Here is a 68,227-nt window from a genome sequence, read left to right on the forward strand (position 1 = left end):
TGTTTTAGGAACACGCCGAGCTAGTTCTACCTCGGGGTTTTGGCACTGGTTGTTCCTCTGGCCTGAGAATTTCCTCCCCCAGCTTTCTTCAGGGATAGATCTTTGTCATTCTGGTCTATGCGCAAATGCCACCTCCTCAGAGGCCCTCCCTGACCACCGACCTAAACAGCATCCCCGGAAAACAACGCATCACTCTCTTTTGCATGGCGCTTGTCGCTAGCTGCAAATGTTTCTCATTTTAGGGGTTTACTGAACACCTCCCCATCTCATCCCGGAGCTCACTGAGGGTGGGAGATGGGTGCCCCATAAAACAGGAGGAAGTGGAAATTAGGGTCCTGAGTTCCGGGAGATGCCCAGAGACCCCAGACCCCCAAGCCTCACCCCATCCTGTGGGAGCAGGGGCTGTGCGAGGCTGCTGGGCCCAGGGGCATCCCTCGTTCCCCGCCTCGCTTAGGAAGGGATCAAGTAGGCTGGAGACAGAGAGGGACCTGGCACCCCAAATCATTCAGGCCTAGGGGAAGGGCATCTCCTTTCTCGCTCTTTAATCTCACTCTGCTCTCTTGACACAGTTCCAGCAATGCAGCCCCAGGCACCAGCTCCGAGAAGGATGCGGTGGGGCGGGGTGGGGAACCTGCCCAGGGGGCCCAGCTCTGGGGCGGGGCGGGGGCGCCTCCTTCCGGCCCGCGGTCGGGCGGCCCTCGCAGCTGTCCAGGCCCCGGCAAGCCCGGGCGTGGTGTCCGAGCGGACGAATAAATAGGGGCGGTCAGTGGTCAGGTGGGTCAGGTGGGCTTGTGATCCGGGTGGCTTTTGAGCGTGTGGAACTTGACGCTGTCCAGCTTCTCGAAGCGCTTCCCGCAGCGATCGCACGTGAAGTTGTACTGCACCTCCGCAGTGTGCTTCTTCATGTGCCAGTTGAGCGACGCGCGCTGCCGGCACTGGTAGCCACAGATCTCGCACCTGCCGGGAGCCCGTGGCGGGACGGGGCAGGGTCAGAGTGGGCGGGGCTGGGCGGAGCCCTACAAGGCCGAGCGCAGGTGGAACCGGGCCCAGGCACTGCGTTGGGGCGAAGCCGCCCCTGGGACCTGCTGGGATCCCCTCCCACCCAATCCTCTAGCGGCACGGGGCGGCCTGTCACTCACTGCAGGGGGGTCTCGCCGGTGTGGGTGCGCCGATGTACCTCCAGGTGGTTCTTCCTCTTGAAGGACTTGCCGCAGGTCTCGCAGGTGAATTCACGGACACCTGGGGGCGGTGGGGACCGAGGCTGAGGACGGTGGGCTATGGGGTGTCTCTGATGTGCTGCAGACTCTGATGCTAGAAGGAACATCAGGCTGTCTCCTTGGATCTCCCAGGACTGCAGGTGCAGGCTGACCAAACCCTACGTCCTTCCCGCGCATTTGCCCACAAACACCATCAAGCAGAACTGAGATCGAACTTGGGTCCCTGAGGGGCATAGGGTGCACACTACCAAGCCAACATGGGTCTGAATTTGTCTTGTGTGTGTATATATATATATTTTGCAACGGAGTTTCGCTCTTGTTGCCCAGGCTGGAGTGCAATGGCCCGATCTCGGCTTACCGCAACCGCAACCTCGGTCTCCCGGGTTCAAGCGATTCTTCTGCCTCAGCCTCTTGAGTAGCTGGGATTACAGGCATGTGCCACCAACCATGCCCAGCTGATTTTGTATTTTTAGTAGAGACGGGGTTTCTCTATGTTGGTCAGGCTGGTCTCGAACTCCTGACCTCAGGTGATCTGCCCACCTCAGCCTCCCAAAGGGCTGGGATTACCACCACGCCCGGCCTTGTCCCTGATATTTGAACTTTGGGTGATTTCGCAAAACGAAAACAAAAACAAAAACAAAAAAAACTTCTGCCCAGCACAGTGGCTCACACCTATAATCCCAGCACTTAGGGAGGCCAAGGTGGGCAGATCGCCTGAGATCAGGAGTTGGAGACAAGCCTGGCTAACATGGCGAAACCCTGTCCCTACTAAAAAAAAAAAAAAAAATTAGCTGGCATGGTGGTGAGCGCCTGTAATCCCAGATACTCGGGAGGCTGGGGCAGAAGAATTGCTTGAACCCGGGAGGCAGAGGCTGCAGTGAGCCAAGATCGGATTCCAGCCCGGGCAACAGAGTGAGACTGTTGCAAAAAATAACCACACACACATTTAAAAAACCCAAAAAAACAAAAAAACAAAACCCCCCAAACTTCTGACCTCCTGGGATATCAGAAGCTCTGGCCCTCAGGGCATGCCCTATCGCTGGACACAGGCACCATGGCTCTCCACTATGTCCCCAGCCCATGCAGAAGACCTGCATCTCTGCCACAAGTGGAAACAGAAGCCCAGTCCCAAGCCAGCTGCTCCTCTTTGCCCAGCTCTCCTTCCTGCTGCTGCTTGGGTGGGCACTGGTCTAGCCTGTGGCCCCAGGTGCTGCTATAGGTTCCAATCTGGAAGAGCAGTGGCGGTGTCAGCTGCTCCCTAAATCTCGCATGAGACCTGCTCTTGGGGTCATGGGGCATGGGGTCGCGGGGATAGGAGGGAAGATGGCCAGCCCCACCCAATTCCTGTGATTGATTGGTAATAGTTCCTGTCGCTGTGGCTCACATAGCTACAGCTTACTGAGGACAGGGAGGAGGCTCCTAGGGGTGTAGTCCTGTGCCCGGAGACCCAGCACTGGGCTTTGACCCGCCAGCTCTGGCCCAGGCTCCCAGGCCCATGTCCCTGTGTCCCCCGCTCATGCTGCCAGCTGGCCCAGGGCCTGACCTGAATGGATGATCATGTGCCGCCGCAGGTGGTTGGATAAATAGAACTTCTTGCCACAGCCAGGATGAGGGCACACTTTGGTCTTTCCTTTCCGATGCACAAGATTGACGTGGTTCTGGAGACGAGACAGGCAGAAGTGGGTCCCATAGGCCCACAGAAGGGGCTCTGGGAGGTGGGGAGAGACGAGGGCAGCTGGAAGGCAGGCTGGGGCTGGCCTCCCCAGGAGGAGGGAAGAGGGGTACCCTTGCCCAGCTCAGAGATTCCCAGGGGCACAACTGGGGTCAAAGGGTAGCTTTATTTTTTTTATTTTTTGAGATGGCATCTTGCTCTGTCGCCCAGGCTGGAGTGCAGTGGTGTTCTCTCAGCTCACTGCAAGCTCCACCCCCCGGGTTCACACCATTCTCCTGCCACAGCCTCCTGAGTAGCTGGGAGTACAGGCGCCCGCCACCACGCCCGGCTATTATTATTTTTTTCTGTATTTTTTAGTACAGACAGGGTTTCACCGTGTTAACCAGGATGGTCTCGATCTCCTGACCTCGTGATCCGCCCACCTCGGCCTCCCAAAGTGCTGGGATTACAGGTGTGAGCCACCGCGCCTGGCCAAGGGCAGCTTTATTGAACACCTACTATATGCCAGGCTCTGGACTGGGGTATCTGTCAACTCTGTGAAGGGCCCAGCTGTTAGCCCAATTAATCGATGGGGAAACTGAGGTTCAAGGCTCCGTGGTTTGGCCAAGGTCTCACAGGTGGCCAGTGGCAGGACTGGGACTGGATTTGAGGGCTGTCAGCCTCTGTGGGCCTGGAACAGGCAGCCCCAATTGATTCATTCCTTTGTTCCTTCACTCTTTAACTTACTAAAACAACCCTGGCTCCAGCTTGCAGGCCTGGCTTGCACTAAGTGCTTAATACATGCTCAATCAATGCATGGCATGGCACAAAGGCCTGTTGTTGCATCCTCCCATGCCAGGTGTGGGGTGTGACAAGTCCCTGTCTTTGCCTTCAGGGACACCTCGTCAAATTCCAAGGGGCAAACTAGAGGTAGGACATCCTGGTGGTGCCATGGCCTGCCTCACCTGGAAGCTGCTGAGGGCCACGTAGACTTGGCTGCAGCCCTCGTATGGGCAGTGGAACATCTCGAGCAGGCCGTCAGCATCCATCACCCGCGACCGCTTGCTCCGCCGCCTCCTGGAGGGGAAGGGGCCATGACATCGGGGCTCCCGCACCAGGCAGGCTGGGGGCCTGCGGGCCGCTCCTAGCCCTCGCCCTCACCCTTGCCCGCCCCGGCACCCACTTCTCAGGCTCCTTGGGGATTTCATAGATGATGGCTGACATGTCGCTGCCGTCCAGCTCCTCCCCGTCCGCCTCTGCCTCGGGCTCTGCGCTCTCAGGCACCGACGTTGCCAGCTCCGGGGCTACTGGCTCCTCCTTCTCCTCCTTCTTTAGCAAGCACAGGTCCTCCTTCTCTACAGGGTGGACACAGGGTGGTGTCCGCAGGGGACGAAGGCTGCCAAGGTGCCCACTTCGAGGGCCATTCCTCGCCCGGCCCCTCCCAGGCCCAACCACCCCTGGCCAGAGGCCATGACAGGTCCCCCAGACCTTTCTTGGTCTCGATGCCCGCTACTGCGGTGGCGTCCGTGGTGCTAGGCTGGCTACCCTCGGGCTCTGTCTGGGTGTAGGCTGCCACACCCTCCATCATGGCACAGGGCACCTCCTCGCCCAGTCCACTGCCGGGGGCACCGCTGCCCGCTGCCATGTTGAGGTGAATGCCCTCGGCCGTGAGAGCGTCGTAGCCAGGGCCCGCAATGATGATCACCTGTGAGCCGGGCACCATGCCTGGCATGGGGCAGCTGGCCACCACCTCACCCAGGGCCTCCTGGGGCACGTTCTCAAAGAGGGCGCTGGGGCCCGCACCCACTTGCACAGGCACCGGCACGCACACCACTGTCTCCAGGGCTTCAGGCCCACTGCCTGCCGGGTTGGAGCACAGCGGGGTACCCTGCTCGGCCAGGCTTTCCACGTGGTGGACGTCAAAGGGAATGTGCACGCCCTCCTGAGTGATGAGCCCGCTGCTGCCCACCGGGCTGGTGGGCGTCGCTGCCGCTGCCGCTGCCACAGCCTTGACCGGCTGGCCCTCAGGGGACTCCTCAGAGTCAGAGGCAGAGCCAGAGCTGGATGAGTCAGAGCTGCCAGCCACCAGCCCATTGCCCACTGTGGGGACAGAAGAAAGGGAGTGGTTATGATAGCTGCAGCCACTGGCATTTGTTTATTTAGTTTTTATTTTATTTTATTTTACTTATTTATTTTTTTGAGACAGAGTCTCACTCTGTCACCCAGGCTGGAGTGCAGTGGTGCGATCTCAGCTCACTGCAACCTTGGCATCCCCGGTTCCAGTGATTCTCCTGCCTCAGGCTCCCAAGTAGCTGGGACTACAGGTGTGCGCCACCACACCCGGCTTTTTTTTTTTTTTCCTGAGATGGAGTCTCACTTTTGTCACCCAGGCTGGAGTGCAGTGGCGCAATCTCTGCTCACTACAAGCTCTGCCTCCCAGGTTCATGCCATTCTCCCACCTCAGCCTCCCGAGTAGCTGGGACTACAGGCATGTGCCGCCATGCCCGGCTAATGTTTTGTATTTTTAATAGAGATAGGGGTTCACCAGGATGGTCTCGATCTCCTGACCTTGTGATCCACCCGCCTCTGCCTCCCAAAGTGCTGGGATTACAGGTGTGAGCCACCGCGCCCGGCCCACACCCGGCTAATTTTTGTATTTTCAGTAGAGACGGGGTTTCATCATGTTGGCCAGGCTGGTCTCAAACTCCTGACCTCAAGTCATCCGCCCGCCTCAGCCTCCCAAAGTGTTAAAATGACAGTCATGAGCCACCGCGCCTGGCTGAATTTTTTTTTCTTTTTTTTTTTTTGAGATGGAGTCTCGCTGTGTCACACAGGCTGGAGTGCAGTGGCGCAATATTGGCTCACTGCAAGCTCCGCTTCCCAGGTTCATACCATTCTCCTGCCTCAGCCTCCCGAGTAGCTGGGACTACAGGCAACCACCACCACGCACAGCTAATTTTTGTATTTTTAGTAGAGATGGAGTTTCACTGTGTTAGCCAGGATGGTCTCGATCTCCTGACCTTATGATCCGCCCGCCTCGGCCTCCGAAAGTGCTGGGATTACAGGCATGAGCCACCACGTCCGGCCTGAATTTTTCTTTTTTTTTTTTTGAGACAGAGTTTCGTTCTGTCACCCAGGCTGGAGTGCAATGGTGCAATCTTGGCTCACTGTAACCTCTGCCTCCTGGGTTCAAGCAATTCTCCTGCCTCAGCCTCCTGAGTAGCTGGGATTACAGGCGTGCACCACCACACCTGGCTAATTTGTGTGTTTTTAGTAGAGATGAGGTTTTGCCATGTTGGCCAGGCTAGCCTCGAACTCCTGACCTTGGGTGATCTATCCACCTCGGCTCCCCAAAGTGCTAGAATTATAGTCATGAGCCACCACATCTGGCCCGATTTTGTTTTTGTTTTTGTTTTGAGATGGAGTCTCCCTCTGTCGCCCAGGCTGGAGTGCAGTGGTGCGATCCGGGCTCACTGCAACCTCTACCTCCCAGATTCAAGCAACTCTTGTGCCTCAGCCTCCTGAGTAAATGGGATTACAGATGCATGCAACCACACCTGGCTAATTTTTGTATTTTTAGTAGAGACAGGATTCCCCATTTTGGCCAGGCTGATCTCGAACTTCTGCCCACCCGGGCCTCCCAAAGTGCTGGAATTACAGACATGAGGCACCTCGTGTGGCCCTGATTTTCCCAAGTAGAGATCAGGTCTTGTTATGCTACCCAGGCTGTGGCCTTGAACTCCTGGGCTCCAGTGATCCTCCCACCTCAGCCTCCCAAAGTGTTGGGATTACAGGCGGGAGCCACCGTGCCCGGCCAGCAGTTGGTATTTGTTGAGGGCTCTTCAGGGGCTAGACACTGTGACCCTCTCACTGCCTAAAACAGCAGTCGCTTCTCAATCCCCACTGTCCCTAACTGTTCCAAGATGACTGACCCAGCTGACCACCCCTACTCCAGGGGACACTCTCCTCTCTTAGCCCCCAGACCCACGCTCTGGTATCCTGGGCCCTTCCTGGTGGCTCCTTCCAAGTTTACTTGGTTCTTGCAGGCCTGGAAGGCTTGGCCCGGGGCCTCTCCTCAGCGCTCACCTTACCCCCAGGCTTGCCCAGGCTAATGGGGTTAAAGGCCACCCTCCGATTCTCGATGCCAACTGAATGTCCAATAATTCAATCCAATCTGACATTATCTTCCTGGAGTGGGCGTCAAATCCTCCAAGTTAAAGGCTCAGTCCCACAAGACCGCTGGACTTCAGATGTCAGCTGCAAGTCCTGGGCTACCCTGTATGTCTGACCAATGGGCTCTAAATGGGGGGTTTCCATGACCCCATCCTCAGGTTTGATAATTTGTTAGAACAACTCACAGAACTCAGAAAATAGCTCTACCTACGATTACAGCTTTATTATAAAGGATTCAACTCAGCGACAGCCAAAGGGAAGAGATGCACAGGGCAAGATACGGGGGTATGGTATGGGCTTCCACGCCCTCTCCAGGGGTACCACCGTCCCAGCATCTCAATCTGGAACTGTTCACCAATCTGGGACTGTTCAAGAGGGTTTTTGTTGTTTTGTTGTTGTTGTTTGTTTTTTTGAGACAGAGCCTTGCTCTGTTGTGTAAACTGTAGTGAAGTGGCACAATCTCGGCTCACTGCAACCTCCGCCTCCCAGGTTTAAGCAATTCTCCTGCCTCAGCCTCCCGAGTAGCTGGGACTACAGGCACACGCCACCATGTCAGGCTAATTTTTTTTTTTTTGTATTTTTAGTAGAGATGGGGTTTCATCATGTTGGCCAGGCTGGTCTGGAACTCCTGACCTCAGGTGATCTGCCCGCCTTGGCCTCCCAAAGTGCTGGGATTACAGGTGTGAGCCACCACGACTGGCCAAGTATGTATTCTTATTACTACAACCATCCATGGCCTGGTGATTCCATCTGCAGCTTCTGCCTAGACCTCCATGTCGAGCTCCAGATTCTTCCATCTCACTGGCCCCGTAAGAGTGTCTCACAGGCATCTCAAACTCAGATCTGCAACACTGGGCTCTGTATCTTCCCTTCTACAAAGCCTGCACTGCTCACGGGTGTCCCTGACTCAGCGGAAGGCAGCTCAGTCTCTCCAGTGGCTCAGGCCAAAGTCCTGGGGCTCTTGTTGACTTCTCTCTCTCTCACACCCACTTCCAATCTGTCAGCAAAACCTGTTGGTGCTGCATCCAAAATACATCCACCCGCAGCCTGAACGCTTCTCCCACTTCCCCTGCAGATGCTAGTTGCGGCCCCACCGGCCCCCTGCCAGGGCCAGTGCAGTCCCTTCTTTTGGGTCCCCGGCTCCTGAGAACCTACGCTTTACCTCCTGTGAAAGAGGCAGGCCAGCTACTCACTAAATCCCTCTCTTCCTGGCACCAGCACCAACTACATTTCCCAGCATCTCTTGCAGGTAGGTGTGGCCATGTGGCTGAGTCCCAGCCAATGGAATGCAAGTGGACAGGTGCTCCCAAGGTTGAGTCTCCACTTTTCTCCCCACCAGCAAGCCAGGACCCACAAGGAGGCTGGAGCCATAGGAAGGAAAGAACCTGGGTCCAGGGATGAAAGGCAGTCTGCAGGATGGAAGCACCAGGCTTTGTGTGTGGGAAACAAACCGCTGTGCCAGGTCACGAGAGCTGGAGTGTGTCTGTTTCAGGAGGTGTTCCATCACCTCCTGTCCCCGCCTCCTCTCCTAATGTCCTTGGAGACACTAGATAGGTTCCTGCCTCAAGGCCTTTGCACCTGCCATTCCCTCGGCTTGAATCCTCTTTATTTTTTTTTTTTTTTGAGATGGAGTCTCGCTCTGTCGCCCAGGCTGGAGTGCAGTTGCACGATCTCGGCTCACTGCAAGCTCTGCCTCCCAGGTTCACACCATTCCCCTGCCTCAGCCTCCCAAGTAGCTGGGACTACAGGTGCCGCCACCACGCCCGGCTAATTTTTTGTATTTTTAGTAGAGACGGGGTTTCACCGTGTTAGCCAGGATGGTCTCGATCTCCTGACATCATGATCCGCCCACCTCGGCCTCCCAAAGTGCTGGGATTACAGACGTGAGCCACCGCACCCGGCCGGCTTGAATCCTCTTCTGTCTGACACCTGAGAGGGCTCCTCCCTCCCCTCCATCAGATCCTTCATTAAAAGTATTTTTTCAGGGGGAATTTCCTGACCATTCTGTCTCAAATAGTTCCTTTTTCCCTCCTTTATTTTTTCCCAAAGCACATACCACCTTACAGTGCACTCTATATTTTATTTTATTTTTGAGACGGAGTTTTGCTCGTTACCCAGGCTGGAGTGCAATGGTGCAGTCTCGGCTCACTGCAACCTCCACCTCCCAAGTTCAAGTGATTCTCCTGCCTCAGTCTCCTGAGTAGCTGGGATTACAGGCACACCCCACCATGCCCCGCCAATTTTTATATTTTTAGTGGAGACAATGTTTCACCATATTGGACAGGCTGGTCTCGAACTCCTGACCTCAAGTGATCCACTCACCTTAGCCTCCCAAAGTGCTGGGATTACAGGCGTGAGCCACCACGCCCGGCCTGTATTTTAATTAATTTATTTTTTTGAGACAGTGTCTCCCTCTGTCACCTAGGCTGGAATGCACTGGCACAGTCACAGCTCACTGCAGCCTCGAGCTCCTAGGTTCAAGCGATCCTCCTGCTTCAGCCTCCTAAAGCACTGGGAGAGGTGCACCACCATGCCCAGCTAACTTTTTCATTTTTTTGCTAGAGATGGGGTCTCACTATGTTGCCCAGGCTGTTCTCTAAGTCCTGGCCTCAAGCAATCCTAACTTGGCTTCCCAAAGCACTGGGATTAGAGGCTTGAGCCACTGTGCCCAGCCTGCACTCTATATTTTTATTGGTTTATCCTGCTTACAATCCGCTTCCCCTCTAGAATGTAAACTCCGTAAGGTTGCGGGGTCCCGGTGCAGAGCCCCCAGTGCCGAGAAGGCTGCGTGGTGCACAGTGAGGGTTCGTTCCAATAAATGAAGGAATCTCTGCTCCCTAATCTTGGCTTACTGCAGCCTCTGCCTCCCGGGTTCAAGTGATTCTCATGCTTCTGCCTGCCAAGTAGCTGGAAGTACAGGCACGCACCACCACACCTGGCTAATTTTTTGTATTTTTAGTAGAGACCGGGTTTTGCCATGTTGCCCAGGCTGGTCTCGAACTTCTAGCCTCAAGTGATCCACCTGCCTTGGCCTCCCAAAGTGCTGGGCTGGCATTACAGGTGTGAGCCACTGTACCCGGCCCTCGGGAGTGTTTTTTTTTTTTTTTCTAGACAGAGTCTTGCTCTGTTGCCCAGGCTGCAATGCAGTGGTGCGATCTTGGCTCATTGCAACCTCCGCCTCCTGGGTTTCAGTGATTCTCCTGCCTCAGCCTCCCAAGTAGCTAGGATTACAGGCATGCGCCACCATGCCCAGCTCATTTTTGTATTTTTAGTAGAGATGGGGTTTCACCATGTTGGCCAGGCTGGTCTTGAGCTCCTGGTCTCAAGTGATCCACCTGCCTCGGCCTCCCAAAGTGCTGGGATTACAGGTGTGAGCCACTGTGCCCAGCCTTTGTTTTGGGTCTTTAATGAGTAAATATGTATAAGGGTTTAGGACAGTAGGAGATTCAAAGTATGTACTCTGTAAGTTTCCTATTATTATCTCAGTGCCATTCAGGGCAGTGAGATGCCCACTGTTGATGGACCTGGGGTGGCAGCAGGGTTGGGGATAAGGAGGATCAGCCCCTCTTTCTGGATAATTTCCCCTTGTCCTGTATTCTGCAGGGTGGGCAAACTCTGGCACCATCCAGAAGGAGGGCGCAGTGTCCTAATGAGTGGAGGGAAGGGCCTGAGCACGCGTCTGGGTCCACCTGACTGCAGCACCTGCTAAGTTTGGCTGACCCCAGACTTCTCCTCAGGTAATGACAGCACCAACAGAAACAGCCATGGGCAAGGCCCGGTGGCATATGCCTGTAATCCCAGCACTTTGGGAGGCCAAGGTAGGAGGATTACTAGATCCCAGGAGTTTGAGACCAGCCTGGGAAACACAGTGAGATCCCATCTCTACAAAAAATTTAAAAATCAGCTGGCTGTGGTGGTGTGTGCCTGTGTTCCCAGCTACTCAGGAGGCTGGGGTGGGAGGATCACTTGAGCCCAGGAATTGGAGGCTGAAGTGAGCTATGATGGCACCACTGCACTCCAGCCTGGGCAACAGTGAAACTCTGTCTTAAAAAAAATAAATAAAAATAAAAAGCCGGGTATGGTGGCTCACACCAGTAATCCCAGCACTTAGGGAGGCCGAGGCAGGAGGATCACTTGAGGCTGGGAGTTCGAGACCAGCCTGGCCAAAGTGGTGAAAACCCACGTCTACTAAAAATACAAAAATTAGCTGGGCATGGTGGCTCACGCCTGTAATCCCAGCTACTAGGGAGGCTGAGGTGAGAAAATTGCTTGAACCTGGGAGGCAGAGGTTGCAGTGAGCCAAGATCGCACCACTGCACTCCAGCTTGGGTGACAGAGACAGAATCTGTCTCAAAAAGATAACATAACATAACATAACATAACGTAACGTAACATAACATAACATAAAACATAACATAACATAACATAAGGCCGGGTGCAGTGGCTCACGCCTGTAATCCCAGAACTTTGGAAGGCCGAGGTGGGTGGATCAACTGAGGTCAGGAGTTCAAGACCAGCCGGCCAACATGGTGAAACTCCGTGTCTACTAAAAATACAAAAATTAGCCAGGTGTGGTGGCAGATGCCTGTAATCCCAGCTACTAGGGAGGCTGAGGAAGGAGAATGGCTGGAACCTGAGGCTTGGCTTGCAGTGAGCCGAGATCACGCCATTGCACTCCAGCCTGGGCGACAAGAGCAAGACCCTGTCTCAGATAAATAAATAAATAAATAAATAAATAAATAATAAAAAGTTGAGTTGGGGCGTAAGTAAGCTGCTCTGGGCACCACCCACACCCCAGCCTGACCCATCACCAAATGGACCAGTCAGATCACTCCTGGGGCTTGGGATTCCTTGACTGCCAAGTGGGGCTGATGACAAGGCCATGGGGAAGATTCATGGTGGCTCTGGGCAGGGCCAGGAGTGGCACACAGTGAGGGGGCAGTAAAAGGCAGAGGAGGGTGGAATGCAGATCATGGGACAGGGCAGCCGAAGGGCCACTGCACGCTGAGAGCCTGGCCGACACTTGGTGGGACGGTCGTTGGCGGGGGCACCCACCCGGAACACCTCTCGCCCCCGGCTTCCCCTCGGCCAGCTGGGATGCCACCTGCTCCGAGATGCCAGCCAGCGCAGGCTCAGCCCCGGTGACCGCCCCACCCTCAGCCCTGACAGGACGCCTGGCAGTGTGCCCTACGCTCCTTCTCCAGCCAATGCCGAACCCCTGAGGCTGCCGGCAGCCCCCTCACCACTCACCGGGGCCAACTGGGCCTCCCTCACTGAGTCCCTGCCCCGTGGGATGGGAAGGAGAGAGGCAGGGACCGCGAAGGCGGGGAGGGAGGAGGAGAAAGGGGAATGGAAGGAAACAAGAGAAAGAGAGAGAGGGAGATGAGACAGAAAATGAAAGATCAAGGAAGGAGACAGAGGCAGCTCAAGGGAGGAGAAATGGGGAACAGGAGGGAAACAGAATGGAGGGGGAAGGCAAGAAGCGAAGCCTGGAAAGGCAGAAGGCAAGAGAATGCAACTGGGAGCCGGAGAAAATCGAAAAGGAGGTAGCGGCCAGCTTAGCCAGGGCTCAGGAGAGCATCACAGCCTATGAAGTCATAAGGCCTGGGTGGTTTAGGCGGCCGTTTCGCTGTGGGGGCCGAGCCCTGCCCCAGCAGGCCTGCCCCCGCCCCAGCTGCCAAGCCAGGGCTCCTGGGCCCTCAGCCAGCCCTGCCTGGGACTGGCCTTGGGCACAGATGGGCAAACTGCTCCGTAAAGAGGGACTGCCTCCCCACTCAGGCTCTGTAAGGACGCAAAGAGGGCAAGGCCACGAAGGACTCAGCCTGGCCCATCGTGTCCCTGCTCTGTCCCAGTGCCAGAGCCAGAGCCACTGTGGCTGCTATTCTGTTTGTGATGCTAGCCTAGGGCTCGTAAGAAGCCCCCAGAAATGGGCGGCCCCCTATGTGCCCTCGCCCCGCAGACCTACCTTTGTCACTGTCAGGGTCTGAGTCGCTGAGGGGCTTCAGGGGCGAATGCAGGTCCTGGAAGTAGCGGTGGCCAGCTTCGCACTGCCACACGGCCGTGGTGTACAGGCCGAAAGTAGGGTCTAGCTCCGCCAGGTGCGGCTCGTACGGGCAGCGGTGCTTGTGGTCCTCGTACCAGATCACCACGTTCTTCAGGCAGTTCACGTTGCGTCGCCGCCCTATGGACACAGGGCCGAGGAGTGGGTATAAGGGACAGGGCTCAGCCCATGGTGACATGGCTGCCTGAACCACCGGGGCTTTATGGGTCCCATGGGTTTGGAGGCCCTCCTGAGTGCCATCCAGGCCTGTACCCAGTTTAAAGGGGGAAACTGAGGCTCAGAGAGGAGAGGCACCCCCTGGAGGTAACGGGGACTGTTCTATTGGCAAAGTCATGTAAACAGTGGAGCCTGGTGCACAGTAGGTGCATAATAATTGTTAGCTGCTTGTTAATTGTTCTCATCTTCATCAAATGCCTAGACCAGCGCAGTCCTCAGGCCCAGGACTCCCAGGCTCCCGCCCTAACCACCCCCTACAGCCACAAGGGGGCGCCTGTGAACGCCTGAGTCAAGTCTGTTCCCTCCTCTGCTCAGAATCCACTGGGCCAGGCGCAATGACCCACACCTGCAATCCTAGCACTTTGGGAGGCAGAGGCAGGCGGATCACTTAAGGCCAGGAGTTTGAAACCAGCCTGGCTAACATGGCGAAAACCCATCTTTACTAAAAATACAAAAATTAGCCAGGCATGGTGGTGCATGCCTTTTGTCCCAGCTACTTGGGAGGCTGAGGTAGGAGGATAGCTTGAGCCTGGGAGGTGGAGGATGCAGTGAGCCAAGGTCGCAACACTGCACTCCAGCCTGGATGACACAGCAAGACCACCTCCCTCAGGGTAAAAGCCAAAGTCCTCCCTTCGGCCCACAAGGCCCACTGTGACTTGTCACCTCCCTGCCCTCACCCACTTGGTGACTCCACTCCACTCCAGCCACATAGCCTCCTCGCTGTTCCTGGAGCGGGCTAGGTGTGGCCCTGCCTCAGGGCCTTTGCACAGGCTGTGCCTGCTTCCTCTAGATAACTGTCTTGCTCCCTCCCCACTTCACTCAGGTCTCCCCCAAATGTATCCCCTCCAAGAGGCCACTCCCTGCCCAGTCACTCTAGCCGACCTTAACTTGCTGTCTGTTTTCTCCAGGTAGTACCTAGATGCCATCTGTGGCCATTTGTTTACATGTGCCTTGTCTGTCTCTCCCACCAGAATGTCAGCTCCTCAAGAGCAGGAACACTGCTGTTTTGCTCCTCCTGTACCCCCAGTGCCCCCAAAGGGCCTGGTTCACAGCAGGTGCTCCAGGAACATTTGCTGGATGAGACAACGCTGCATAGGGGGCGGGCATGGTGGAGCCGGACCGCCTGGGTTTGAATCCTGGCTCTGCCCCTTCCAAGCTGGGTAGCTCCAGGCAAGTGACTCGGCTTCTCTGAGCCCCAGGTGCCTCCACTAGGCTGGGGAGAATAAGGGATTCCCATCCCCGAGGGCTGCCAGGCAGGAGGGAGGGAGTGAAGACATCGCCAGGACACAGAACAAGGCTGGGCACACAGTGAGTGCTGGGAAATGGTATCTGACTCTTGTGATGGTCCTGGTCCCTCAGCCAAGTGCGAGGACAGCATGTCCCCCCCTCCTACCCTGTGGGCCGGGAGATGAAGAGGGGCCCAGAAGAGGTGTTTGGGCCTAGGGAATGCGCTCACAGTCTCCAATCGTGAGGGCAACAGAGTCGTTACCCACAGCCGCCTCTCCGGCCCAGCCCTTTCCCTCCTCAATGCGCTCCTCATCCCTTGAGGATTCAGGATCAAGGTCATAGCTCACCCCTGACTCTGGAGAAACCTAAGAAGGGGAGGGGCTCACTGCCACCAGCTGGCCTTCACCCTGCTGGACATGGCCTGGGACCCCCAGCTCCAGGGCTCAGAGCTGTGCAGACCCTGGCAGTTCAAGCTCTCACCAACTGGTGGCCAGCAGGACAGGAGGACCAAGCTCCAGACCTCCCCTCTAACCACCAGTGCTTGGCTCCCCCTGCCCTTAGGGCTCTGCAAAAGCTGTTCCCTCTGCTCAGCTCTCCCCTGGCTGACTCCCATGCCGGGAGCAAGAGACTGAGGGAGCCAAGGACACTGTGCCTGAGACACAAGACACGCAGACCTGGGTTTGAGGTCAGGCTCTGCCGGTTCCAACTGTGCTGCCTAGGGCAGCGACCTGGCCTCTCTGGGCCTCTATCTCCATATTCCCACCGCTCCCAACTCTCCCCACCTCCCCCAGGCTGAGCCTCCACTTACTTTTCTTCCGCTTTGGCTTTTTGGGGACCTGCTCCCAAGGCTTCCTGCAACAGAAAGAGGCAGCGAGGGTGAACGGGGGGCCAGCGCTGGGCCTGTCTGACCCATGAGTAACAACAGTGGCTAGAGCCACTGCTCATTGTACACTGAAACGAAATCTGAACCTTTTTTTTTGAGATGGAGTCTCACTGTGTTGCCCAGGCTAGAGTGCAGTGGTGAGATCTTGACTCATTGCAGCCTTTGCCTCCCAGGTTCCAGCGATTCTCCTGCCTCAGCCTCTCAAGTAGCTGGGATTACAGGTGCACACCACCACACCTGGCTAATTTTTGTATGTTTAGTAGAGACGGAGTTTCACCATGTTGGCCAGGCTGGTCTCGAACTCCTGACCTCAGGTGATCCGCCCACCTCAGCCTCCCAAAGTGCTGGTATTACAGGCATGAGCCGCCACGCCTGCCCTGAACTTTTTTTTTTTTTTGAGACAATGTCTGTCTCTGTCGCCTAGGCTGGAGTGCAGTGGTGCGATCTCGGTTCACTGCAACCTCCGCCTCCCAGGTTCAAGCGATTCTCCTGCCTCAGCCTCCTGAATAGCTGGGATTACAGGCTAATTTTGTATTTTTAGTAGAGACGGGGTTTCACCATGTTGGCCATCCTGGTCTCAAGCTTCTGACCTCAGGTGATCCACCCACCTCGGCCTCCCAAAGTGCTGGGATTACAGGCGTGAGCCACCGTGCCCAGCCTAGAATCTGAACTTCTATGTACCTTTCCCCAACTCCAGAACTGTGTCACCAGGCCCCTCCCTTGGACTCTCTCCCCAATTGCCACCAGCCCTGGGAGGGGGCTCTAGCATCATCCACCTCAAGGAGCAGGAAAAACAGGCTTGGAGGGGTGAGGCCATCTGCCCTGGGTCCCACAGTCAGGGAGCAGAGAAGTAACAAAGTGGGTATGAAAAGTTTGTGTGGAAGCAGAATTCCAAGATGGCCCCCACAGTTCTGCTGGGACACATGCCCTGTGTGATCCTCTTCCCCTGAGCGGGGCAGGCCTGTGAGTAGGACTGGATGTCAAGTCTTGGTTAGGTGACTGTGAGTTAATCAAACGGGAACATATCTTGTAGGGCACAGTGGCTCAAGCCTGTAGTCCCAGCTACTTGAGAGGCTGAGAGTGGTCTTGGCCCACAGCCAGCAAGACAGTGGGTACTGTCTGGGTGTGGTGTCTCACACCTGTAATCCTAGCACTTTGGGAGGCTGAGGCAGGAGGACTGCTTGAAGCCAGGGGTTCAAGACCAGCCTGGGCAACATAGCAAGATCCCACCTCTATTTATACAATTAAAAAAAAAAAAAAAAAGGCCAGGCTCGGTGGCTCATTCCTGTAATCTCAGCACGTTAGGAGGTTAAGGCGGGTGCATCGCTTGAGGCCAGAAGTTGGAGACCAGCCTGGGAAACACAGTGAAACCCCATCTCCACAAAAAATACAGAAATTACCCAGGCGGGGTGGCATGCACCTGTAGTCCCAGCTACTCAGGAGGTTAAGGTGGGAGGATCACCTGAGCCTGGGGAGGTCAAGGCTGCAGTGAGCTATGATCACACCACTGCACTCCAACCTGGGCAACAGAGTAAAACCCTGTCTCAAAAACAAAGAAACAAACAAAAACAAACAAAAAACGATCTTCATCATGGTACAGCCCTGTCACTTAATCATCAATAAGCAAATGGTACAATGATCGTTATGATTATCAGTATCATCGTGGAGCCTGGGCCCCCTGGCCTCCCTGCTGTGGCCCAGACCTGCTCTTGCCACAAACATCCTGACAGCCAGTCTAGTGTCTCTTATCAGCAAAACTGTCCACCCCGTCTGACTCCTGCCCAGCCCTGTAACAATTCTCAGTCCCACACCCATCTGGTTCCCAGGACTGCACCTTGGGGATCTTCCATCCTTCCTGCCCCAGGCTCTGCCCCTGCCTCTGGCTCTGCTACTCCAGGTCCCATTCCATGTGACTCTATCCCTTCCCATGGCTCCACCCTCCCCTGCAAAGCACCACACTGGCTGTGGAGACCTTCACCCAACCCAAGACCCAAGTCTGGCTCTGTCACCCAGGTTGGAGTGGAGTAGCGCTATCTCAGTTCACTGCAACCTCTGCCTCCTGGGTTCAAGCGATTCTTCTGCCTCAGCCTCCTGAGTAGCTGGGATTATAGATGCCCGCCATCAGCCCAGCTAATTTTTCTATTTTTAGTAGAGACAGGATTTCGCTATGTTGGCCAGACTGGTCTCGAACTCCTGACCTCAAGTGATCTGCCTGCCTCAGCCTCCCAAAGTGCTGGGATTACAAGTGTAAGCCACCATGCCCTGCCCCAAACCCAAGTCCTGATGTCCACAGCCACCTCCATCCACTCACCGCTGGAGGCTGGGAGTGTCACATTGCAGTGGGGACAGTCTTGGGTATCAGCCAGACCCAAGTTCAAGACTCAGCTCTGCTCTCAACTGCCTGTGTGACCTCAAGCAGGTCTTGTCCCCTCTGAGCCTCAGTCTCCGTCTGTGAAGTGGAAATAGTAGTAGTGCTTCTGACACAGGGTCACCATGGGGACCAAACAAGGTCATATGTAACCTGGTGAGCGCCACTTTCCAACCCCCACACAGGGCTTTCTCCCTCAAACTGCCTTCCCTCTCCTGTCCACTTCTCCAACTTCTGCCACTTCTCTGTGACTCCCAGCAGAGGCCACTGGCATCAAGGACCACAGCTCCGGGGCTACTCAGGCCCTGGCTTGGCTGTTTCCCGCCATTTCCTTTCAGTCTTCAGTCATTCCCACCAGCATCTAAATATGCCATGATTTCTCCCATCTTGGGTTAAAATCATTTTGATACCCACCTTCCCCACCAGCCCCTTCCCCATATCTTTTTTTTTTTTTTTTCTTTTTGAGACAGGGTCTCGTGGTGTTGCCCCAGCTGGAGTGCAGTGGCGCCATCACAGCTCACTGAAGCTTCGACCTCCAGGGCTCAACCGATCCTCTTGCCTCAGCCTCCTGAGTAGCTGGGACCACAGGCATGCACCACCACACCCGGCTAACTTTTGTACTTTTTGTAGAGATCGGGTTTTGCCATGTTGCCCAAGCTGGTCTCAAACTCCTGGGCTCAAGCGATCCTTCTGCTTCAGCCTCCCAAAGTGCTGGGGTTACAGGTGTGAGCCACTGCATCCAGCCTCCTTCTTCATTTCCCCGCTTTGTCACAGTTGTCTACACTCGCTGTCTCCATGTCCTCTCCTCCATCTCACTGGAACTCCTCCAGTCAGAGCTTTGCTCCATCACGTCACACACTCTCCCATCACAGTCACCAGTGACGGCTTCACTCAGCCCAACAGCACTGGACATGGCAGACACTTCCTTTGGCCTCCTGGGTGCTGCCATTGCCCAGTGCTCCACTGGCACTGGGCTGCTGCTTCTCCCTCACCTCCCTTACCAAGGAGAGCAACCGCCACACTCAGGCCTGTGTTTTCTGTCTAAGAGTATCCCTTTAGTAACTTTTTTTTTTCTTTTGAGATAGAGCCTCGCTCTGTTGCCCAGGCTGGAGTGCGGTGGCACGATCTTGGCTCACTGCAAACTCTGCCTCCTGGGTTCAAGTGATTCTCCTGCCTCAGCCTCCTGCGTAGCTGGGACTATAGGCGTGTGCCACCACGCCCAGCTAATTTTTGTATTTTTAGTAGAGAAGGGGTTTCAATATGCTGGCCAGGCTGGTCTCGAACTCCTTACTTCGTGATTTGCTCACCTTGGCCTCCCAAAGTGCTGGGATTATAGGCGTGAGCCATCGCGCCTGGCCTATTTTTATTTTACTTTTTGAGACAGTCTTGCTCTATTGCCCAGGCTGGAGTACAGTGGCGTGATCTCGGCTCACTGCAACCTCCACCTCCCGGGTTCCAGTGATTCTCCTGCCTCAGCCTCCCAAGTAGCTGCGACTACAGGCGTGCGCCACCATGCCCGGCTAATTTTTGCATTTTTAGTAGAGACAGGGTTTTGGCCTATTGGTCAGGCTGGTCTCAAATTCCTGACCTCAAGAGATCCACCTGCCTTGGCCTCCCAAAGTGCTGGGATTATAGGCGTGAGCTACCATGCCTGGTCTTCCTTTTTTTTCTTAATTGTTGACAAGAGTCATGAACCTCCTTGGACTCATCATCAGCTTTAACAATTGTTAACTCTTGGCCAACCTTGTATCACAATGTGTACCCCATCCATTCTTCAAGCCACACACATCCTAGAGACAGTTTCTTCTAAAATACAAACCAGGCTGTGTGTGACTTGTAGTCCCAGATACTCTGGAGGCTGAGGTGGGAGGATCTCTTGAGTCCAGGAGTTCAAGACCAGCCTGGGCAATATAGCAAGACTGCATCTCAAAAATAAATAAATAAATAAATAAGGAAATAAAAGGCCGGGCCCAGGCCCGGGTATGGTTTCATCTTTACATTTAAATCTGCAACCCCGCCGGGCACAGTGGCTCACACCTGTAATCCCAGCACTTTGGGAGGCCGAGGCAGGCAGACCTCTTGAGGTCAGGAGTTCGAGACCAGCCTAGCCAACATGGCGAAACCCCGTCTCTACTAAAAATACAAAAATTAGCCGGGCATGGGGGTGCACGCCTGTAATCCCAGCTACTCGGGAGGCTGAGGCAGGAGAATCGCTTGAACACGGGAGGCAGAGGTTGCAGTGAGCTGAGGCTGCGCCAATGTACTCCAGCCTGGGTAACAGAGCGAGACTCCATCTCAAAAAAAAAAAGGTGGGGGGGGGGCAGCGGGGGAAATAAAGGCAGACCATACCACTTCTTTCTCTGTACAAAATCTTGCACTTAAGAAAAGGCTCCCACCTCACTGGGAGGAAAAACTGGAGTCCTCTCCATGGCTCTGGATGACCTTCCCTGTCACCAATCTGTCCTTGTCTTCCCTTCTCCCTCTCACTCATTGCAGTCCAGCCACACAAGCCTCTTCAGTGTTCCTGGCACACAATAGGCAGGGTCCTGCCTCAGGACCTTTGCCTTTGCTATTCCCTCTGCCTCAACTCTTCCCCAGAGATCTGCATGGCTCCTCCTAGGTTCCTTCATGTCTTTACTGAAATGCTATCTTCTGAATGTGACCACCTTAACTCCCTATTTAAACTTCCAACTCACACTCTTCATTTCACTTTTGTTTTTTCCATAGCCCCTGTCTCTCTCTCATGGACGATATAATTTACTTATGTTTCTGGTCTGCAGTAAACAAGCCTTTTGCCAGGTATGGTGGCTCATGACTTTAATCCCAGCACTTCGGGAGGCTGAGGATGGAGGATCCCTTGAGCCGAGGAGTTCGTGACCAGCCTGGGCAACATGGCGAGACCCCCATCTCCATAAAAAATAAAAAAATTAGCCAGGTGAGGTGGCTCCTCTATAGTCCCAGCTACTTGGGAGACTGAGGCAGGAGGATCCCTTGAGCCTGGGAGGTTGAGGCTGCTGTGAGCTATGAACATGCCACTGTACTCTGGCCTGGGTGACAAAGTGAGACCCTGTCTCAAGAACAAACAAACAGGGCTGGGCACAATGGCTTACACCTGTAATCCCAGCACTTTGAGAGGCTGAGGCCGGAGAATCACTTGAGCCTAGGAGTTTGAAATCAGCCTGGGCAACACAGGGAAACCTGTCTCTACAAAAAATACAAAAATTAGCCAGGTGGAGTGACGTGCACCTGTGGTCCCAACTACTCAGGAGGCGGAGGTAAGAGGATCACTTGAACCCACGAGGTTGAGGCTGCAGTAAGCCGTGATCATGCCACTGCATTCCACTCTGGGCGAGAGAGTGAGACCCTGTCTCAAAAAGAAAAACGAGGGCCGGGCGCGGTGGCTCACGCCTGTAATCCCAGCACTTTGGGAGGCCGAGGCGGGTGGATCACAAGGTCAGGAGATCGAGGCCATCCTGGCTAACAGAGTGAAACCCTGTCTCTACTAAAAATACAAAAAATTAGCCGGGCGTGGTGGCGGGCGGCTGCAGTCCCAGCTACTTGGGAGGCTGAGGCAGGAGAATGGCGTGAACCCGGGAGGCGGAGCTTGCAGTGAACGGAGATCGTGCTACTGCACTCCAGCCTGGGCGACAGAGCAAGACTCCGTCTCAAAAAAAAAGAAAAGAAAAGAAAAACGAACAAAAAACCCCCCCAGACCTTTGAACAAGGCATCCCCTCTGCCCACCAGAATGTCCGCTCCATGAGGCAGGTATCTTTGCGCTCCCAGCATTTCCAGTCCTGCTCTTGAGCATATAAGCCAGCCTGCTGTCCTGGGAAAGGGGTGGGTATAACTTAGCAGGATCTGTTTGATTCTTGATTCTCAGAATCTCCCCCCAGAGAAACATGAGAACATGTGTACCTGAAAACCAGGGCAGAACAAGGATTTCCTTGCGGCACTGCTTGTGATAGGGAATAAACATCATCCTCGTAAAAGTTAATACTTAGGGAACCCGCTACCTGCCAGGCACTCTTCTAAGCTCTTTGCCTATTTTAACTCAATCATCACATCAACATATAAGGCAGGAAGGCAAAAACTCCATCCACACTGCTCCTTCTCAAGACTGAGAATTTACAAAGACAGGCCTCTCTGCCCTCCACCTGCCCAGCTAACTAGGGGTTTCCTCTTCATCCGAGTCTCCTTGGGCTGAGTTGCTTCACAGAAATAGGTTTAGGGGAGTGCAGTCCAGGTTGTGAAGGGTTCCCCGGATGTGTTGGATCTAGGGTTGTGGGAATGGGGCCATACGGAGTCCCAGATGGGGCACCAGAACTTCAAGAAGGGCAGGGCTGAGTGCCCCAGGGTGTCCAGAGTCCCAGGCCAGGTGGGGAATTAAGCGGGGGAGGATGAGACCGGTGAGGGGGCGGGGCTGCCCCCCCCCCCCCAGGGCCTGGTTAGTTACAAGGCCTGGAGGTGGGGCCAGTCCCAGGATTGGGCCGCCAGAATTCTAGCGGGCGGGGCCAAGCGCTCAGAAGGCGGGTCGAGGGGCTGGGTGCACCCTAGGATTGGGCAGTCGGAACGATGGGAGGCGGGGCCACGAGCCAGGCGCGTCCCGTCCGGGCAGTACGAGACCCAGGCCGCCGGCCCGGCTCCTGGGCGGGGTCCGCAGGTGCCGGGGGCTGGCCCTCGAAGCGGAGGGGGCGGGGTAAAGCCCGGCGGGGTCTGGGGGCGTCTCCTCCCTCCCTCCCTCGGGGTCAGGCCCCCTCACCCGTGGCGGCCGCTCCGCTGGCCGCGCTCCAGAGAGATGAGGTAGGCGGCGAGCTTGGCGTCGCTCCAGCCGCTGCGGCGCCGCAGGTCCACCCAGGGCCCGTGCGCCTCGCCCAGGTACACGCGCCGCACGTCGTACTTCTTCCGGGACTCGAGCCGTCGCCGGGCCCGGTCCGACTCCGTGAGTCGCGGCCGGCCCCGCGCCTTTCGGCCCGCTGCGCCCTCCTCGGCTGCTGCCTCCCCGCCCGCGCCCGCGCCCGCCTCAGCCTCCGCCTCGGGCTCCAGCGCCCGCTCCGCCATCCCCCCCACCTTGGTTACCAGCCTCCCCCGTTGTTAGGAGCCCGACCGGAAGTGGCGCGCATCTTCGGCGCCGCCGAGAAATTTCTCACGGTCTCTCGCTGCCCCAGGGCGCCAAAAGGAGACCAAGAATGGAAACTGCGCATGCGCACAACCAGCAGCGCTCCCGCCCCTTTTTATTTGAACTCGGAGAACCAGAGGCGCCTGCAGATTCTGGAGGGGTCTCGCCTGCCCATCGCTGGCAGCCCGAGATCCTGGGGAGGGGATGCCATACTGCTAGAGATGAGGGAAGAGAGCCCCAAGCAGGAAAACATTGATTTGCTGTACACTCAAAGGGCATCTCATGCCTTCAGTCCACCGCCTCCTCGGGCCACAGCCCGTGCCCTCGCGCCGGCTCAGACTAGCTCTGGCCCTGCTGCTGTCGCTGCAGGTTGTCGTCTTCTTCCTGGTGGTCCTCGGGCAGGGGCGGCTCCTCCAGCCCTGCAGAGGATGTCTGGAGCTCCCGGGTGGACCCGGCGAGGCGGAAGACCACGGGGATCTGGGCCAGGGTTGGGTTGGTCTCCTGCAGGCCCTGGATCCACTTAGCCATCGTCGCCTGGTCATGAGCACCCGCCATGCACATGGCGAAGACAGGGCCTTCCTCCACTGTTGAAAGACATGCACCCTTAAGGTTTGCACAGTGGGGGCTGCAGCGGCTAACCCATGCCTACACCTTTTTGAGGTATTTTACACTCCCTTCCACTTCCTTTTTTTTTGAGACGGAGTCTCGCTGTGTCACCCAGGCTGGAATGCAGTGGCGAGATCTCGGCTCACTGCAACATCCGCCTCCCAGGTTCAAGTGATTCTTCTGCCTCGGCCTCCCGAGGAGCTGGGATTACAGGTGCACAGCACCACGCCGGGCTAATTTTTAAATTTTTAGTAGAGATGGGGTTTCACCATGTTGGCCAGGCTGGTCTCGAATTCCTGACCTCAAATGATCTACCCGCCTCAGCCTCCCAGAGTGCTGGGATTACAGGCGTGAGCCACTGCGCCCGGCTTCCTTCCACTTTCTTGTGCCTCCAAACCTTTGCACAAGCTAGCCCCGCTGCCTAGGCTGCCCACTCCACCCTTCACCCAGGCGATGCCTCCTGGTTTTTCTGTATTCTGCCAGGAAGGCCTCCTGACCCCCCACTCAAGGCATGCTCCTCTCCTAAGCTCCCCAAAGTGTAATTTGCCTGTTCCCTTGCTGACTCGAGGGACTAGGTTTGTCCTGGTGACACCCAGTAGCCAGCACAGAGGTGTGGGAGGGAGGGAATGAACAAGGGCCAACAGGGCTGGGTGACCTCAGGTCTGGAGCCCCTGGGGCAAATGAGTGTGTGCGGCCGGAGGACGAGGGTGTAAGTGGACTGCGTCTCAGCCTGGGCCTACCCCTTGACCCCAGAGGCCGCCCCTCATCCTGGATGGTGTTTGGAATGTTTGGAAGTCCTGCCTGTCCAGGTTTTTGCCTTTTTTTTTTTTTTTTTTTGACACAGGGTCTATCACATAGGCTGGAGTGCAGTGGCTCTATAATAGTTCACTGCAACCTCAACTCCTGGGCTCAAGTGATCCTCCCACCTCAGCCTGTAGGAGGGCTGGGATTACGAGCACACATGTGAGCCACCGCACCTGGCCCAGTTTTTACCTTCATTGATGTCAAACTCGTAGTCGTCCCAGCCACTCCTCACATACTCCAGGTCCAGCTGCATCGGGTAGTAGAGGTTCCACTCCTCCGGCGTCTCTTCCACTTCCTACTCCAAGGTGGGGAGTGCAGGCGGGGTCAGAGGCCAGGGCTCTTTCGGTCTCCCTCCTCCAGCCTCTCCCATGCACCCTCAGGGTAGTGCCAGCCCACTCCCCAACCCCAACACATGCTTTGCTTTAAGCCCTCACCCTCTCCTCCGGGGGCAGCAAGTCAGCTCTGAGGATGTGGTAATACACACACTTGTTGCGGAGCCACAGGGAGAAGGGGCCCTCAACAAAGACAGGCCGGGCTGGATTGTGGCGGGCCAGGGCGGCCTGCTGATCGGGACTCTGGATTCCTGGTGTGGAGACATACATGCCCTGTGCCCTGCAAGGGACTCGGCCCAGGGAGCCCAGCCTAGGCCCAGCGAGAACCTGGCAGGGCCTGGGTCAGGTTAGAGATGTGGCCGCCCCCATGCTCTCGGACTTACCTATGATGTGGGGCTGGGGGGGATCTGCTGCACCTGTTGAGTCTTTGGGCAAAGGAACCTGCAAGGGAGAGTAGGGATATAATCTTGTAACCCCCAATCCCCTACAGAGGAACTGGGGACAGAGAAACAGAAAGGGGGATACCAGTGAATTCAGGACACCTCTCCTGGATCTGGTACACGGCCCTCCAACCTGTCCCCTCATCCCTCTGTCCCATTTGGCAATAACCACCAATCTTTAGGATGCTCACCCTGAGGGAACTACCCTAGAACCAGCCCACCTGTGTCAAAATCCTGGCTCTGTCACAAGCTGTGTGACCTTGGCCAAGTCACTGTACCTGTGTGCCTCAGTTTTTCCAGATGCACAATAGGAATGATAACAGCACTTAATTCCGATTTTTTTTTTTTTTTAGGGATGGGGGTCTCCCTCTCTGTCATCCATGCTGGAGAATGGTGGCATGATCATAGCTCACTGTAGCCTTGAACTCCTGGGCTCAAGTGATCTTCCTACCTCAGTCTCCCAAGTAGCTGGGTCTACAGGTGCACACCACTATGCCTGGCTAATTTTATTTTTTTAATTTTTGAAATGGAGTTTTGCTCATTACCCAGGCTGGAGTGCAATGGCATGATCTCGGCTCACTATAGCCTCCGCCTCCTGGGTTCAAGCGATTCTCCTGTGTCAGCCTCCCAAGTAGCTGGGACTACAGGTGCCTGCCACCATGCCCGGCTAATTTTTTGTATTTTTAGTAGAGATAGGGTTTTGCTATGTTGGCCTGGCTGGTCTCAACTTCCTGGCCTCAGGTGATCCGTCTGCCTTGGCCTCCCAAAGCACTAGGATTATGGGCATGAACCTAACTTTGGGTGGTTGTAAAATATGTAGAACAGTCCCTGGCAAATAATAAGTGCTCAGTGCTTGTGAATTAAAAAAAGGAAAATAACTTCACATATACAGAATATCCCAGGAAGGAGACACTAGAAGCAAATGATAGCTTTCACCTCTGTGGAGGACAGGGTGGGAAGGAATACCTTTTTTATCTTTTAAAATTTTATACCTTGAACATAATTCAAAAACACTAGACAATTTTTTTTTTTTTTTTTTTTTTTTGGGACAGAGTTTCGCTCTTGTTGCCTAGGCTGGAGTGCAATGGGGCTTGATCTCGGCTCACCGCAACCTCCACCTCCTGGGTTCAAGTGATTCTGCTGCCTCAGCCTCCCGAGTAGCTGGGATTACAGGCGTGCACCACCACGTCTGGCTGATGTCTGTATTTTTAGTAGAGACAGGGTTTCTCCATGTTGGTCAGGCTGGTCTCAAACTCCCGACCTCAGGTGATCCACCTGCCTCAGCCTCCCAAAGCGTTGGGATTACAGGCATAAGCCACTGCGCCCCGCTGACAAATTTTTTTTTTTTTTAACAAAATGCACTTGCTTTTGAACCAAAACAGTGGACAGCTATTAGAACATATATCATTCATCCTTTCAAGTTAAAAAAAATTGAGATGAGCAGGCCGGGCGCGGTGGCTCATGCCTGTAATCCCAGCACTTTGGGAGGCCAAGGGTGGTGGATCACTTGAGGCCAGGAGTTCAAGACCAGCCTGGCCAACATGGTAAAACCCCGTCTCTACTAGAAATACAAAAACTAGCCAGGCGTGGTGGCACACGCCTGTAGTCCCTGCTACATGGGAGGCTGAGGCACAAGAATTGCTTGAACCTGGGAGGAGGAGGTTGTAGTGAGCCGAGATTGTGCCACTGCACTCCAGCATGGGTGACAGAGCAAGGCTCTGTCTCAAAAAAACAACAACAAAAAAATTTGAGATGGATCAGTGACTTCTAGTTGTATTAAATGAAATTTGTAAAAGGCAAGGTACATGTATATAATGCCCTGCTACTAAAGAAACTTTTTTTTTTTGAGATGGAGTTTCGCTCTTCTTGCCCAGGCTGGAGTGCAATGGCGCGATCTCGGCTCACTGCAACCTCCACCTCCTGGGTTCAAGTGATTCCCCTGCCTCGCCCTCGCAAGTAGCTAGGATTACAGGCATGCGCCACCATGCCTGGATAATTCTTTTTGTATTTTTAGTAGAGACGAGGTTTCTCCATGTTGGTCAGGCTGGTCTTGAACTCCCAACCTCAGGTGATCTGCCTGCCTTGGCCTTCCAAAGTGCTGGGATTACAGGCGTAAGCCACCACGCCTGGCTAAAGAACTTCTTTTTTTTAAACAGACAGGCTCTTGCTCTGTCACCCAGTCTGGTGTGCAGTGGTATGATCACAGCTCACTACAGACTTGACTTCCTGAGTTCAAGCCATCCTCCTGCCTCAGCCTCCTGAGTAGCTGGGGCTACAGGTGTGCACCACCACTCCCAGCTAATTTTCGTATTTTTTTGGTAGAGATGGGGTCTTGCCATGTTGCCCAGGCTGGTCTCGAACTCCTGGGCTCAAGCAATCCATCTGCCTCAGCCTCCCAAAGTGCTGGGATTACAGGCATGAGCCACTGTGCCTGGCTGTATTTTACTCCATAAGACGGGGGAGAAGGATATTTAAATACAAAGGATACAGATGCCAAAAAAAAAAAGAGAGCTCTGCTTGCAAATGTATAGAACCTCTCTGGAAGGAGACATGGAAATAGTCACCTCTGGGCAGGGAGACGAGCGGCGTGGGGGGCAGCGCACGGGGCCTGGGTAGAAGCAGAGGACTCGTCACCGTGTGCTTTTACATGCTGTTTGGCTTTTTAGTGCATTGCTTTGCAAAATGAAGAAATGAACTAAAAACAACCCTTCCCCCCACATTCTGCTGCTGGTCTCAAGCCATCTCTCACCTGGACCCACAACCCTGGTCCCCTAGCCCCTCTCCCCATCCAACAGCATCCACACGGCCGCCAGGAGACAAGTTTCCAATTGCAGATTCTTCCAGAAACATGATTCCAACCCCATTCCTTCTTCTTAAATCTCCGACCCCCCACCCCCGGCATAGCTCTCCCCACCAACCAAGAGGTTTGAGATCAAGCTCTTTAATCAGGTGCCCCCACTCACTGCACCGCATTTCCTGGTACACACTGCTCCCTCTGCCCAGCGTCCTCTGCTCTCCTTACCTCCCCGAGGAAGCCCCACCTGCCCACTCGGCTCCCACAGCACCCCGGGCTTCTCCATCTCAGAACCACTGGCTCTTAAGGAAACTGTTATCTGTCCAGGACCACATGACAAGTGCTGTGAGGGGCTCTCTTTGGATCAATTGTGTGATCTGGCATGAGTGGGGGCTCCCAGGACACTGAGTTGAGGGTGTTACTCCACTCAGTCATTCAACAAACCACTGCCAAGTGTCAGCTTTGCACCAAATCCTGTGCTCAGCCTTGGGAGACAGGAGGGAGACTGAGTCATGGTGAATGAGGAACCAAGCCAAGCACGATGAAGGGGTGGTGCCTTGACCAGGGAGGTCAGGAAGGGCATCCTGATTAGGAACAGTGGAGCTGAGACTGGAATAACATGAAGTCCATGGGGAACAGTGTTCCTGGCAGAAGGAACAGAGAACGCAAAGGCCTGTGGTGAGAATTGGCACAGAAAATAAGGAAGATGCCTAGAATGTAGCAAGTGTTGGGAGAAGGATGGGAGGGTGCTGTGGTCTGAATGTTTATGGCCCCCTGAAATTCATAGGTTGCAATCTATCTCCAATGCAATAGGATTAAGAGGTCAGGCCTTTGAGAGGAGAGGCACTTAGATCATAAGGGCTCTGCCTTCATGAATGAGATTAGTCCCCTTATAAAAAAGGTCTGGGCCGGGCACAGTGGCTCACGCGTGTCATCCCAGCACTTTGGGAGGCCGAGGTGGGCAGATCATGAGGTCAGGAGATCAAGACCAGCCTGGCCAACATGGTGAAACCCCATCTCTACTAAAAATACAAAAATTAGCTGGGCCTGGTGGTGCATGCCTGTAATCCCAGCTACTCGGGAGGCTGAGGCAGGAGAATCGCTTGAACCCGGGAGTCAGAGTTGCAGTGAGCCGAGATGGCGCCACAGCACTCCAGCCTGGCGACAGAGCGAGACTCCGTCTCAAAAACAAACAAACAAACAAAGGTCTGAGGGGGCCAGGCGTGGTGGCTCATGCTTGCAATCCCAGTACTTTGGGAGGCTAAGGTGGGTGGATCGCTTGAGCTCACAAGTTTGAGACCAGCCTGGGCAACATGGTGGAACCCCATCTCTACAAGAAATACAAAAATTAGCCGGGCGTGGTGGTGTACGACTGTAGTCCCAGCTACTCGGGAGGCTGAGGTGAAAGGATGGCTTCAGCCTGGGAGGTGGAATTTGCAGTGAGCCAAGATAGTGCTACTGCGCTCCAGCCTGGGCAACAGAGCCAGACCTTGTCTCAAAAAAAATATAAAGAGGTCTGAGGGGCTTGTTTGCCCCTTATATTATGTGAGGACACAGCAAGAAGGTGTCATCTTTGAAGCAGAGAGCAAACCCTCACCAGACCCAGATGTGGTGGCACCTTGATCTTGGACTTCCCAGCCTCTAGAACTGTGAGCAATAAATTTTTGTTGTTCATCAATGACCCAAGCTAAGAGATTTTGTTAGAGCAGCCTGAACGGACTGAAACAGAGGTCACTCAAGCTGTGCTAGCAGTAAGGACCATGGGAACCTACCAGGGGACTCAGCCAGAGAATCAGAACTCAATTCACGGCCAGGCACAGTGCCTCATGCCTGTAATCCCAGCACTTTGGGAGGCCGAGGCAGGAGGATTGCTTGAGCCCAGGAGTTCAAGGCCAGCCTGGGCAATATAGTGAGACCCTGTCTCTGAAAAAAAAAAAGTTTTTTTAATTAGCCAGGCATAGTGGTGTGTGACTGGAGTCCCAGCTACTCAGGAGGCTGAGGTGGAAAGATCGCTTGAGCCTGGGAGGCAGAGGCTGCAGTGAGCCGAGATAGTGCCACCACACTCCAGCCTGGGCAACAGAGCAAGACCCTGTCTCAAAAAAGAACTTGATTCACCACAATCACTAGAGTGAGAGAAGGGGAGCCCAGGGGAGGAATGGCGGGAGCCTGGCCTGGGGTGGCAGCTGAGGCTGTAGACAAGGGCGGATACCTGGTAGATGGTGACCCTGGCACTAAGGTCAGGCTCCATGTGCCGCAGGCCAAACATGGCCAGCTCCACAGGGTCCTGGGGCAGGTCCCGGGGCACTGGGAAGGGGTTGATGTTCATGAATCGAGGGAACCACAGCTTCAGGCGCACCAACTTGAGCATGGGGTAGCTTTTGCGTCCAAATATCTGAATCAGCAGGAACTCCGTCTCCTTGTTGGGCATCACACCTGTGCTGGGCAGATGCAGGCAGAACCTCAGAGATGGAGGGGGAGGAGGGAAGGGAAGAGGAGAAAAGAAAACAGTGAAGTCAGGGAATTGATCACAGACAGGGAGAAAAGAATCAGAGAGAATTAGAAAGAAAAAGGCTCATGCCTGTAATCCCAGCACATTGGGAGGCCAAGGGGAGAGGATCACTTGAGTCCAGGAGTTTGAGAGCAGCCTGGACAACATAGTGAGACCCCATTTCTAAAAGAAAGAGAGGAAGGAAGGAAGGGAGGGAGAGAGAGAGGCAGGGAGGAGAGGAGAAGGGGGGGAGGGGAGGGAGGGGGAGGGGAGGGGAGGTCAGAGGGAGGCAAGAAAGAGAGATGAGTGATGAAAAGAGGGATTGGGAGAGGGAGAAGAGCGAGAGAGACAGAGACGGAGCCATGGAGGAAGGAGGGGCTGAGACTCAGGAGAGGTGCTGCCAGCTATCAGTGTAGCCCACTCCCCACCCTGCGCCAGCCTCCTGGCCTCACCGTGGTTCTCCATCTGCTCCAGGACAGCAATCCCACACTCCTGCTGCCGAGGGTAGTGGACGAAGATGCGCTGGATGATGTTGCGAGGCCGGAAGACCTCCTTGGGGAAGATGTTGAGCAGCTGGTTGTACACAGCCAGGTCCCGCTCGACACCATACTCCCGCATCTTGCGCAGGGCCAGGTAGATGAAGTCAATGTGGCCCCGCTTACGCACGCTGTGCTCCGCAAATTTCTGCACCGTCTGCAGGAAGCTCGCCTTGTCCCGTTCCCCACTAGGCGCCTGCCCAAACAGGTCCTCAAAGGGCACCAGAGCCTTGGTGGGCCTCTGCCGGGGTTCCGGTGGGCTGGGAACCAGGGACTGTTCAGAGCTATGGGCAGCTGCGCTGCAGTGGAGGCCCCGAGGGAGCTGGCGAGGGACCTGGGGAGGGAGGAGAACTGCTGGAATCTGGCACCTCCCAGTGTCTATGGGGGGCCGCCAGGCTGGCTCTTTCCTCAGAGAGGTCCCAGTGGCCTCCCTGAGGACTCGGAGGTATGGAACTGTGGTTACAAACCCAAGATTCGAGGCCATTACAAAGTGCGATAAAACACAATGCTGGCACAGTAGGGAGGAAACAGGCACTGTTAGCCATGGCTATGGGGAGCTGGTAAAAACTGCCACGGAGGCAACTTGGTAATATTCACAGTGATGACACACACATGCCGTTTTTTTGGGGGTTTTTTTTTGTTTTTTTTTGAGACGGGGTCTGGCTCTGTGGCCTAGGCTGGAATGTAGTGGTGCTACTATGGCTTACTGCAGCTTTCAACTCCTGGGCTCAAGCAATTCTCCTCCTCAGCCTGTCCAGCAGCTGGAACTACCGGTGTACACCACCGCACCTGGCTAATTTTTAAATTTTCAGCAGAGACGGGAGTCGCACTATTTTGCCCAGGTTGGTCTTGAACGCCTGGCTTCAAGTGATCATCCCGTCTCCACCTCCCAAAGTGTTGGGATTACAGACATGAGCCACTGTGCCTGGTGGCCCTTTTTGCTTGTAATTTTTTTTTTTTTTTTTTAGACAGAGTCTCATTCTGTCACCCATGCTGCAGCGCAGTGGCGTGACCTCAGCCCACTGCAACCTCTGCCTCCCATGTTCAAGCGATTCTCATGCCTCAGCCTCCCAAGTAAGCTGGACTACAGACGTGCTCCACCACGCCCTGCTAATTTTTGTATTTTTAGTAAAGATGGGGTTTCATCATGTTGGCCAGGCTGGTCTCAAACTCCAGGCCTCAAGTGATCCACCTGCCTCAGCCTCCCCAAGTCTTTTTTTTTTTTTTTTGAGACAGAGTCTCGCTTTGTCACCCAGGCTGGAGTGCAGTGGCGCGATCTCGGCTCACTGCAAGCTCCACCTCCCGGGTTCACACCATTCTCCTGCCTCAGCCTCCTGAGTAGCTGGGACTACAGGCGCCTGCCACCACGCCCGGCTAATTTTTTGGATTTTTAGTAGAGATGGGGTTTCACCGTATTAGTCAGGATGGTCTTGATCTCCTGACCTCGTGATCCGCCCGCCTTGGCCTCCCAAGTGCTGGGATTACAGGCATGAGCCACTGCACCCGGCGTAGCCACCTTAAGTCTTGAGATTACAGGCATGAGCCACTGTACCCAGCCCCTTCTTTCTTTTTCTTTTTTTCTTGAGACAGAGTTTCACTCGTCGCCCAGGCTGGAATGCAATGGCGTCATCTCAGCTCACTGCAACCTCTGCCTTGTGGGTTCAAGCGATTCTCCTGCCTCAGCCTCCCAAGTAGCTAGGATTACAGGCGCCTGCCACCATGCCCAGCTAATTTTTATGTTTTGTTTGTTTGTTTTTCCTGAGATGGAGTCTCGCTCTGTTGCCAGGCTGGAGTGCAGTCACACGATCTCAGCTCACTATAACCTCTGACTCCCTGGTTCAAGCAATTCTTCTGCCTCAGCCTCCCAAGTAGCTGGGATTACAGGCACATGCCACCATGCCCAGTTAACTTTTGTATTTTTAGTAGAGACAGGGTTTCACCATGTTGGCCAGGCTGGTCTTGAACTCCTGACCTTGTGATCCGCCCACCTCGGCCTCCCAAAGTGCTGGGATTACAGATGTGAGCCACCATGCCCGGCCTAATTTTTGTGTTTTTAGTAGAGACGGGGTTTCACCTTGTTGGCCAGGATGGTCTCGAATTCCTGACCTAAGGTGATCCACCCACCGTGGCCTCCCAAAGTGCTGGGACCCTTTAAGAGATGGAGTCTAGCTATGTTGCCCAGGCGGGAGTGCAGTGGCTATTCACAGGCATGAGCCAACTGGTCAGCACAGGAGTTTTGACCTGCTGTTTCCAACCTGGGTCAGTTCACACTTCCTTAGGCAACCTGGTGGTCCCCCAAGTCCCAGGAGGTCACAATATTAAGCAAAACTTAGTGCAGGACACTCCATCAGCATAGTGCACAACAGCCCAGAACTCCTGGGCTCAAGTGATCCTCCCACCTCAGCCTCCAGAGTAGCCAAATTCTGGTTCTAGATGACACAGTAACAAATTTCTTATTTTAAATTGAATTTTTAAATTAGAAGGGTTACATATAAGGCATCTTAAAAATATACAGCTAGTTATCAAGGTTGTACTGTGCTTTGATTGCACCACCGCATTGCAGCCTGGGCAACATAGTGAGACTCCATCTCTCTATGAAAAAATAAAAAAATAAGCTGGACGTGGTGGTGTATACCTGTAGTCCCAGCTACTCAGGAGGCTGAAGCGGGAGGACTGCTTAAGTCCAGGAATCCCAGGCTGCAGTGAGCTACGATTGTGTCACTGCACTCCAACCTGAACGAGAGAGTAAAACCTTATCTCTAAAAAATAAATGAATGTGTGTGTGTGTTTATCTACACACACACACACACACACACACACACAATGCTAACAAGTAAGAGCCAATATTAGTCCAGGCTTGGTGGCTCACACCTGTAATCCTAGCACTTTGGGAGGCTGAGGCGGGCAGATCACCTGAGGTCAGGAGTTCGAGACCAGCCTGGGCAACCTGCTGAACCCTCATGTCTACAAAAAAATACAAAAATTAGCCAGGCATGGTGGTGAATGTATGTAGTCCCAGCTACTCAGGAGGCTGAAGTAGGCAGATCAATTGAGACTGGCGGGTCGAGGTTGCAGTGAGCCAAGATCACGCCACTACACTCCAGCATGGGCAACAGAGCGAGACCCTATCTCAAAAGAAAGAGACAATATTTACCAAATATTCTTCCACTGTAGACACAGTTGAGCACTTTACAAATGTGAGGCCCTAGGTGGGGGGTACTCTTACTGCACTCATTTTACAGATGAGAAAAACCAAGGCTCAGGAAGATGAAGTGGGATGCACAGTGTTACACAGCTGCAAAGCATCAGAGCTGAGAATGGAGTCAGTGCCCTCAGTCCCCCTACTCTGCGGTCCCCACAGCCATCCCATATCGTTCTTTGATAAGGCAATGTTAAAAAAAAAAAAAGGCATTCATTTACAGTAAAATTTCAGGTTGGGCGCAGTGGCTCGTGCCTGTAATCCCAGCACTTTTGAGAGGCGGGTGGATCACTTGAGGTCAGGAGTTTGAGACCAGCCTGGCCAACATGGTGAAACCCCATCTCTACCAAAAATGCAAAAATTAGCCAGGTGTGGTGCCACACACCTGTAATCCCAGCTACTCAGGAGGCTGAGGCAGGAAAATCACTTGAACCCGGGAGGCAGAGGTTGCAATGAGCTGAGATCACGCCACTGCACTCCAGCCTGGGTGACAGAGGGAGACTCCATCTCAAAAACAAAAAACAACTGAAATTTCAGTCAATTAATAATATAGGTGGTGTAGTATTATACCACTTTGGGGTAAAAATCAGAAAGGAAGCTCTAAAATGCCTAATGAGGGGGAAACACTGCAAAGGAGGTAATGTAAATGAAATGCATAGTGCGGGGCCGGGCACAGAGTAAGTGCTCAATACGGGAACTATTAATATTCCCACCATCATCGTTATTGCTATCTATGGCTGTCAATCTGCTTTCGCCATCTGGTCACTATGGGTATAGGAAAGAAATTCAGTTTTCTGCCCCATCTTCACAAGTAGATGCAGGAGGAGCTGCTCACAGTCACCACACAAATCCACCGAGCTCATACATCCTTATTTTCAAAGTCAGTCCCCTCACCCACGTAGGCACTAGCATCTCTTAAATTAGGGTCCAGGCACAGTGGCTCACACTTGTAATCCTAGCACTTTGGGAGGCCAAAGTTGAAGGACTGAGGGCCCAGAGGTTCAAGACCAGTCTGGGCAACACAACAAGACCATATACTTAAAAAAAAAAAATTAGCGGCCGGGTGCGGTGGCTTATGCCTGTAATCCCAGCACTCTGGGAGGCCGAGGCGGGTGAATCACCTGAGGTCAGGAGTTTGAGACCAGCCTGGCCAACATGGCAAAACCGCGTCTCTACTAAAATTACAAAAATTAGCTGGGCGTGGTGACGTGCACTTGTAATCACAGCTACTCGGGAGGCTGAGGCAGGAGAATCGCTTGAACCCAGGAGGCAGAGGTTGCAGTGAGCCAAGACCATGCCACTGCACTCCAGCTTTGGCGACAAGAGCAAAATTCCATCTAAAAAAAAAAAAAATTAGCTGGGCATGGTGGCTCAAATCAGTGGTCCCAGCTACTCAGGGGGCTGAGGTGGGAGGCTCATTTGAGCCCAGGAGTTTGAGGCTGCAGTGAGCCCTGATTCCACCACTGTACTCCAGCCTGGGTGATAGAGCAAGACCTTGTTTCAAAAAAATAAATAAATTATGGACTTTTGGCCAGGCGCGGTGGCTCACGCCTGTAATCCCAGCACTTTGGGAGGCTGACGCAGGTGGATCACTTGAGCCCAGAGTTCAAGACCAGCCTGCCCAACATGGTGAAACCCCGTCTCTACAAAAAAAATACAAAAACTAGCCGGGTGTGGTAGTATGTGCCTGTAGTCCTGGGTACTTCGGAGGATGAGGCGGGAGGATTGCTTGAACCTGGGAGGTCAAGACGACAGTGAGCTGTAATCACACTACTGCACTCCAGCCTTGGTGACAGAGACACTGTCTCAAAAAACAAACACATAAACATACATACATACATAAACTAAGGACTTTTAATGGGACCTCGGCACTGATAGGCCAGCCCAGACTCACCAGAACTGGCTTCACAGAGTGGATTCTGAAGGAGTTGGGAGCAAATCCCAAGCTTACCTCCCTCTACCCAAAAGACTGCCTGGCTGTTGCTTACCTGAGAGATGGAGGTTCCTGTGAGGGTGGCCCCGCAGGTGCCTCCCCAGGCCCTACAGAGGCCTCGGGCCAGTAGGGTGGCCTGGACCCAGCTCATGCCTCTGCTTGTCAGACAATCACCTGGCCCAAAAGAAGATTCAGCATTAGCCTGGCACCTTACAGATGCTAACAGACGCAAGGGCCCCGCAGAGTCGAGGGCACACTCCAGATTATGTGGCTAACTCACCAGCCCCAATGTTTACCTTACCCAAGAAACGGGCTGATGACTCAAAGACTTTGTTCTTGGGACAGCACCCTAATCCTGCTGCCCCAGGGGCGTGATCATAGCTCAATGCAGCCTCCAACTTCTGGGCCCAAGTGATCCTCCAGCCCCAGAGCGTCGAGAAGCTGGGACTACAGACGCGTGCCACCATGCCCAGCTAATTTGAAAATAGTTTGCACAGACCCAGGGTCTTGCTGTGTTGCCCAGGCTGGTCTCGAACTGTTGGCTTCAAGTGATCCTCCCATCTCTGTCTCCAAAAGTGCTGGGATCATGGGTGTGAGCCAGCACTCCTAGCCACTACAATCTAATTTTACAAAATTTGTGTCACTCCAACAAGAATCCCTGTACCTGGCCAGGCGCGGTGGCTCACGCCTGTAATCACAACATTCTGGGAGGCTGAGGCGGGCGGATCACTTGAAGTTGGGAGTTCGAGACCAGCCTGACCAACATGGAGAAACCCCATCGCTACTAAAAATACAAAAAATTAGCCGAGCATGGTGGCGCACGCCTGTAATTCCAGCTACTGGGAAGGCTGACGTAGGAGAATTGCTTGAACCCAGGAGGCAGAGGTTGCAGTGAGCCAAGATGATGCCATTACACCTCAGCCTGGGGAACAACAGCAAAACTCCATCTCCAGAAAAAAAAAAAAAGAAGAAAAAAAAAAAAAGAAAGAAACCCTGTACCCATTAGCACTCAATTTCTCTTCACTCCCAACCCCAAGAAACCACTCATCCACTGTCTCTATAGATCTCCCTATGCCGGCCATTTCATACAAATGGAATCTGGAATCACAAGTGCTCCTTTATGATTGGTTTCCTTCACTTGACATGTTTTCTTTTTCTTTTTTCTTTTTTTCTGAGATGCAGTCTCGCTCTGTCACCCAGGCTGAAGTGCAATACTGCCATCTCGGCTCACTGCAACCTCCGCCTCCCGGGTTCAAGCGATTCCCATGCCTCAGCATCCCGAGTAGCTGGGATTACAGGTACATGCCACCACGCCCGGCTAATTTTTGTATTTTTAGTAGAGACGGGGTTTTATCACGTTGGCCAGGCTGGTCTCGAACTCCTGACCTCAAGTGATCCGCCAGCCTCAGCCTCCCCAAGTGCTGGGATTACAGGCATGAGCCACCGCACCTGGCCCACTGACGTGTTTTCAAGGTTCATGCATAGATTTTTTTTTTTTAATTTTTATTATTTTTATTTTTAGACATGATCTTGCTTTGTTTCCCAGGCTGGAGTGCAGTGGCACAATCTCAGCTCACTGCAACCTCTGCTTTCCGGGCTCACGATTCTCCTGCCTCAGCCTCCTGAGTAGCTGGGACTATAGGTGTGTGCCACTGCATCCAGCTAATTTATAGATTTTTTTGTAGAGATGGGGTTTCACCATGTTGCCAAGCTGGTCTCAAACTCCTTACCTTGTGATCCATCCGCCTCGGCCTCCCAAAGTGCTGGGATTATAGTCGTGAGCCACCGCACCCGGCCTTTTTTTTTTTTTTGAGATGGAGTTTCACTCTTGTTGCCCAGGCTGGATTGCAATGGCACGATCTTGGCTCACTGCAACCTCTGCCTCCCGGGTTCAAGCGATTCTCCTGCCTCAGCCTCCCAAGTAGCTGGGATTACAGGCACCCGCCACCATCCCCAGCTAATTTTTGTATTTTTAGTAGAGATAGGGTTTCACCATGTTGGCCAGGCTGGTCTTGAACTCCTGACGTCAGGTGATCCACCCACCTTGGCCTCCCAAATTGCTAGGATTACAATCATGCCCGGCCAATTCCATTGTTTTTGGAATGGAATATAACCAGGTTTTGTATGGCTATAACCATATTTTATTTATGCATTCATCAATTGATGGACATTTGGGGTTGTTTGCCAAATGTTTTTGACTGTTATAACTACTACTGCCATGAACATTCGTGTAGAAGTTTTATGTGAACATATGTTTATACTTCTCTTGGGTATATACTTAGGAGTCGAACTGCTGAGACATATGGTAACTACATGTTTAACATTTTCAGGAACTGCCAGACTGTTTTTGGGGATGACTGCACCATTTCACATTCCCATCGGCAACGTACAGTTGACCCTTCATCAACAAAGGTTTGAACAGCATAAGTCCATTTATACGTGGATTTTTTTTTTTTTTCAGTAAAAGTTATGGCTGCACATGGTGGCTAACGCCTGTAATCACAGCACTTCGGGAGGTCGAAGCAGGCAGATCACCTGAGGCCAGGAGTTCGAGAGCAGCCTGGCCAACATGGGAGAGACCCCATCTCTACTAAAAAAACAAAAAAACAAAAATTAGCCAGGCTGGGGGCACACTCCTGCACTCCCCAGCTACTCAGGAGGCGGAGGCAGGAGAATCACTTGAACCCAGGAGGCAGAAGCTGCAGTGAGCCAAGATCGTGCCACTGCACTCCAGCCTGGGCGAAAGAGGAAGACTCTGTCTGAAAAATAAGAATAGGACCAGGTGTGGTGGCTCACGCCTGTAATCCCAGCACTTTGGGAGGCCAGGCAGGATAATCACTTGAGGTCAAGAGTTCAAGACCAACCAACCAACGTGGCAAAACCCCATCTCTACTAAAAATACAAAAATTAGCCAGGCTCCTTTTGCCGGTGGCGGCAAGCGTGGAGAGGATGCCATGAAGGCCTCGGGCACACTACAAGAGTACAAGGTGGTGGGTTGCTGCCTGCTCACTCCCAAATGCCACACACCACCCCTCTACCACATGCGAATCTTTGCACCTGATCATGTCGTTGCCAAGTCCCACTTCTGGTACTTTGTATCTCAGCTAAAGAAGATGAAGTCTTCGGGAAGACCGTCAACTGTGGGCAGGCATTCGAGAAGTACCGCCTGCGGGTGAAGAACTTCGGCATCTGGCTGCGCTACAAACTCCCAGAGCAGCACCCACAACACGTACCAGGAATATCGGGACCTGACCACCACGGGCACTGTCACCCAGTGCTACCGAGACATGGGCGCCCGGTACCCCACCTGGACCCATTCCATCCAGATCATGAAGATGGAGGAGATAGCAGCCAGCAAGTCCCACCGGCTGGCCGTCAAGCAGTTCCAAGACTCCAAGATCAAGTTCCCGCTGCTCCACCAGGTCCTGTGCCATCAGCACAAGCCACGCTTCACCACCAAAAGGCCCAACACCTTTTTCTAGGGGTAGGGCCCTCACCCAGGTGTGCCCCACGTAAACTCAGGAACGCCCCGGTAAAAAAAAAAAAAAATTAGCCAGTCATGGTGGTACATGCCTGTAATCCCAGCTACCCAGGAGGCTGAGGTGGGAGAATTGCTTGCACCTGGGAGGTGATGTTACAGTAAGCTGAGATCGCGCCACTGCACTCCAGCCTGGGTGACCGAGTGAGACTCTGTCTCAAAAAAATTAATTAATTAAATTTAATTAAATAAAAGTTACAACTTTAAACACTGAGGGGCTAGTAAAAAGAAAAAAGGTCGGGCACGGTGGCTCACGCCTGTAATCCCAGCACTTTGGGAGGGTGAGGCGGGTGGATCACGAGGTCAGGAGATCGAGACCATCCTGGTTAACACGGTGAAACCCCATCTCTACTAAAAATACAAAAAAAATAGCCAGGCGTGGTGGCAGGCACCTGTAGTCCCAGCTACTCAGGAGGCTGAGGCAGGAGAATGGTGTGAACCCAGGAGGCGGAGCTTGCAGTGAGCTGAGATCCCACCACTGCACTCCAGCCTGGGTGACAGAGTGAAAGAAAAAAAAGTTACAGCTGAATGTGCCTGCCTCTCCATCTACCTCCTCCACCACCTCTTCTGCCTCTGCCACCCCTAAGACAGCAGGACCAACCCCTCCTCTTCCTCCTCCTCCTCAGCTTACTCAATGTGAAGACGATGAGAATGAAGACCTTTATGATGATCCACTTCCACCTAATGAATAGTAAATTCAATGTGTTTTCCTGATTTTCTTAATAACATTTTCTTTTCTTCAGCTTATTGTAAGATTATAGTATTATATATACATATAACATTAAAAAATATGTTAATCACCCTTTCCCTGCCACTGCCGAGTTGTGCGGAGGCGGAGGCTTGGGTATGTTCAAGATTCAGCTTCACCCATAACCCACTGCCATGGCCGAGGGAGGCATTGCTGCTGGAGGTGTAATGGATGTTAATACTGCTTTACAAGAGGTGCTGAAGACCGCCCTCATCCACAATGGCCTAGCACGTGGAAGCTGTGAAGCTGCCAAAGCCTTAGACAAGCGCCAAGCCCATCTTTGTGTGCTTGATCCAACTGTGATAAGCCTATGTATGTCAAGCTGGTGGAGGCCCTTTGTGCTGAACACCAAATCAACTTAATTAAGGTTGATGACAACAAGAAACTAGGGGAATGGGTAGGGCTCTGTAAAATTGAGAGAAGGGAAACCCTGTAAAGTGGTTGGTTGCAGTTGTGTAGTAGTTAAGGACTATGGCAAGGAGTGTCAGGCCAAGGATGTCATCCAAGAGTACTTCAAATGCAAGAAATGAAGACATAAATCTTTGGCTCACATAAAAAAAATAAGTTAATTGACTGTTATGTAATCACTGAGACCTCTGGACAACAGTGGGCTATTAGTAGTTAAGATTTTTTGTTTTGAGACAGGATCTCACTCTGTTGCCCAGGCTGGAGTACAGTGGTATGATCATGGCTCACTGCAGACTTGACCTCCCAACTCAAGCAATCCTCCCACCACTGCCTCCTGAGTAGCTGGGATTACAGGTGTGCGCCACCACACTCAACTAATTTTTACAATTTTTATAGAGGCTGGGTTTCCCTCTATAAAAATCTCAAACTCCTGGGCTCAAGCAATCCTCCCACCTCGGCCTCCCAAAGTGCTGGAATTACAGAGGTGAGCCACTGCACCTGGCTGGATTTTGGGGGTGTCAAAAGTAGCCTGGCAGGGTGGCTCACGCCTGTAATCCCAGCACTTTGGGAGGCCGAGGTGGGCAGATCACGAGGTCAAGAGATCGAGACTATCCTGGCCAACATTGTGAAACCCCATCTCTACTAAAAGTATAAAAATTAGCTGGGCGTGGTGGCAGGCGCCTGTAGTCCCAGTTACTCAGGAGGCTGAGGCAGGAGAATCGCTTGAACCCAGGAGGTGGAGTTTACAGTCAGCCGAGATTGCGCCACACTGCACTCCAGTCTGGATGACACAGCAAGGCTCCGTCTCAAAAATAAATAAATAAATAGAGCACCCCACTGAAGGCTGGGCACAGCGGCTCATGCTTCTTATCCACTTTGGGAGGTCAGAGTGGGAGGATCACTTGAGCCCGGGAGATCAAGAACAGCAAAAAGAAAAAAAAAAAAAGAAAGAAAAGAAATACCAGCTGGGTGTGGTGGCACTCATTTGTAGTCCCAGCTACTCAGGAGGCTGAGGTGGGACGATCACTTGAGCCCAGCAGTTCAAGGTTATATGAGCTATGATTGTGCTACCACACTCTGGCTTGGGTGACAGAGTGAGACCCTATCTCAAAAATAAAAAAGTAAAAAATAAAAAGCACTCTGGCCAGGCGCAGTGGCTCATGCCTGTAATCCCAGCAATTTGGGAAGCCAAGGCGGGTGGATCACAAGGTCAGGAGTTCAAGACCAGCTTGGCCAAGATGGTGAAACCCCGTCTCTACTAAAAATACAAAAATTAGCGGGACAGGGTGGCGGGCGCCTATAATCCCAGCTACTAGGGAGGCTGAGGCAGGAGAATCACTTGGACCCGGGAGACAGAGGTTGCAGTGAGCCGAGATTGCACCACTGCACTCCAGCCTGGGCAACAGAGTGCGACTTCATCTCAAAAATAAATAAATAAATAAAAATAAAAATAAAAAGCACTGCAATGACTTTCATATGCACCTAGGATTAAGACCTTAATTTAAATTTTCAGGGCCAGGCTCGGTGGCTCATGCCTGTAATCCTAGCACTTTGGGAGGCCAACCAAGGTGGGAGGACTGGTTGAGCCCAGGAGTCCAATACCAGCCCTGAAAACATAGCCAGACACTGTCTCTATAAAAAAATTTAAAAATTAACCAGGCATGGTAGTATACACCTGTCTGTGTTCTCATTCCTTGGGAGGCTGAGGTGGGAGGATCACATGAGCCTGGGAGGTCCAAGCTACAGTAAACCAAGTTCATGCCACACACTCCAGCCTGAGCAACACAGCAAGACCCTGACTCAAAACAAAAAAACAAAAACAAAAAAACCACAGCTACTTAAAGTGTGTTCTAGGGACTGGCAGTGTCAGCAACATTTGGAAGTTTATTAGAATAGCAAAATTTGGCCGGGCATGGTGACTCACGTGTGTAATCCCAGCACGTTGGGAGGTCCAGGCCGGCCGATTACCTGAGGTCGGGAGTTCGAGACCAGCCTGACCAACATGGAGAAACCCTGTCGCTACTAAAAAAAAAAAAAAAAAAAAAAATACAAAATTAGCCGGGTGTGGTGGCGTATGCCTGTAATTCCAGCTACTTGGGAGGCTGAGGCAGGAGAATTGCTTGAACCTGGGAGGCAGAGCTTGTGGTGAGCCAAGAGCACACCATTGCACTCCAGCCTGGGCAACAAGAGCAAAACTCCATCTCAAAAAAAAAAGCAAAATCTCGGCCCTATCCCAGACCTACTGAACTGGAATCTGCATTTTTTTTTTTTTCCCAGGTGGAGTCTTGCTCTGTCGCCCAGGCTGGAGTGCAGTGGTGCAATCTTGGCTCACTGCAACCTCCGTATCCTGGGTTCAAGCAATTATCCTGCCTCAGCCTCCCGAGTCGCTGGGATTACAGGCACATGCCACCATGCCTGGCTAATTTTTGCGTTCTTAGTACAGACAGGGTTTCACCATCTTGTCCAGACTGGTCTTGAACTCCTGACCTTGTGATCCACCTGCCTTGGCCTCCCAAAGTGCTGGGATTACAGGCATGAGCCACTGCGCCAGGCCCAAATCTGCATTTTAGCGAGTCCCTGGTATCTCCTGTGAGCATTAAAGTTTGAGAAGTGGTGATCTGTGTGCTGATGGCTCCCCAGTGTTCACCTCAATCCCTGGGCCCCAGCCTTTATACCTAACTGCCACTTTGGCATATACCCAGCCATCTCAAACATAATTTGCTCCAAACTGATATCCTTGCTTAAACTTGATCCTCTCCATCCTATCCAATCGCACCACTACTACTGGCCATTCAGGCTACAAACCTAGGAGACATTTCTGAGTCCACTATGTCCCTCACTCTCCTATTCAATCCATCAACTAGTCTAGGTGACTACTTCCAAATCCATCCCAAATGCATCTCTTTCTATCTGAAGCCACCACCTCAATCTATGACTTGGATACCTATCAAGCCTCCCACTTTTGCCCTTCCTGCCTCCAGTCAGTTCTCCCCACTATGGCCAGAGGGAGCTTTTTTTTTTTTTTTTTGGAGACAGAGTCTCACTCTGTTCCCCAGGCTGGAGTGCAATGGCGCAATCTCGGCTCACTGCAACCTCCGCCTCCCCAGTTCAAGTTGGTTCTCATGCCTCAGCCTCCCGAGTAGCTGGGACTACAGGTGTGTGCCACCACACCCAGCTAATTTTTTGTATTTTAGTAGAGATGGGGTTTCATCATGTTGCTCAGGGTGGTCTCGAACTCCTGAGTTCAAGCAATCCACCCATCTTGGCCTCCCAAAGTGCTAGGATTACAGGTGTGAGCCACCATACCCAGCCAGAGGGAGCTTTTAAACTAAAATTAGGCCAGGCGCTGTGGCTCACGCCTGTAATCCCAGCACTTTGGGAGGCTGAAGCAGGTGGATCACAAGGTCAGTTCAAGACCAGCCTGGCCGAGATGGTGAAAGCCCGTCTGTACTAAAAATACAAAAATTAGCCAGGTGTGGTGGCAGGCACCTGTAATCCCAGCTATTCGGGAGCCTGAGGCAGGAGAATCACTTGAACCTGGGAGGTGGAGGTTGCAATGAGCCAAGATTGTGCCACTGCACCCCAGTCTGGGCGACAGAGCGAGATTCCGTCTCTAAATAAATAAATAAATCAACTAAAATTAGTGATTTCTGCCTAAAATCGCTAACGGCATATCACACTTAAAATCAGAGACTGGGCACACTGGCTCATGCCTGTAATCCCAACACTTTGGGAGACCAAGGTAGGAGGATCACTTGAGCCCAGGGATTCAAGACCAGCCTGGGCAACATAGCGAGACCCCATCTCTACAAAAAAATTAAGAATTATCCAGGCATGGTGGTGAATGCCTGTCATCTCAGGTACTCAGGAGACTGAGGCTGGAGGATCCCTTAAGGTCAGTAGTTAGAGGTTGCAGTGAACCATGACTGCACTTGTGAATAGCCACTGCACTCTAGCCTGGGCAACATACTGAGATCCTGTCTCTAAAAATAAATAAATAGCCAGGGAGCAGTGGCTCACACCTATAATCCTAGTGCTTTGGAAGTCCAAGTGGGGAGGATCGCTTGAGCCCAGGAGTTCAAGACCAGCCTGGACAACATAGCAGGACACGATCTTTACAAAAATTATTTTAAAAAATTAGCTGGACCTGGTGGTGTGCACCTGTAGTTCCAGCTACTGGGAAAGCTGAGGCAGGAGAATCACTTGAGCCATGGAGTTTGAGGCTGCAGTGAGCTATGGAGTGCACTGCACCACTGCACTCCAGGCTTGACGAACAAGTGAGATCCTGTCTCTAAAAAATAAAAATAAATAAATAAAATCAGACAGGGTCTACCCCTCTAAACTCAACTCCTACCACTGGCAGCTTCAGCTACACTGTTTCTGAAAGAAACTAAGTTTATCCCATCTCAGAACCTTTGTACTTGCTTTTCTCTCTGTCTAGAGCTTTCTTCCTCCAGATCTGCCCACAGCTGTCTCTGGTCATTTCAATGAAAGGTCTTCTTTGACCACCTCCCATTCCCCACATTCTAAAAGCCCTCATCACCCTATTAATTTTTGTTTGTTTGTTTCTGAGACAGGGTCCTGCTCTGTTGCCCAGGCTGGGGTGCAGTGGCACAATCACGGCTCACTACAGCCTCGACCTCCTGGGCTTAAGCAATCCTCCCACCTCAGCTTCCCGAGTAGCTAGCACTACAGGCGTGCACCACTACGCCCAGATAATTTTTTGTAGAGAACAGGGTCTTGCTATGTTGCCAAGGCTGGTCTCGAAACTCCTGGGCTCAAGCGAAATTCCCGACACCATTAACGCATTTTTAGTAACTTATCAGTATCTGAAATCACCTGTTTCGTTTATTTCTAATTTGTTCAAAGTCTGGTTCCCCCAGGAGATGAGAGATTTTTATCTATCTTCCTCATTGCTGTGTCTCCAGCACCAAGGACAGTGCCTGGTATATGATAGATGCCTAACGAGTATCAACTGAACGGAAACAAGCCTCAATTTCAACAAAACACCTATAAATCTGAACCTCGAGGTATGGTGTACGTACAACAGCTCTGAAACCGGCTGCCAGGATTCTGGGTCTCTTGGGGGAAAAAGGCAGACGCGGATTCCAATTCCTGCCCGGTTGCCGACTTGCGGCGTGACCTCTCGCGAGGTCATCTGCAAAATGGGAGACTGGGGGCGTGAGGCGGCTGGCACAAGACAGGCGGCCTTTCCCAGCGCGTCCCCGCCCCCACTACGAAAGGTCATGGCGCCCTGGCCCTGCAGCTGGGTCCCTCCAGGGCTGCCCTCTCGCGCTGCCGGGTCCTGAAGGGCCCGCCTGCAGCCCAGCAGTTCGCGTTCGCCTACCCGCGCGCGACCTACCTACTCACGCGGCCAGCCGCGGACTCCAGGCCAGCTCTGTCTTGTTGCTGGGCGCTGCCATATTGGCCCAGAGAGCGTCCGGGTCAGGGAGCGCCAGGGAGGTAGCAAATCAAGAAAGCTGGTGTAATAGGTCCCGCCCACAACGCGAGGTGGGCCAATAGGAAGGCGGAAGGATCTGGGACCCGCCTCATAACGAGCCAGGCCCAGCCTCTAATGAGGCAAGACGCACTCCAGACCTGGGAACCTTGAAATAGCCCGGGAGGCTGGACTTGGGAGTCATAGTCTATGAATCCAGTCGCAGGCCCCAGCGGCTGAAATGAGAAAATGAATTTAAAAAAAAACAAAAAGTGAAAGGGGGCCGGTACGGTGGCTCATGCCTGTAATCCCAGCACTTTGGGAGGCCAGAAGTTCGAGACCAGCCTGGGCAACATAGCGAGACCCCCTTATCTACAAAAAATTTAAAAATTAACTGGGCATGATGGCGCATGCTCATAGTCCCAGCTATTCGGGAGGCTGAAACGGGAGGATCGCTTGAGCCCTGGAGGTCGAGGCTAGAGCGAGCCATGATTGCACCCCTGCACTCCAGCCTGGGCAACAGAGTGAGACCCTGTTTCTAAAAATAGTAATAATAAATAAATAGGGCAGGGCGCGGTGGCTCACGCCTGTAATCCCAGCACTTTAGGAGGCCGAGGCCGGCGGATCACCTGAGGTCAGGAGTTCGAGACCAGCCTGGCCAACATGATGAAACCCCGTCTCTACTAAAAATACAAAGTTAGCAGGGCATGGTGGTGGGTGCCTGTAATCCCAGCTTCTCGGGAGGTTGAGGCAGGAGAATCGCTTGAACCCGGGAGACGGAGGTTGCAGTGAGCCAGGATAACACCACTGCACTCCAGCCTCAGCGACAGAGCGAGACTCTGTCTCAAAAAATAAATAAATAAAAAAAAATTAGTGGGGCGTGGTGGCGTGCTCCTGTGATCCCAGCTACTCGGGAGGCTGAGGCACGAGAATTGCTTGAACCCAGGAGGTGGAGGTTGCAGCGAGCCGATATAGCACCACTGCACTCCAGCCTGGGCGACAGAGTGAGACTCCGTCTCAGTAAATAAATAAATAAATAAATAGGAAGGCCTCAGTGAGGTGTCCTTTGAGTAAAGGCCGGAGGAAGTGAGTGAGCCATCTGGATATCTGGGGAACGCTTTTGGCACTGGGAACAACAGCAAAGACTCTGTGTGGTCGGAGTGGAGTCTTTGGAGGAAATGGGATAAAACGAGGTGAGATTGAGTAATGGGGGCTCCTGGTCTCCCCCAGAAAGCACCAGATTTAGGCTGTTAATAACTAAGGTGGATAAGCACATAAAATGGGCTATTGGCAATAACAGTGTCCCCCGGGAAGGAAGGCTATCTGCCCTCATAAGCCCATTTCTGCAGTCCCTCAGCCTCTGTGGCGCAGTGAGCTGGCATGGAGACTAGGATGCAAGAACCTACCCTTAGGATGCCTCAAGGACTCTGCGCAGCCGCAGGACATCCACCTCATCAGAACTCTTGTGATTGGGCAATCTGAGAAAACCTGTAGCCAATCAGCTGCTTGGCTGGAGCACTCCTCTCTGGCAAGTTGACAGGCACGTGGGCAGCGGCTGGGAGCGCTACTGCCCTCTGCCAGGCTCCCGCAGCTACAAGCAAGCAGAGTCACCTCTGCTTAGCTGGGGAGTGGGTAAGATGATGGGGTCGCTGACCTGGCTGTGGCCTTCAGAGTTATTGGTGTCCTTCCCTTGAGGTGGTCATGGCTTTTGTTTTCTTATTTATCCTTCCAGAACTAGTCTTTTAATATTTTATTTTATTTTATTTTATTTTTGGAGACGGAGTCTGGCTCTGTCGCCCAGGTTGCAGTGCAGTGGTGCAATCTCAGCTAATTGCAACCTCTGCCTCCCACATTCAAGCAATTCTCCTGCCTCAGCCTCCCGAGTAGCTGGGACTACAGGCGCATGCCACCATACCCGGCTAATTTTTGTATTTTTAGTAGAGATGGAAGTTCACCATGTTGCCTAGGCTGGTCTCGAACTCCTGGGCTCAAGCGATCCTCCCGCTTCAGCCTCCCAAAGTGTCAGAATTACAGGCATTAGCCACCGTGCCCAGTCATATTTATTTATTTATTTATTTATTTATTTATTTATTTTTTGAGACAGAGTCTTGCTCTGTCGCCCAGGCTGGAGTGCAGTGGCACGATCTCGGCTCACTGCAAGCTCCGCCTCCTGGGCTCACGCCATTCTCCTGCCTCAGCCTCCCCAGTTGCTGGGACTACAGGCGCCCGCCACCATGCCCAGCTAATTTTTTTGTATTTTTAGCAGAGACGGGGTTTCACTGTGTTCTCCAGGATGGTCTGATCTCCTGACCCCGTGATCTGCCAGCCTCGGCCTCCCAAAATGCTGGGATTACAGGCGTGAGCCACCGCGCCCGGCCTATTATTATTATTTTAAAATAGAGATGGGATCTTAATATGTTACCAAGGCTTGTCTCAAACTCCTGGGGTACTGCGATCCACCCATCTTGGCCTCCTAAAGTGCTGGGATTATAGGCATGTGCCACCACACCAGGCCAGTAGTCTTTTAAAAACAAGTATGTACAGGCCGTGCGCGGTGGCTCACGCCTGTAATCCCACCACTTTGGGAAGCCGAGGCGGGCGGATCACGAGGTCAGGAGATCAAGACCATCCAGCCTAACACGGTGAAATCCAGTCTCTACTAAAAAAAATACAAAAAATTAGCCAGGCGTGGTGGTGGGCGCCTGTAGTCCCAGCTACTCGGGAGGCTGAGGCAGGAGAATGGTGTGAACCCGGGAGGCGGAGCTTGCAGTGAGCCGAGACTGCACCACTGCACTCCAGCCTGGGCGACAGAGCAAGACTCCATCTCAAAAAAACAAACAGACAAACAACAACAAAAAAACCAAGAATGTACATATTTTATGTACTGTATGTATTAACACAGAACACCATATGTGAGGCCCTGGTGCAGAATCTTTAACATTACAGTCCCAGAAAGAACCCTATAAAAAGTAGTAGCTTCACAGTGAAAGATCCTAGCAGACACCACCTTAACCAAGGGACCAACATTTATATCACTAGTAATGAGTCATGGTGATATCATGAAGCCCTTGGTATGACACACTTAGAAGGATACATCATCACCTCTCTGGTATTCTTCCTGGTAATGCAAACACCTCAGTTTATTCAAGACAAACCAAACTCGAAGACAGTCTACAAAATAACTGACCAGCACTCTTCAAAAGTGTCAAGGTCCTGGAAGACCCAGGGACTATTATAGACTGTAGGAATGTATGGAGATATGACAATTAAATGCAATGAGGGCCAGGCACAGTGGCACTGTAGTTCTAGCTATTTAGGAGGCTGAGGCAGGAGGATCACTTGAACCCAGGAGTCCAAGTCCAGCCTGGGCATCATAGTGAGACCTCATCTCTAAGATAGATAGATAGACAGACAGACAGACAGAAAGAAAGAAAGAAAGAAAGAAAGAAAGAAAGAAAGAAAGAAAGAAACGCAATGGGCCGGATGTGGTGGCTCACACCTGTAATCCCAGCACTTTGGGAGGCCGAGGCAGACAGATCACAAGGTCAGGAGTTCAAGACCAGCCTGACCAACATGGTGAAACCCCCTGCCTCAGCCTCCCATGTAGCTGGGATTATAGGCTCCCACCATTACGCCCAGCTAATTTTTGTAGTTTTTGTAGAGATGGGGTTTTACCATGTTGGCCAGGCTGGTCTTGAACTCCTGACCTCAGGTGATTCACCCGCCTCAGGCTCCCAAAGTGTTGGGATTACAGGCGTGAGTCACTGCACCCAGCTGGAGTCCCCACTCTTAACCACAGCGCTACAGTGTCTTCATTTAGTTGAAACAACGTGCTATATGTTTTAACTTCAACTTTGTCTATCTCTCTTGTCCCAGGTTGATGGGATTTATACAGTGATTTATTATGACAAGGCCACTGCAATAAATGTTCCTGCACATATGTCATTCTTCACACCTACACTTGTACTTCTGAGGAATATTCTAAAATAGAGGATATACTTGTTCAGAAGGTAAGGACATTTGTCATTTGGGAAACTATCAACAAATTGCCCACACTCATCAACAATGTTCCCACAGCCTCCTCTGCATTACATGTTGTCAAGCATTCTTTTATTTATTTATTTATTTATTTATTTATTTATTTTTGAGACAGAGTCTCGCTCTGTCGCCCAGGCTGGAATGCAGTGGCACGATCTCAGCTCACTGCAAGCTCTGCCCCACAGCTTGACGCCATTCTCCTGCCTCAGCCTCCCGAGTAGCTACAGGCACCCGCCACCACGCCCGGCTAATTTTTTGTATTTTTAGTAGAGACAGGGTTTCACCGTGTTGGCCAGGATGGTCTCGATCTCCTGACCTCGTGATCCGCCTGCCTTGGCCTCCCAAAGTGCTGGGATTACAGGCGTGAGCCACCACACCCGGCCGTCAAGCATTCTTTTCTTTTCTTATTTATTTATTTTTCACCCAAACTAAAATGCAATGGCATGGCTGGACACAGTGGCTCATGCCTGTAATCCCAGCACTTTGGGAGGCCAAGGCAAGCAGATTACCTGAGGTCAGTAGTTCGAGACCAGTCTGGCCAACATGGTGAAACCCCATCTCTACTAAAAATACAAAAATTAGCCCGGTATGGTGGTGGGCACCTGTAATCCCAGCTACTCAGGAGGCTGAGGCAGGATAATTGCTTGAACCTGGGAGGTGGAAGTTGCAGTGAGCTGAGATCATGCCACTGTACTCTGGCCTGGGTGACAGAGTGAGATTCTGTAAAAAAAAAAAAAAAAAAAAAAAAAAAAGCAGTGTCATGATCATAGCTCACTGTAGCCTCCAACTCCTGGGCTCAAGCAATCCTCCTGCCTTGGCCTCCCAAAGTGCACTTTTTTAAAAAGCTCTCTCTTTTTTTTTTTTTTGTACAGGCAGGGCCCTGCCATGTCTCCCAGGCTGGTCTTGAACTGCTGGCCTCAAGCAATCTGCCCATCTTGGCCTCCCAAAGTGCTGGGATTACAGACACGAGCCACTGCACCCAGACTATAAGTGAACAGCTCCCTCCCTGTCCACCCACTCACAGTCAGTCTGGGGGTGAGAGATGCTATTATTTTACAGCAGGTGGTCAGGGAAGGCCTCTCTGAGAGGTGATATTAGAGCAGAGACTGAATGAAGTTGGGGAGAGGCCATGCAGGCATCTTGCAGAAATGTGTTCCAGGAGGCAGGAACTGCTATTGTAAAGACCCTGAGGTGGGAACATGTTTGGGGACTCAGGAAACACATCTGTAGCCCAGCGTGGTAGCGGGTGCCTGTAATCCCAGCTACTTGGGAGGCTGAGGCTCCAGAATTGCTTGAAACCAGGAGGTGGAGGTTGCAGTGAACCGAGATCATGCCACCCTAGCCTGAGCGACAGAGCGATACTCTGACTCAAAAAAAAAAAAAAAAAGGAGAAGAAGAAGAAGAAATAAGGAGAAGGGAGAAGAGAGAAGGGAGAAGGGGAAGAAGGAGAAGGAGGAGGAGAAGGAAGAAAGAAGAAAAGAAGAAGGAGGAGGAGGAGGAGAAGCAGCAGCAGAAGAAGAAGAGGAAGAAGAAGGAGAACAAGAAGAAAAAGAGGAAGAGGAAGAAGAAGAGGAAGAAGAAGAAGGAGAAGGAGAAGGAGAAGGAGCAGCAGCAGCAGCAGCAGCGGAAGAGGAAGAGGAAGAAAAGAAAGAAGAAAGAAGAAGAAGGAGAAGGAGAAGAAAGAAGAAAGAAGAAGAAGAAGAGGAAGAAGAAGAAGAAGAAGAAGAAGAACAAGAAGAAGAAGAAGAAGAAGAAGGAGAAGAAGAAGAAACAGCACATCTGGAGGGACTTGGAAGAAAAGGTACAAACAGTGTTACCTGGGAGGGTGGCTTGGCTTCTCTGAACCTTGAGTTTCCCATCTATAAAATGGACCTATGAGTTTCTACCCTCAGAAGATGATGGTGAGGATTAAAAGAGATTGTGGCTGGCATGGAGTGAGTGTTCCCATAACAGAAGCCTTTAGGAACAAGAGCCTCTGCCAGATTTCTGGATAGGAAAGCTTCGTGAGGAGGGGGCTCGCAGAGCAGGATGCCAAGATAGGCCGGTGCAGAGCAGGGCTTTGACTTTCCCCAAAACACACAGACAAACACGTGTGAGTGTGGGTTTTATTTTTATTTTTACATTTTTTGAGTCAGAGTCTCACTCCCGTGGCCCAGGCTGGAGTGCAGTGGTGTGATCTTGGCTCACTGCAACCTCTGCCTGACATGCCGGGTTCAAGCAATTCTCCTGCCTCAGCCTCCCGAGTAGCTGGGATTACAGGCATGTACCACCATGCCCGGCTAATTTTGTATTTTTAGTAGACACGGGGTTTCACCATGTTGGTCAGGCTGGTCTTGAACTACTGACCTCAGGTGATCCACCCGCCTTGGCCTCTCAAAGTGTTGGGATTACAGGCGTGAGCCACCACGCCCGGCCAAGTGTGAGTTTTAAATGGTTCTGAGCATCAGGAAGGTTTTAGGGGGTCCCCTAAAGTTGAGGAGAGGCATGGCTTTCCTACAATGACTGTCCTAGACCCTTCGGGAAACCGTGCCTCTTACAAGATCCTACACTTCTCATTTAGATGGTAAACTGAGGCACAGAGGGGCTAGAGCCTGGAAAATGCCAGAAAGGAGCGAATAAGGGATGACACTCAGGTGTCTACTGTGATTGGGGCCTCGATATGGGATCAGCCCCCTCTAATGCCTCTACCCCCATCTACCAGACAGAGACGCGAAGAGAGACAGGGACAATACAGCGACAGCGACAGCGACATGAAGAGAAATAGAATGACTCAAAGACCAGGAACAGAAACAGAGACACAGAGACAAAGGCAGAGACAGAAAAAGGCTCAGCGACCCAGAGACGGAGATACAGAGACACAGACCTACTACAATCAGAGGGACAAGGCAGTCCCGGAAAGGGCTGCCCCCTGGGGGTACCCGGGGCTGCCCCGTTGGGGGGCACGCCAAGAGCTCCCCCACCCCGCCCCCGTCGTGCCTGGGCCGTGACTTCAGAGCCCGTGCAGATTCTATAAATGGCCAAGAGGCCGCGGGCCGGGGGGCGGGGCCGAGTGAGTCATCGCGTGACGTCACCGCCGCCTGGACCTCGCCAGGTCCCGCCCCCGCCCCTCCCGGGCCGCCAGGGGGCGCCGGCTGCAGGTCCTCACATGCGCAGTAGCGAACTGCGGCCCCCGAGGGCCGCTCAGTTTGGGAGGGATCCAGGAATCTGCGCGTTCGAATCCCGCCCCTGCCACCCTCGAGCTGTGTGACCCGGTCATTCGGCGTCACCTCTCTGTGCCTCGTATAGACCCACCTCATAAGGCTGTCGTGAGGAATGAGTTAACAGGCTCAAAGCACTTAGTACGTAGCAGGTGCTAATTGTTAGCTCATTTTATGTACTTTCTATTTTTTCTATTTTTTCTTTTTTTAAATAGAGACGGGGTCTCGCTATGTTGCCTAAGCTGGTCTCGGGTCTTGAACTCCAGGGCTCAAGCGATCCTCCCGCCTTGGCCTCGTATTTTATGTATTTTCGTGTATGTTCGACATATCATGACATGCCATCAACTAGCACATTGCCTTAGCTCAGTGGTTTGCAAACAGGGGTGATCTGCTTCCACCCCGACCCCAATCATGGGACATTGGCAATGTGTGTAGACATTTCTTCTTTTAATTTTTCTTTTTTAGAGACCATGGTCTTGCTATCTTGGCCAGATGGTTCTCAAACTCCTGGGCTCAAGGGATCCTCCCACCTCAGCCTCCTTAGTAGCTGGGACTACAGGGTCCTGCCGCAGTGCCTCAACATTTCCGTTTATTAGGACTAAGAGAGTGCTACTGGCATGTAGCAGGTAGAGGCCAGGCATGCTGCTTGAAGTCTTACAATGAATGCCCAAGGCAGCCCCCCAACCATGAAGAATTATCCAGCCTCAGCTGTCAACAGTGTGGAGGTTGAGAAACCCCACCTTAGCCTCATAGTTGAGGTTCATGGAGCATGGTCTCAAATTCTCCTCTGCCCCTGGCCTGCTGTGTGACGCTGAAAAAGTGATTCCAAGCCCCCGTGCCTCAGTTTCCCCACCTGTAAAGCAAAGTACTTGTATTAATAATAACAGTGTCAGCTGGGCACGGTGGCTCACGCCTGTAATCCCAGCACTTTGCAAGGCCGAGGTGGGCAGATCAACTGAGGTCAGGAGTTCGAGACCAGCCTGGCTAACATGGCAAAACTCCGTCTCTACTAAAAATACAAAAAATAGCCAGTCGTGGTGGCAGACACCTGTCATCCCAGCTACTTGGGAGGCTGAGGCAGGAGAATCGCTTGAACCCAGGAGGTGGAGGTTGCAGTGAGCCGAGATAGCATCACTGCACTCCAGCCTGGGGAATAGAGACTCTGTCTCCAAATAATAATAATAATAATAACAGTGTCCATCTCTGAGGGCGTCATGAGAATTGAATGGATATATGTACAGAGTTGGAACATGGCCTGACATAAGGGCTGTAGTCTCTGGCATACTGCAGCCATGCCATTAGCATGTGACCGATAAACTGCATATCCTTAACATATCATTAGTGTGTGGCAGGTTGCAGACATGTCATCTAAGTGTCATAAACATGGCCTTGCCACGTGGGGCATGATGTGGGCATAGCATCCACCCCTGTGGTCCAGGGGTGAGATCTGGCTGGGTAGGGCTGTTTGACAGGGACACAGTTCACGGCCTGGGACTTGCCAACAAAGTCACCCTGTAGTTCAGGTGACACACAAGTGGATGGGGAGGGTGAGACCCAGGATCTCTGCTCCCCCAGGTCCTTATGAGGGGCTGGAGGAGACAGAACTGGGGTGCTGGACCCTCAGCATAAAGAATGCTATAGGCTGGGCATGGTGACTCATGCCTGCAAATCCCAGCGTTTTGGGAGGCCAAGGCGGGCAGATTGCTTGAGCCCAGAAATTTGAGACCAGCCTGGGCAACATAGCGAGACCCCATCTCTAAAAAAATAAAATAAAATTAGCCAGGTTGGTGGCACAAGTCTGCAATTCTAACTACTTGGATGGGCTGAGATGGGAGGATCACTTGAGTCTGGGAGGTCAAGACTGCAGTGAGCTGTGATTGTGCCACTGCACTCCAGCTGAGGGGACAGAGTGAAACCTTGCCTTAAAAAGACTGCTATGGCCCGAGTCCCTCTGCTGTGCCGGGCACTGTGCTGGGCATGTAACAGGCATATTCTTCTGATCTTTACAACTCTCCCATGAGGCAGGCACTATCATTAGCCCATTTTACAGATGTGGCCATAGAGGCCCAGAGAGGAGAAGGGGCTTACCTAAGGCTATAGACTGTTGGTATCTGGAGATAAACCTGGGATGGTGCTCACTAAACTACCTTGGGTGTCAGTCCTGCTTCAAGACTCCAGAGAGATAAAGAGAGATGACCTCAGAGACAAAGAGACTCAGACCCAGCCAGAGGCCCAATGGACAGTGGGAGGGGTGGGTGGAAGAAGGCTGGTCTCTGTCTGACCAAGCCCCCCCAGAATAACGCAGGCTGCCCCCCTAGGTGGAAACAATGACACAATCAGCTCCCAATACCAAGGGCCTGACATCACAAGTGGGGGGAAGGCAGCTGAGGTTGGGGGGGAGGTGCCCCGCCCCTTGGCAGGCCCCTACAGCCAATGGAACGGCCCTGGAAGAGACCCGGGCCGCCTCCGGAGCTTCAAAAACATGTGAGGAGGGAAGAGTGTGCAGACGGAACTTCAGCTGCTGCCTTGGTTCTCAGCGTCAGTGCCGCCACTTTCCCCCGCCAGAGCCCACCGGCCAGCATGTCCTCTGCTCACTTCAACCGAGGCCCTGCCTACGGGCTGTCAGCTGAGGTTAAGAACAAGGTAGGGCTGGAGGGCCTCCCTGGCCTGGCCCACACGTCCTGCCAGGCCAGAGCCCTGAGCTTGGGGTCCCTTGAACCCCCTCCTGCCTATCCTATGTGACTTGGAAACTGAGAGGGGAAAAGGGAGTGATATGGGATAGGGGCTGCCTGTCTCCCCCTGAACATCCCAGAGCCCCCAGCTATGGTTGGGGGTGGAATGGGGGGGCACACAGCCACACATAAACAGAGGGGGTCAGTCCATTGCAAAGATACCCACCTGATCAGTCTTCTGTTAACCCTTCGTGTTCTTGGGGGGAACAACATAGGGGGAAGACTTGTTGATTTTTCCATATCCCCCGGCCTGACAAAGAAATTGGGGAGCGCTTGAGTGCTGGGGTACCTGGGAAGTGACGCCGTCAAAGTGTGGGAGATCCTGAAGACAGAGGGGGACGGTGAAAGGCAGGAAGCGGGCATCAGAAGTGCGGCAGGGGTCTCCTGACTGTGGAGCTAGGAAGATACCTGGACACCACCTTCATGCTATGGTTGGGTAAACTGAGGTTCGGAGAGGAGAGGCAAATAGCTGGGGTCCCAGGTAAAGCAGGTACAGCGCTCGGACCCTGGACTCACCCCCCATACACCAGGATGGGCTCAGCTTCTCCCAGCTGGAGAACTTGAAGTTTCCAGCCCACTGGAATCGCCCCAACAGTATTGCCGAGGGAGGAGTTCCTGCCCCATTTGACAGAGGGGAACACTGAGGCTCAGGGTGGCTTTTCCCAGGGTCCCATGGTGAGGAAGTGGGGGACTGGGTTGGAACCTGGGTCGAGGGATCTCGGGGCTGGAGGAGGGGGCTGGTGGGGGGCGGGTCCTCGGGCGAGAGACAGATCCCAGCGCCGCCCTCCTCCCCCCAGCGCCGGCCCCAGAGCCGCGCAGAGACGCCGCGCCTTATAAGGCGGCCTCGGGGAGCCCGGGCCACGCTATATAAGGGCCGGTTTGCTTTATAAAGCCGGGCTGGTGGCGTGGGGGGCGGCAGGGCCAGGGCCAGGTGAGGGGGCCGCCCCTCCCACCTCCCCCCACTCACCCGGGAGAAGAAGAGGCAGCCCGGTCCCCTAGGGGCTGGGAGCCTGGCTGGGCTGGGGCGGAGGGTTCTGGAGAAATGGGAGTGGAGTGGGGGAGGGGGGGACAGTGGAGAGAGGGAAAAGCAGGGAGGTGGGGGGAGAGGCAGACAGAGATACTGGGAGCCTGAGACACCCTAGGGACAGACGGGGAGGGCGAGCCAGGAGCGAGATAAGACCTAGACAAGGATGGAGGGGCAGGGAGAGGAGACAGAGCCCCACCCCCCCCACCCCAGGCAGGAAACCTGGAGACAGAGAAAGACCTAGAGAGGCAGATACAAGACCCAGGAGCCCTACCCCTGGCCAGACAGGGACTAGCCACCCAGAGAGATGGGGACCCAAGACTGGGCCAAGAAAAGACAGCGCTGGGGAAGAGAGAGACAGAGGAGTCGGGGGGATAAGAGGGAGAGAGACATACAGACGTGCAAGGGGTGGGGGCTAAGACAGAGACAAGCCCCCACCCCTAACCAGAGACAGAGCCCTGGAGCTGAAGACCTGGGGGACACGGAGAGACAGAGATGTATGACCAGCACTCCTCTGCAAGCCAGCACCCAGGGGCACCTCCTTAGACCTCCTTCTTCCCTTCCTGAGGTGCCCCCTCTTCCAACAGGGGGCACAGAGGGGGCAGGGCTAGAGGAAGAGAAGCCCCAAGTTTGGCCTGGACGGAAAACCAGGGGGCCGGGTGCCACCCCTCTAGCTCAGAGGATCCAGCTCCCCACACCCCACCACTCATCTACATTCCCTGGTGCCAAACCTCAGAATGCCCGGAATGGCCCCCTGGGCAGGTGCCACCTCAGCCCTGGCTCTCAGCCCGCCCCAGCCCCCATCCCCCAACTATGGATCTGGGGCAAAATTGCCTTAGTTGGGAAGGACGAGGGAGATCAGGCTCTAGGAAGTTCGGACAGGACCCAGGGAGCCCAGGCTGCCCCCACTGCATCCTCACCCCTTTCTCTGTGCCCCCTGCCCTCCCCTCGCCCCAGCTGGCCCAGAAGTACGACCACCAGCGGGAGCAGGAGCTGAGAGAGTGGATCGAGGGGGTGACAGGCCGTCGCATCGGCAACAACTTCATGGACGGCCTCAAAGATGGCATCATTCTTTGCGAGTGAGTGAGGCTCTCGAAGCCAAGACCCTGCACCATCCCCCAACTCCATGCAGCCCCTCAACCCCCAAAACAACCATGATCCTGGAACTGAGTTGAACACTTTCTATTGGATACCTTTGGGGTGGCCAGTAATCATTGTGCCCATTTAACAGGCACAGAAAACTGAGGCTCAGGTGAAATGCATTGCACCAAGTCCCACGTGGTTTCAAGGGAAATGACTCTAGAATCTTAACCACCATGCTATACAGGGTGGGCCCATCTGTGGCCGCCAGAGTCCCCAGAAAGAGCGGTCACAGCTAAAAGGCAGCAGCCAACAGCTGTTCATGGCTGGCTTGGTGATGTGAGGAGAGATGTGCAGCAATAATTAAAGGAGGCCCTGGTTTTCTTTCTGTTTTCTTTTTGTTTTTTTGAGATACAGTCTTGTTCTGTTGCCCAGGCTGCAGTGCAGAGACACAATCTCGGCTCACTGCAACCTCCGCCTCCAGGGTTTAAGTGATTCTCCTGCCTCAGCCTCCCCAATAGCTGGGATTACAGGCACGCACCACCATGCCTCGCTAATTTTTGTATTTTTTTAAAGTAGAGATGGGGTTTCGCCATGTTGGCCAGGATGGTTTCGAACTCCTGACCTCAATTGATCCACCTACCTCAGCCTCCCAAAGTGCTGGGATTACAGGCACGTGCCACCATGCCCGGTTAATTTTTGTATTTTTTTTTTTTTCAGTAGAGATGGAGTTTCACCATGTTGACTAGGCTGGTCTTGAACTCCTGACTTCAAGTGATCCACCTGCCTTGGCCTCCCAAAGTGCTGGGATTGCAGGCACATGCCACCACGCCTGGCTAATTTTTTTTTTTTTTTTTTTTTTTTAGTAGAGACAGTGTTTCACCATGTTGACCAGGCTGGTCTCGAACTCCTGACCTCAAGTGATCCACCTGCCTCGGCCTCCCAAATTGCTGGGATTACAGGCATGAGCCACCTCGCCCGACCTTCTTCTTCTTCTTCTTTTTTTTGAGATGGAGTCTTCCTCTGTCACCCAGGCTGGAGTGCAGTGACATGATCTCAGCTCACTGCAACCTCTGCTTTCCGGGTTCAAGTGATTCTTGTGCCTCAGCCTCCTGAGCAGCTGGGATTACAGGTGCCCACCACCTTGCCCGGCTAACTTTTGTATTTTTAGTAGAGACGGGATTTTGCCATGTTGGCCTGGCTGGTCTCGAACTCCTGACCTCAAGTGATCCACCCGCCTTAGTCTCACAAAGTGCTGGCATTACAGGCATGAACCACTGCACCCTGCCGGCCCTGGTTTTCTCCTCGCCTCAAAACCTCATTGCTGAGGGAGGTGAAAACCCTAACAGCTCCCAAGCCCCAGTTCCACTGCAATCTTTTTTTTTTTTTTCAGATGGAATCTTGCTCTGTGACACAGGCTGGAGTGCAGTGGCATGATCTTGGCTCACTGCAAGCTCTGCCTCCCAGGTTCAAGCAATTCTCCTGCCTCAGCCTCCTGAGTAGCTGGGATTACAGGTGCCCGCCACCACGCCCAGCTAATTTTTGTATTTTTAGTAGAGACGGGGTTTCACCATGTTGGTCAGGCTGGTCTCGAACCCCTGACCTTGTGATCCACCCACCTCGGCCTCCCAAAGTGCTGGGATTATAGGCTTGAGCCACCGCGCCCGGCTCCACTGCAATCTTAATGCATAGCAGGGCTCTAAACTCAGCCTGCGCCCGCTCTGCATTTGAGTCTGACCCAGGGCAGAGTGACTGTGAGTGGCCTCGGGAAGACTTTGAAGGTGCAGCTTCATCAAGTCCTAGATGCTGGGAAGAAGGGGTGTGGGGGGTGTTTACCTTGTTCCATTCCCATCCACTAGGAACAAGGAATTGGCAGGTGGGGAGGTAGGCATGCTGGTGTCCCAGCTCAGGCAGAGGACTGCTCAGACGTCAAACAGTGCAGTCCCAGCCTGGGCAACATAGCCAGATTCCATCTCTACAAAACATTTTTGTTTTAATTAGCTTGGCATGGTGGCATGCGCCTGTGGTCCCAGCTACTCGGAAGGCTGAGGTGGGAGGATCGCTTGAGCCCTGGAGGTCAAGGCTGCAGTGAGCTATGATCGCGCCACTGCACTCCAGCCTGGGCAACAGTGAAACCCTGTCTCAAAAAAACAAACTAATGTAAACGACAAGTTGATGGGTGCAGCAAACCAACATGGCACATGTATACCTATGTATCAAACCTGCACGTTGTGCATGTGTACCCTAGAACTTAAAGTATAATAATAATAATAATAAAAGAGTGGGCCGGGCGCGGTGACTCACGTCTGTAATCCCAGCACTTTGGGAGGCTGAGGCGGGCGGATCACGAGGTCAGGAGATCAAGACCATCCTGGCTAACACGGTGAAACCCCGTCTCTACTAAAAAAATACAAAAAATTAGCCGGGCGTGGTGGCAGGTGCTTGTAGTCCCAGCTACTCGGGAGGCTGAGGCAGGAGAATAGTGTGAACCCGGGAGGCGGAGCTTGCAGTGAGCCGAGATCGCACCACTGCACTCCAGCTTGGGTGACAGAGCGAGACTCCGTCTCAAAAAAAAAAAAAAAAAAAAGACCTAATGTAAATGACAAGTTGATGGGTGCAGCAAACCAACATGGCACAAGTATACCTATGTATCAAACCTGCACATTGTGCACATGTACCCCAGAAGTTAAAGTATATAAAAAAAAAAAGAGTGTAGTGCAGTCACCCACGCACTCCGGTCATTCACTCATTCATTCATTCATTCATTCATTCACAAAAGAAGCGTTTATGAGTTCCTGCTGTGTGCCAGGCTCTGGCCTAGGCACTGGGAACAGTGAACAGAACAGACTCGACTCAGAGCTCAAGGACTTTTAGTCCAGTTGAGGAGATCAATCATATAATTGATCAAATAATCACAGATTTGTGGTCGTAAGTGTCCTGGGGAAAACTCAAGCGGAAGGGAAGATGGGAGGGTCAGGTATATGTCTGCGGGTGGAGAGTCTGCAGTTTCCTAGAGAGTGGTCTGGGAGGCCTCTCTGAAGAGGTGACATTTGAACAGAACCTTAGATGAAGTGAGGGAGGGCTCAGGGGACCTGAGGCAAAGCAGAGGGGGCCACCAGTGCAAAGGCCTGAGGTAGGATCGTGCTTGGGGTGTTCAAGAAACAAGAAGGAGGCTGGCGTGACGAGCAACAAATGATTGAGCAGAAGTGGAGATGAAGTCGCAGAGTGAACTGAGAGTCAGATGGTGGAGGGCATTTTATTTCATTTATTTATTTAGAGACAGAGTCTTGCTCTGGTGCCCGGGCTGGAGTACAGTGGTGCAATCATAGCTCACTACAGCCTCGACTTCCTAGGCTCAACTGATCCTCCCACCCCAGCCTCTTCAGCCCCAGCCTCCTCAGTAGCTGGAACTACAGGCACACATCACCACGCCCGGTGAAGTTTTCGGGTTTTTTTTTTTTTTTGTAGAGACACGGGTCTCACCATGTTGCCCAGGCTGATCTGAAACTCCTAGGCTCAAGCCATCCTCCTGTCTCGGCTTCCCAAAGCACTGGGATTACAGGTGTGAGCCACTGCGCCCAGTTCTACAGAGGGCATTTTAGGCAGAGGACTTAGGATTTCATTCTGAAGGCAGTGGGAGGCTCCTGGAGGATTTGGAACTGGACGGTAACTTGAACTGTTTAAAAAAGGCCATTCTGGGCCAGGTGCAGTGGCTCATGCCTGTAATCCCAGCACTTTGGGAGGCTGAGGTGGGCATATCACTTGAGGTCAGGAGTTCGAAACCAACCTGACCAACATGGTGAAACCACGTCTTTACTAAAAATACACAAAATTTAGCTGGGCATGGTAGCAGGCACCTGTAATCCCAACTACTTAGGAGGCTGAGGCAGGAGAATTGCTTGAACCCAGGAGACAGAGGTTGCAGTGAGCCGAGATCCCGCCACTGCATTCCAGCCTGAGTGACAGAGCAAGACTCCATCTCGGAAAAAAAAAAAAAAAATTCTGGCTGCTGGATGAAGAAGGGTGGGTCTGTAGGGGATGAAGTGGAAGTTGGGAGCTCATTACGAGAGGCCAGGAAACAGACTCTGGTGGCTGAGACCCAGGTGGAGGTGGCGGGGAGCAGTGGGTGGTTTTCTGGACTCATTAAAAGGCAGAGCCAAAGAACTTTGGAGGGACTGGACATGAGGCTGAGAGAAGGAGAAAGGGGGAGTTGGGGGCAAGTCCAAGGGCTCTGGCTGAGCACCTAGAAGGGGGCACTGCTAGGCAGGGAAGGTGGAGGGAGGGGGGAGTCTGGAGGGGGAAGCTGCATGTCAGGAGTCTGGAGCAGGGTGAGTTTGATTTGAGACACCCAGGCACCCATGGAGAGAGCTGAATGAGATGGTAAGAAACCCAGGCTGCAGGGAGATGAGGGAGTTGCTGGCATATGGAGGCACTTAAAGTCAAGAGACTGAATGAGGCCAGGTGCTGTCACTCATGCCTGTAATCCCAGCGCTTTGGGAGGCTGAGGCAGGAGGATCACTTGAGCCCAGGAGTTCAAGACCAGCTTGGGCAATACAAATACAGTGAAACCCCCTCTCTACCAAAAAAAAAAAAAAAAAAAAAGCCAGGCATGGTGGTGCGCACCTGTGATCCCAGCTACTCGGAAGGCTGAGGTGGGAGGATCGCTGGAGCCTGGGAAGTTGAGGCTGCAGTGAGCTGTGATTGCACCACTGCTCTCCAGCCTGGGCGACAAAGCCACACCCTGCATCAAAAAAAAAGAAAAGAAAAGAAAAAAGAGACGAGATCATTAAAGGAGTGAGTCAGAGAAGAGGCCCTTGTGGGCTTCCTGCTGTCTACAAGAGAAAAGGACGCTGAGACATGCCTGCCAGTGAGGCTTCGGAGATCCCAGAGACTCGGACACACCTTGGATAAGCAGGCTTTCTGACTGGGACCTGAGTCTAGCTCCTTGGCATCAGCGTCCCATTTGTGTGTGTGCTTGGGTGGTTTGGAGGGGCTGCAGCTGAGAGCTGACTGCATGGAGAAGTGACGCTAGGGTATGGCATGGCCCCTTGTGGTCATCCCGTCACCCTCCTCCTGCTGGACTGGGCTGGAGAGCGGGAGTGGGGGACACCTTTCTTTCTTTCTTTTTTTTTTTTTGAGACGGAGTCTCGCTCTGTCCCCAGGCTGGAATGCAGTGCTGCAATCTCAGCTCACTGCAACCTCCGCCTCCTGGGTTCAAGTGATTGCCTCAGCCTCTTGAGTAGCTGGGAGTACAGGCATGTGCCACCACGCCTGGCTAATTTTTGTATTTTTAGTAGAGATGGGGTTTCACCATGTTGGCCAGGATGGTCTCGCTCTCCTGACCTCGTGATCCACCCGCCTTGGCCTCCCAAAGTGCTGGGATTACAGGCGTGAGCCACCGCGCCCAACCCTGGGGGGACACCTTTCTTACCCCTTCCCCACTCTTCTCAGATTCATCAATAAGCTGCAGCCAGGCTCCGTGAAGAAGATCAATGAGTCAACCCAAAATTGGCACCAGGTAAGCCCAGACCCAATCTCTTCCATCCTTGCCCGCAAGCCCCTCAGACCTCCCCTCCCCCCCCAGTGACCACCACGTGCCCCCCTCTAGCTGGAGAACATCGGCAACTTCATCAAGGCCATCACCAAGTATGGGGTGAAGCCCCATGACATTTTTGAGGCCAACGACCTGTTTGAGAACACCAACCATACACAGGTGCAGTCCACCCTCCTGGCTTTGGCCAGCATGGTGAGTGTGGTTGCAGGCTGGGCAGGGGGTGGTGGGCAGCCTGGGCTGGGATGCAGGTGTGGCCACTTGTGCCCCTGAGCCCAGTGAAGGTGGCGGGGGGGCAGGGATGGGGGAGCAGGTGCTGTCAACAGCGTCCAAGGGGGCCGGGCGCGGTCGCTCACACCTGTAATCCCAGCACTTTGGGAGGCCAAGGTGAGCGGATTGCTTGAGGCCGGGAGTTTGAGACCAGTCTGGCCAACATGGTGAAATCCCGTCTCTACTAAAAATACAAAAATTAGCTGGACGTGGTGACGCATGCCTGTAATCCCAGCTACTCAGGAGGCTGAGGCAGGAGAATCACTTGAACCCGGGAGGCGGAGTCTGCAGTGAGCCGAGATCGTGCCACTGCCCAGCCTGGGTGACAGAGCCAAGACTCCGTCTCAAAAAAAAAAACAAAAAACAGTGTTGGCCGGGCATGGTGGCTCACGCCTGTAATCCCAGCACTTTGGGAGGCCGAGACAGGTGGATCACAAGGTCAGGAGATCGAGACCATCCTGGCTAACATGGTGAAACCCTGTCTCTACTAAAACTACAAAACAAAATTAGCCGGGCATGGTGGCAGGCGCTTGTAGTCCCAGCTACTAGGGAGACTGAGGCAGGAGAATGGTGTGAAGCCGGGAGGCGGAGCTTGCAGTGAGCTGAGATCACGCCACTGCACTCCAGCCTGGGTAACAGAGCGAGACTCCACGTCAACAACAACAAAAAAACAGTGTCCAAGGGGACTGTGCAGCCTGGAGGCCCCCTTGTCAGTCCCTGCTTTCCCTGCCCCACCTAGGCGAAGACGAAAGGAAACAAGGTGAACGTGGGAGTGAAGTACGCAGAGAAGCAGGAGCGGAAATTCGAGCCGGGGAAGCTAAGAGAAGGGCGGAACATCATTGGGCTGCAGGTACCGCCCTGTCCTCACTGCGCAGAGGTCATAGAGGCCAGGAGGGCACCCTGATGTCTGAAGGCTTTTGGGGACAGGATATTTGGCATTAACTATACTATAGGCCGGGTACTGTGCTTATGCTCATCTTCCATTCACAAACTCACTCACTCTGCCAACACCCCAGCAGAGAGGTGCTTGTTATCACCATACCCTTTCCGCAGATGAGAAAACTGAGACCCGGAGAAGCTGGCTCGCTTTTGCACAGATCTTCCAGCTGATGCGTGGCAGGCTGGAACTTCAATGCTAGAAGTCAGTCATGTGATAGGCCCACTCTGGGCCTCAGTTTCCAGTCTCGAAAGGATGCCTCAGGCGGGGTGCAGTGGCTCACACCTATAATTCCAGCACTTGGGGAGGCTGAGGCAGGAGGATTGCTTGAGGTCAGGTGTTTCAGACCAGCCTGGGCAAAATAGAACCCCCCTCCACCGCCATCTCTACAACAAATTTAAGAGTTTAGCCAAATGCAGTGGTGTCTGCCTGTGGTCCCAGCTACTTGGGAGGCTGAAGTGGGAGAATCACTTGAGCCCAGGAGTTCAAGGTTACAATGATTGCATCATTGGACTCCAGCCTGGGCGACAGAGTGAGACCCTGTCTCTAAAAATGAAAATGGGCTGGGTGTGGTGGCTCATGCCAGTAATCCTAGCACTTTGGGAGGCCAAGGCAGGCGGATCACTTAAAGTCAAGAGTTCAAGGCCAGCCTGGCCAACGTGGTGAAACCCTTTCACTACCAAAAATACAAAAACTAGCCGGTGTGGTGGGGCACACCTGTAGTCCCAGCTACTCAGGAGGCTGAGGCAGGAGAATTGCTTGAACTCAGGAGGCAGAGGTTGCAGTGGGCCAAGATTGTGCCGCTGCACTCCAACCTGGGCGACAGAGTGAGATGCTATCTCAAATAAAATAAAATAAAACAAAAAAATAGAATAGAACAAAATAAAATATAAAAATAAAATAAAAAATGGGCCAGGCACAGTGGCTCACCCCTGTAATCCCAGCACTTTGGGAGGGTGAGGTGGGTGGATCACCTGAGGTCAGGAGTTCGAGACCAGCGTGGCCAACATGGTGAAACCCCATTTCTACTAAAAATACAAAAAATTATCCAGGCATGGTGATGCCCACCTGTGATCCCAGCTACTCCGGAGGCTGAGGCAGGAGAATTGCTTGAATGTGCGAGATGGAGATTTCAGTGAGCTGAGATCATGTCACTGCACTCCAGCCTGGGCAACAGAGCAAGACTCCGTCTCAAAAAAAATAAATAAAATAAAATAAAAATTGAAAAAAATGATAAAGCGGCGCCTCATCCTCTCCCATCAGCTATGCCTCATGGCCCATGATGAGGTCTGTAATTATTGGTGTGATTCTCCTTCTGGCTTCCTAGATGGGCACCAACAAGTTTGCCAGCCAGCAGGGCATGACGGCCTATGGCACCCGGCGCCACCTCTACGACCCCAAGCTGGGCACAGACCAGCCTCTGGACCAGGCGACCATCAGCCTGCAGATGGGCACCAACAAAGGAGCCAGCCAGGTGAGTGGGGGCCCCCGGGACACGCTGTCAAGGCCCAGGACCCTGGCCACCCCACGGCCTGACCACACCACCCTTCGCAGGCTGGCATGACTGCGCCAGGGACCAAGCGGCAGATCTTCGAGCCGGGGCTGGGCATGGAGCACTGCGACACGCTCAATGTCAGCCTGCAGATGGGCAGCAACAAGGGCGCCTCGCAGCGGGGCATGACGGTGTATGGGCTGCCACGCCAGGTCTACGACCCCAAGTACTGTCTGACTCCCGAGTACCCAGAGCTGGGTGAGCCCGCCCACAACCACCACGCACACAACTACTACAATTCCGCCTAGGGCCACAAGGCCTTCCCTGTTTTCCCCCCAAGGGAGGCTGCTGCTGCTCTTGGCTGGACCCAGCCAGGCCCAGCCGACCCCCTCTCCCTGCATGGCATCCTCCAGCCCCTGTAGAACTCAACCTCTACAGGGTTAGAGTTTGGAGAGAGCAGACTGGGGGGGGCCCATTGGGGGGAAGGGGACCCTCCGCTCTGTAGTGCTACAGGGTCCAACATAGAGCCGGGTGTCCCCAACAGCGCCCAAAGGACGCACTGAGCAAAGCTATTCCAGCTGTCCCCCCACTCCCTCACAAGTGGGTACCCCCAGGACCAGAAGCTCCCCCAGCAAAGCCCCCAGAGCCCAGGCTCGGCCTGCCCCCACCCCATTCCCGCAGTGGGAGCAAACTGCATGCCCAGAGACCCAGCGGACACACGCGGTTTGGTTTGCAGCGACTGGCGTACTATGTGGATGTGACAGTGGCGTTTGTAATGCGAGCACTTTCTTTTTTTTCTATTTCACTGGAGCACAATAAATGGCTGTAAAATCTCCTGAGGCCTCAGAGCTGCTCTGTTTTGGATATGCGCCATATCCCGCACACACATCTGCACGGACACACATGCCCACATGCACCCTAAGACGCACACACTCACACGCACCCTAAGACACACACCTCACTGTAGCCACTCAGCTAGACACAGGACAGGCACCCCATCACACTCACATGCAAAGTCCACACACACACACACTCCCCCCTTTCACACACAGATATGCACACACAGGCAGTACACACTCCCTACGACATGTAAAAAAGGCATAGCCAGCCGGACACAGTGGCTCATGCCGGTAATCCCAGCACTTTGGGAGGCTGAGATGGGAGGATCACTTGAGGTCAGGAGTTCGAGACCAGACTGGCCAACATGGTGAAACCTCGTTTCTACTAAAAATACAAAAATTAGCAGGGCGTGGTGGCGCATGCCTGTAGTCCCGGCTACTTGGGAGGCTGAGGTAGGAGAATCACTTGAGCCCTGGAGGTCTAGGCTGTAGTGAGCTGAGATGGCACCACTGCATTCCAGCCTGGGCAACAGAGCAAGACTCCATCTCAAAAAAAAAAAGGCACAGCCAGAGAGCCAATGCGCGCGCGCGCACACACACACACGACCCACACTGCTCTCCCAGAGGCTTGTGGATGGTGGTGACAAAGAGCCTGAGTACTGGGACAGGCTAAATGGCATGTGAATCACAGAGCAGCTGCCTGGGTGACCTCGGGCAATCACTTCCCCTCCCTAGACCTGTTTTCCCATCAAAATAATGGGGACAGTAAGCCTCTTGTGGTCATGAAATGACACCCCCAGATGGGGTGATGTTCTACATGTTTAATCGCTGGTAAAGACCAGGCATCAATAGAGAAAGGATGACAAGTAGGGGTCCTGGTGGGCCCTGTGG

At 53.2% G+C, this 68,227-nt stretch overlaps 3 protein-coding genes and 2 pseudogenes across 17 annotated transcripts; 3 read left to right on the top strand and 2 right to left on the bottom strand.

Moving 5' to 3' along the window:
- Window positions 1-434: 434 nt before the first annotated feature.
- On the bottom strand, window positions 435-22,918 carry ZNF653 (zinc finger protein 653). 6 transcript variants are annotated; one of them, XM_016935099.4, is made up of 10 exons: window positions 21,713-21,875; window positions 21,539-21,623; window positions 15,354-15,397; window positions 13,007-13,222; window positions 4,357-4,968; window positions 4,052-4,223; window positions 3,834-3,945; window positions 2,761-2,875; window positions 1,178-1,311; window positions 435-957 (listed from the first exon to the last, which is right to left on the bottom strand). In XM_016935099.4, exons 1-10 carry the CDS (start codon window positions 21,774-21,776, stop codon window positions 502-504), a joined length of 2,010 nt encoding a protein of 669 aa, XP_016790588.1. In that variant the 5' UTR covers window positions 21,777-21,875; the 3' UTR covers window positions 435-501. The 6 variants fall into 6 exon arrangements, with proteins under 6 accessions (XP_016790588.1, XP_016790586.1, XP_016790587.1 ...); XM_016935097.3 differs by lacking the exons at window positions 21,539-21,623; window positions 21,713-21,875 and adding an exon at window positions 22,557-22,918; XM_016935098.3 differs by lacking the exons at window positions 21,539-21,623; window positions 21,713-21,875 and adding an exon at window positions 22,557-22,914 and having other exon boundaries at window positions 436-957; window positions 1,178-1,239.
- A 79-nt stretch (window positions 22,919-22,997) lies between these two features.
- On the bottom strand, window positions 22,998-46,226 carry ECSIT (ECSIT signaling integrator). Of its 7 annotated transcripts, none has more exons than XM_063800554.1 (9): window positions 46,102-46,191; window positions 39,103-39,293; window positions 36,101-36,219; window positions 30,830-31,247; window positions 30,099-30,322; window positions 25,039-25,096; window positions 24,758-24,906; window positions 24,513-24,618; window positions 22,998-23,497 (listed from the first exon to the last, which is right to left on the bottom strand). In XM_063800554.1, the coding sequence occupies exons 3-9, from the start codon at window positions 36,194-36,196 to the stop codon at window positions 23,253-23,255; spliced, it is 1,296 nt and encodes a 431-aa protein (XP_063656624.1). In that variant the 5' UTR covers window positions 36,197-36,219; window positions 39,103-39,293; window positions 46,102-46,191; the 3' UTR covers window positions 22,998-23,252. The 7 variants fall into 7 exon arrangements, with proteins under 7 accessions (XP_063656624.1, XP_054529994.1, XP_054529993.1 ...); XM_054674019.2 differs by having other exon boundaries at window positions 39,103-39,211; window positions 46,102-46,186; XM_054674018.2 differs by lacking the exon at window positions 39,103-39,293 and adding an exon at window positions 42,664-42,761 and having other exon boundaries at window positions 46,102-46,186.
- LOC746616 (large ribosomal subunit protein eL20-like) lies at window positions 38,881-39,527 on the top strand (annotated as a pseudogene).
- Window positions 40,391-40,951, top strand: LOC134809039 (small ribosomal subunit protein eS12-like; annotated as a pseudogene).
- A 9,396-nt stretch (window positions 46,227-55,622) lies between the features above and the next one.
- Window positions 55,623-67,332, top strand: CNN1 (calponin 1). 4 transcript variants are annotated; one of them, NM_001280104.1, is given in 9 exon segments: window positions 55,830-56,054; window positions 56,359-56,633; window positions 57,616-57,735; window positions 58,125-58,246; window positions 63,699-63,765; window positions 63,856-63,993; window positions 64,808-64,918; window positions 66,333-66,479; window positions 66,560-67,332. In NM_001280104.1, coding segments are annotated over 7 exon segments (900 nt in total). In that variant the 5' UTR covers window positions 55,830-56,054; window positions 56,359-56,633; window positions 57,616-57,666; the 3' UTR covers window positions 66,806-67,332.
- The last annotated feature ends 895 nt before the right edge of the window (window positions 67,333-68,227 follow it).

This window comes from Pan troglodytes, chromosome 20 (assembly GCF_028858775.2).
Source record: "Pan troglodytes isolate AG18354 chromosome 20, NHGRI_mPanTro3-v2.0_pri, whole genome shotgun sequence".
NCBI classification, from domain to species: domain Eukaryota; kingdom Metazoa; phylum Chordata; class Mammalia; order Primates; family Hominidae; genus Pan; species Pan troglodytes.

Bases quoted from the DNA above. Each gene is read 5' to 3' on its own strand.
- CNN1 (XM_009434587.5), top strand. From the start codon at position 55,845: ATGGAACGGCCCTGGAAGAGACCCGGGCCGCCTCCGGAGCTTCAAAAA. The intron at 64,919-66,332 runs GTACCGCCCTGT...CTGGCTTCCTAG, and splicing joins GGAACATCATTGGGCTGCAG to ATGGGCACCAACAAGTTTGC. The intron at 66,480-66,559 runs GTGAGTGGGGGC...CACCCTTCGCAG, and splicing joins CCAACAAAGGAGCCAGCCAG to GCTGGCATGACTGCGCCAGG.
- ZNF653 (XM_016935097.3), bottom strand. From the start codon at position 22,855: ATGGCGGAGCGGGCGCTGGAGCCCGAGGCGGAGGCTGAGGCGGGCGCG. The intron at 2,876-3,833 runs GTGAGGCAGGCC...TCTCGTCTCCAG, and splicing joins TGGCCCTCAGCAGCTTCCAG to AACCACGTCAATCTTGTGCA. The intron at 1,312-2,760 runs GTCAGGCCCTGG...TGTTCCTTCTAG, and splicing joins GCACATGATCATCCATTCAG to CATCAGAGTCTGCAGCACAT.
- ECSIT (XM_016935106.4), bottom strand. From the start codon at position 36,196: ATGAGCTGGGTCCAGGCCACCCTACTGGCCCGAGGCCTCTGTAGGGCC. The intron at 30,323-30,829 runs GTGAGGCCAGGA...TGCCCAGCACAG, and splicing joins GGAGCAGATGGAGAACCACG to GTGTGATGCCCAACAAGGAG. The intron at 24,619-24,757 runs GTGAGGGCTTAA...ACCTTGGAGTAG, and splicing joins TGCTGCCCCCGGAGGAGAGG to GAAGTGGAAGAGACGCCGGA.